We start from the raw sequence: 72089 nt of genomic DNA on the forward strand, positions 1-72089 counted from the left end.
AACCTATCACTTAACTCAGGTTGGAAAATTACCATATACAGACCCGATGTTCTCGTCCTGGCGAGGTTCGAGGTGTGAAATATATTAGATTAGATTAAACTGCAACCTATCACTGAACTCAGGTTGCAAGATTACCATATACAGACCCGATGTTCTGGTCCGGGCCAGGTTCGAGGTGTCAGATATATCAGATTGGATGAAACTGCAACCTATTACTAAACTGAGGTTGCAAGATTACCATATACATACCAAATTTTCCGGCGACGGTGATTCAACTTTTTTCGGCGATGGCAAATTTTCCGACAACCGTGATTCAATTTTTCCGGCGACGGCGAAAGCAAATTTTCCGGCCACGGCTAAAGCAAATTTTCCGGCGAAGGTGAAAGAAAATTTTCCGGCTACGCCGAAAATGATCAAAGCGAAAGAATATTTCCAGATGACGGCGAAATTGACCAAATTACCCTCGCCGGCAGCAAATTTCAGGCGAGTGTGAAAATCACCAAATTAATTTTTATAGGCGTTTTTTACTCTTCATTGCAGGGGTACCATTACAAATTGCCCATTCAAGTGTTCAACCACAAAACCGTCTTAATTTAGACCTTAATATTGGCGGTTATTATTGTCAGGTGATATTATCGATTAAAGCTTTCTCTTGGGAATAGGCTGACCCTGCAAGAATTTATAGTTTATTTCTGTTACTAACTGTTGTATCTTTCAGGTTAGACTAGTTTATAAGGGGAAAACCAAAAGGTCAGAGAGCAAATAATTTCAGAGAGAAAATTTGTAGAGAGAGATAATTGTTCTCTGAATTTTTTTCTAAACCAAATCAATCAAAATGGCTGGTGATGATGATCGACGCAGACAAAAAGGTAAAGCCCCCATGAATGAAGAGCAACAGTTGAAAGAGTGGGAATAGAGGCAAAGACATTAAGGTTATCCGCCACTATGCAGATGATTGAGCACATGACCAAGGATGATCTCCAGAAAGTACAAAAGAAAGTAAGTGACTTGTTGAGTGATATGGAACTCGATCCTCTCTGTCAAGAAATGCATGGTGCGAAAAATAAAGTACAAGAGAAACCGGTAGGGATTTCTCCAAAGAAACCGGTAGAGATTCTTCCAAAGAAGCGTCTCCGTGATCCCTTCAAAGATGAAGAATAGAAGGAAAAGTACTATGCAGTGCGGGAGAAACAGATTAGGTTGGCGGAAATGGCGGAGATCAAGGCGGCAGAAGAAAAACAATATGGGCAACGCGATAGTGATGCAAGTTCTACCGAATATGAAGAGCCAGTTGTTGTTGTTCATAGTGTCAGTAATATCTCCAATACATACTGTTTCTCATCTGACCTAGATGAGTCCCTTGCGGTTTTCCGCGGAGATGAGATTCTTGGGATTAATGATGAAATTTTGGCCCGAAAGACCGATTCCGAAGCGGAGTCAGATGAAAATGAAGATGATGACCCAGAATATGTACAACAGGATCAGTCTGATGAGGAGGAAGAGTCTGATTCCGAGTGATCGGGTATAACGAGTAAGCCTTATCGAAGAGAAAATGGTAAGTCACTGAATCATGATTTCTTTTTTGGTCATGGAAATGGAGTCTCAAAATGCAGGAGATGATACAGGGTAAAGTTGTGTTTATTTTTCTTTTTTCATTTTGTTTTTGGTACTTGGATTTTTTGTGTGTAACTGGATATTATGAACATGATAGTGTTGCTGTCAAATGTTGCTCAACACTGAATAAACATAAAGGTTATAACTTTATGAAATGCAATATGATGAAGTCAGTTTATTTATATTGTACGATGATTGTGTGTCGATAATGTTGGAGATGCAGGTTGTAATCTAGAAAGTATAACTACAATGCAAATAACTAGAACATGTACAAGATTAAACTGTAATGAAAACAAATTTATACTGAAAACAATTCACTTTAGTGTTTCTTAATAGTTGCCCTGCATCTTTGAAGTTGCAGCATGTTTGAAATTCATATACACACCTAGTCTTAATCTACAATATGACGAAGGGTCAAATTACAAACATATATATATGTTTGATCTTTATATATTTATATCTTTTGTCAATACATGACTAACAACAATTGTGTTGTGTTGGTTGCGTCATATTCGACTTGCACATAATTGATACAAACCCTACTTACCATATACAACCGACACACCTAATTCTACGATATGACAATGAATACAAATCACAAAGATTCCTGAGGTGCTGATTACCAAAACAGAATACAAGCTTTATTCACCAATGCTGACATCCTACAACCAAATACTATGTCTGAGTCTAAGATCATCTGTCAACTGACATATAAAACCACTTGGTGGAGGCATAAAGCATGCAATTGAGATGTTCATAATCACCAAAAGATTGTCAAAACAAGATACAATTCGCAGCAACATAAAAATAAACCTAAAATCTTAAACATATAGATGTTCATACTTCATAATCACCATCAGAAATAACACCATTCAAAATCAAGAGCGTGTAACCTCCAATTTGTAAAATCATTAAACCCCCAACTGAGTGAATGAGAAATACCTTAGATGAAGATGACCAAGATTTGCATTTCCAAAATTATGAATCACTATCAATACTTCTATGAGATATCGATTAAACTAAAATCTAGGCTTGAATCGATGTTTCATAGAAGAATCGATTGATTCATTATTTTTGATGAAGTTTTCTGCAGCTGAATCTCCAAGAAACCCCCAAATGAATGAATGAGAAATACCTTGGATTATGAATCATTGTCAATACTTCTGTGAAAGATCGATTAAACTTAAATCTAGGGTTGCATCGAAGTTTCACAGAAGAATTGATTGATTCATTCATTTTTGTTGCTGAAGTTTTCTACATCTCAAATCAATGGAATTAGATGAATCGATAATGAGTTATGTCTCGGGCGCTGTTCCGGACATAGTGCTGGTAGATTTTTGTGGCTCATTTGAGTTGTTGGTCAGGGACCAGGGTATTGAGATATCAGATATGGCATGATGCCTGAGCCAAACCATGATGTTGTTCAAGATATGGCCCATATATACACAAGTGTGCTGATTTTATTTTGCTTGACCTATTTTGTTTGACCTAATTTGTTTGACATTAGTTGATTAATTAGTTGTTGGTCAGGACTCAGTGACCAGGGTATAGAAATATGGCATGATGTCTGAGCCAAACCATGCTGCAGTTCAAGATATGGCCCATCAATACATAACTTCATCTCACAATTGAACTGTCAAAAACGGTAGTGAGGCACAGTGGTTCACTTTAGTTTTAGTAAGTTTGAGGTCGGAGGTTCGAAACTCTCTAGACCTTTTTATTTTTCTTCAAAATTTAGGCATTATGTGGCACAGTGCTGATTTTATTTTGCTTGACCTATTTTGTTTTTGGTCAGGACTCAGGGACCAGGGTATTGAGATATGGCATGATTCCTGAACCAAACCATACTACAGTTCAAGATATGGCCCATCTGTTAACTAATTAACAAATCAAATAATTATGCCAAATATACACAAGTGTGCTGATTTTATTTGGCTTATTGACCTATTATGTTTGACCATTTTTTGTACACGTAACAAATCTCAACAATGTTAAGCCATTTCAGGTGTGAACACTGCCATTATAGATGCAGTACACCAGCGCCACATCATGTCTCTCAACAGGTGTTGGCTCTTCAGTATCTACCAAAAAAATCAAATATGATAATTAGTGTTTGGTTGAACTGTCTATCAACCCCTTAATGGCAGTTTTATTAGATATTGAGAATCGGAAGAGTCTGCAATTAGGCTAATGGGGGTGTACCAAATTAGTGGGGGGCGTACCAGCCCCGAGGAAAAACCAGTTTTCTTTTATATGATTTTGGAACCCACCCCCCACTAATTTTATACACTCCCATTAGCAATGTTGGTGTGCGGGAGTTATTATGATGGGTTTAGGACTTGTTGCGCATGCCTTTGAATAGGCTTGAATAGCTAAGGGACAAGACGTTCCACCGAATGCCTTAAATGACTATTAATGTCATCTTCTCTACAAAAGGAAATTAAACAGAAAATTTCCACAGTATACAAAAACCATCCTAAATTAGGCAAGGAAATTAAGAAAAGAAAACATAGATTAGAGATAATGGGTGATCTAGAAGGAAACAATGCTAACGGAGATAATTAGCCTTATGCACCTTTTAAGTTCGCCAAGAAAGTTGCCAAGACTTTGTGTACTAGAGAGTTGGAGAATTTGAGGGATTTTATGCAGCAAGAGATTGACAAGAGAAATCATCTGATTAAGTACCAAAGAGTTCGTCAGGAAAATGCTCCATTTTATGAACTATGGAAAAGGAAGAGAATTGCAAGAGATGTGAGGAAAGATAGAGAAAGAGAGGAGAGAGATGAGGGGATAAGATTTGTTTGGAGAAAGACCCGTAGTGCAACCGAAAGTGATTCTGAAGAGAAAAATGATGATTTTGAGAGAAGTGATGATCATGAGAGAAATTCTGAGACAGAGAAACAAAGGAGGAAGATAGAAAAGAAGATTGCAGATGCATGGTGTGAAAGGTTCTTAGCAGAAAAATCAATCCCTGGGCTTTTTGCAAGAACCATGAATGAGAGATTGAATGTTGATTCTGATGGAGAAACAACTGATGGTCTTGATGATAATGGTGAACCAGTTGAGGTTGGAGATTTGGAGGAAGAGAATGAAGATGATGAAGGAAGTGAAGATACAGGTGATGGAGGTTATGGAAGTGCAACTGAAACAGACAGTCAGTATAGCAATGATTACAACGATGATGAGATGGGCATCGACGACGACGATGATAGCAGTCAGCATAGCAATGAGAACAGCGGTGATGATTGACAAACATGCTTGAGATAGTAGACTAGAAATCAAGACTTATAGTTTTGATTACTAATATTGACAAACATGCTTGAGATAGCAACGCATGAGAGTTCGACTGAGAAATGCTCTAACAATCTCCCCCTTTGTCAATTTTAGTGACAAAAATATCAACACATATTGAATACAAAAAAGATAAATAAACTTTTGTAGATCCTATTCCACATGTCTAATCTTCAACATTACTCGAAATCTTCGTCACTTCCAAGTACACCAATGATCCCAAAGGTTGTAAGTTCAGCATCATCGTTGTTGAAAATACGTAGCTATAACAATGACAAAACTGAATTCTCGATCATTGTTATACAGTGTCATAGTATCATTACACAACATCAAAGTTCAATTGTATCACAACTTTTACAACAATACTATGGTGATATGTATCACTCCTCCTTATTCAATAATCCACCTCACATGCAAACCACTCCCCGTTACATAATGATCCGAAAACCATACGTATTTGTAGTGTGAACTACATATTAATTCTCCCTCTTTTTGTCAATAAAATTGGCAAAGGTATGAAAACGGGATCCTAATGAAGTTTCCAAAACAGATATTTCATGACCAAAAGAAAGTATATATCAACTTGTTTAGATGCAATCATAAAGACGAAGCTAAATGCATTCATCAAGGAGTTTAAAGATACAAGATAACCCCTATAATATTCCACAGCCGCACTCCCCACAAGATTTGGCAATTAAGCACATTCCCGAAAGAACAACAAGAGCGACCTTAATTCAATAAAAAAAGAAGGATTTCTTTGGACATAACAATTAACATACGAATATGAATTTGAATCCAAAAATACTCAATTAGATTAACCACAAGAGAACCCATAATTAATCTAACCGGAAATATACAACCAAATTTACCACAAAAAGTGATGAATTTAATTGATCATGCTCGACATAAGGGAATCTATGGAGCACTAACCAAGTTAATCATAAGAGAATGATCGACTCAGTAAATAGTGCTCAACATAACATAACTTACGGAGCCTCACAGTAATACATAAAATATGGATCAGGGAAGATCAATACTGCGGAATACACAAGGATTTATTCTATTTTCCATCACTATTCGCATAACGACATACAATAGACATAATCCTTGCAAACAAAAGATTTTAACCTATCTTCCATCAATAATTGACATAATAGGCTTAACTTTTGTATTTTTCAAAAGTCCATTCATTCTTTTATCAATACATGCATATCGACTTACGAAAGACTTTACTTTTGACAAGGTATGGAACAATCCTAGTTCACGGACGCAAACATACATATCCCATAATGAATTGCAATATATAAAACCATAAAGATTAATACTGCAAAAATCATCTTCCAAAAAATTTTAGAATTTAACCAAATAAACCTAAAAACATGAAGATGAAAACGTTGGACATAGCTATGTGTAATCACAATAATGGCTATTCCAAACTCTAGTTATTCTTATAAAAAAACAAGAAAATAGAAGATTTACTAGGCAAACTAAATCAACAAGCTGAAAAGAAACAAAAACCATACTCCAGTGCCACGGCCGAACACGAACTAAGATCATATGACGGTTCAGGATCCTCACGAGTCTTGGGGTCTTTCAGGTTATGATTGACAACATCCGTTGCATCTTCAGAGAAGAGATTCTCTTTGTGAAGATCATTGATGTGAGATATTATGAGACCAGAGTCAGAATTAACCTTTTTCAACTCAGTTTTCAACACATCAAGACTTTTCAGAGTATCAACGAGCTGTAGTTTTGCTTCCTCAAAATACTTAAGAAAGTCATGAACCACTTCAGCAGAAACTATATCCTCCTTCTAAATATCCTTATGAGTATAAGCATAGTAACATGAGGCATTAAGATGATCATCTTATACTAGGGTTCTTTTCTTTCTTCCCTTGGACTCGAAACCAAAACCTTTCTTAAGAAATCCCCTTGCAAAATCACCATAATGAGATGAAGAAGAAGATATTCTTGATAACCCGAAAACAACCTAGAGTATGCGTACGTGACTTTCGTAACTCAATAGGTCGGGTACTTAAAGGATTTCTTAGGGAAGGAATTTTAGGGATTTCCAAACAGTTGTCTCGTAGCAGAACATGGTTATCCGTGCGAGTACAACTTGACCCATAAAAAATTTAAAACCAAATACTCTTGCTACAAAAAAAAAATCATAAATGGCTCGATAAATTTTATAACTTCAGAGAAGCAATTTAGAGCACAAGTGTAGCAGGAAACAGGATTTCCAAGAACACTTCCTTAAAATAACAAGGAGCAACTTTAGACACAACCAATACTTAAGAACAACTTGTCTGCAAACAATAGTTTAGCTATGGACGATAAGAAAATAGCTCAACTAAACAGAAACAATTTTGCCAAAAGTATACCTGATTATTAACACATCTTACTCAACAGGATTTTTATGAGTAAGTTCTTTAACCCTTGTGATTAATTAGCACAAGTATGAGCTTTAAGCTCATTAAAAGATTTGTGTTTATGATCAAGTCTCTTTTTCCTTGTGAATCTAGAGAGGGATCCCTTTTGATGTGAGAAATTATCATAGAACTTACTGACATCAAAATAAGAGACATAGTTGGAGTCCTTACCCGAAGAAATTTGACTTGAGGAGGATGACAACCTATTGACAATTTCTTTATACCCTTCAATTATCTCTTTCAGGTTATTTCTCATATCATCAATTTTTCTTCTTTCTCCTGGATTTCGTTCACATTAAGGGTAACGTTGTTTCCAGAGGAAATGACTTGATTTTTCCTTAGAAGGTGTTTATTAAGACGCCTGTTCTGCTTTTGAGCATTCGAGGAACTCATTGAACTGACCTTCCTGGTAGCATATACAGGGTAAGTACGAAAACCGATTGGTTTAGACATACGAATGTCAGTTACACCTTTGAGAATTAAGTCTAAGGTGTGTTGAAGTTGAACCAAGGAGTTTTTATTCAACATAGAGTTTCCTTTTTGTTTAACAAAATTCTTTGTCTCACAGAAGAGACATACTTTTTGATCAAAAGAGTGATTAGATAGTACCGTCTTATTACCATCGTTTGAAGATTTCTTCCTTCCATTTGATGTAGAACATCCTTGATTAGAGGAGACTAACATATCTTTTCTGATTGGAAGGGATTCCGATTTTACTTCTAGATATGGAACATTTTCAGTCGTAGCAGAAGTACTTGGTATATTAGACTGCTTAGAGCATCCTTGAATAGAGAGTTTACTCAAGAGATGTTCTATTTCCAAAGCATCCTTTTTGAGGCTTGCCTCGAGAACCATACGTGAAGAATGATCTTCAGTATTTTATTTGAATTTGCAGTCTCTTGCTACACCAACAAGATCATTGACATGGTGTTTCAACCGATTAAATCTATCAGCTTGGATTCTAAAAAGATTTAGAATCAATTCACTCTATTCAGCTGTTTCCCGTTCATTATTAGAGATGGTCTCTTTTGAAGGGTAATCGGGATTACGCATGTCAGTGTTTGTCTGTCTCGTCAGAACACAAGGTTCATCTACATTCGAGATTGAAGAACCTTTCTCTTTAATAAAATTAGACGAGATAGAACTTTTATTTCTGGTAACGCGTTTATCAGAGATAGTACTCTTGTCAATAGAGTCAGATCTCTACAAACACAGACTTGTAAGGTCTTTGAACGTGTTTGCCGGCTCTGATACCAATTGAAAAAGCGGGGGTACAACAACCACACCCAATATTTTGCTTATCAATCTGTATAAACTAACTCCAATATACTTTCTAGAGAATCAACTAGACAGTCAGACTCAATCTAGATAACAATATATCAAAGAGTTATAATATATCTCTTTTTCGATTTAATTCTTACTCAACCAAATAGAAATCTGCGAGTCTAATTGAATACAAGAGAAAACACTTGAACGGTACCGAAGAACAATTTTCAAGTATCAATCAATCTCAATCAACAACCAAATGTCGGATTTCCAATTGATTGATTCTAACGCACAACCTGTGATATTTCAATTATATAACAAAATATAATGCGGAATAGAAATAACACAGACACAAGAATTTTGTTAACGAGGAAACCGCAAATGCGGAAAAACCCCGGGACCTAGTCCATATTGAACACACACTGTATTAAGCCGCTACAGATACTAGCCTACTACAAACTAACTTCGGTTTAGACTGTAGTTGAACCCAATCAATCTCATACTGATCCAAGGTACATTTGCGCTCCTTACGTCTCTGATCCCAGTAGGATACTACACACTTGATTCCCTTAGTTGATCTCACCCACAACTAAGAGTTGCTACGACCCAAAGTCGAACACTTTAATAAAAAAATCTGTATCACATAGAAAAGCATACGGTAATAGATAAATCTGTCTCCCACGGAAATACCTACGAGTTTTGTTCCATATTTTGATAAATCAAGATAAACAGGAACTAATTGATAACCTGGACTTATATTCCCGAAGAACAACCTAGTATTATCAATCACCTCACAATAATCTTCATCGACGCACCGAAAGAAAATATTGTGGAATCACAAACGTTGAGACGAAGATGTTTGTGACTACTTTTATATCTTGCCTATCGGAGATATCAATCTCAATCTAATCTTTGCGATTGTACTCGTACGATAGAAACAGCAATATCAGATCACACAACTACGAGAAAGTAGTATCGGTCTGGCTTCACAATCCCAATGAAGTCTTTAAGTCGTTAACATGGTTTTAGAGAAGAAACCAAAGGTTAAAGGAGAATCGACTCTAGATTGCACAACTAGTATCACACGTAAGGTGTGGGGATTAGGTTTCCCAGTTGCTAGAGTTCTCCCTTATATAGTCTTTCAAATCAGGGTTTGCAATCAATGTTAGCTTGGTAACAAAGCATTCAATATTCACCGTTAGATGAAAACCTGATTAGATTCAAGCTAATATCTTTCAACCGTTAGATCGAAAACCTAGCTTGTTACACACAAATAAAATGCACGTTTTTAGTTTTGTGTAACCGTACCCAAACATATACATTTGTTGGTTCAACAATAATTAACCAAATGGTTAGCTATATGAGCACTTTCATATCAACCATATTCTTCTTCACCATAACTAGTTCAAATGACTCAAATGAACTAGTTAGAGAGTTGTTCAATTGCAAGGAAATCTTATGTAACTACACAAGACATAGTTGAAGCGAAAACGATTTGATTCACTCGAATCGGTTCATGAACTTTATAGCCACGGTTTGCAATTAGCATTCCTCAGTTTATATAAACATGAGTTCACAGACAATCGTATTTAGATATAACCAACTCAAGTTCGCGGACTGGGTTCGCGGACTTAAGTTCCCGGAAGGAGTTCTCAAACTCCAGCAGATTTTCTCGGGTCGAGAACTTCCGCCAGTTCGCGGATTGAGTTCGCGGACTCAGTTCACGGCTCTTGTTCTGGTTCTCCTGTTCAACAAAGTTCGCAAACTTCGGTTTAAGGAATAAGGACTTATACATATATGTGTTTCCACAGCAATTCTTATATCCAACAATGGTTATATAATCTAAACTCTCATTTCAATCATTGAAACATTCTTAGAGGACGTTATATAGGTTATTCACAAACCATTTTTCGTCAAAACAATTTTTAAAGTAATTGAAACATAACATGACTTTTGTCACTAGGTAAAGATGAACTTTTCCAAAGTGAAAGCTTACCAACATATATTTCGAGAAATAGATAGGAGAGATAAACTCGACTCGAAATAGCAAATGTGTATAATCAAAGTCTATATAGAAAAACGACTTTTATCTCAAGATAGGAGATAGAGTAGATAGACTTTTGAGTGATAGATAAGTTCAAGTCTCCACATACCTTTTTGTCGATGAAGTTCCACCAGTTCCTTGAGTAGTTCTTCGTCTTGTATGATGATTCTCCATGGAGTTCTTGATCTCAACTACACTTTCTATCCTAGTCCGAGACTTTGCTGTAGTAAACCATAAATCAAGACTTATTGTTTTGATCACTGATATTGACAAACATTCTTGAGATAGCAACGCATGAGAGTTCGGCCGAGCAATGCTCTAAGAATCTCCCCCTTTGTCAATTTTAGTGACAAAACTATCAATACATATGGAATACAGAAAAGATAAATAAACTTTTGTAGATCCTATTCCACATGTCTAATCTTCAACATTACTAGAAATCTTCGTCACTTCCAAGTTCTCCAATGATCCCAAAGGTTGTAAGTTCAGCATCATCGTTGTTGAAAATCCGTAGCTATAACAATGAGAAAACTAAATTCTCGATCATTCTTATACAGTGTCATAGTATCATTACACGACATCAAAGTTAAATTGTATCACAACTTTGACAACAATACTATGGTGATATGTATCACTCCTCCTTAGTCAATACTCCATCTCACATGGAAGCCACTCCCCCTTACATAATGATCCGAAAACCATATGTATTTGTAGTGTGAACTACATATTAATTCTCCCCCTTTTTGTCAATAAAATTGGCAAAGGTACGAAAACGGGATCCTAATGAAGTTTCCAAAAGAGATATTTCATGACCAAAAGAAAGCATATATCAACTTGTTTAGATGCAATCATAAAGCCGAATCTAAATGCATTCATCAAGGAGTTTAAAGATACAAGATAACCCCTATAATATTCCACAGATGCACTCCCCACAAGATTTGGTAATTAAGCACAAGTTCAATTAAGAACTCTCCCCCATATAATGTCATTCCCGAAAGAAAAACAAGAGCGATCTTAATTTCAAGAAAAAAAAGAAGCATTTCTTTGTACATAAAAAATCACATGTGAATATGAATTTGAATCCAAAAATACTCAATTAGATTAACCACAAGAGAACCCATAATTAATCTAATCGGAAATATACAACCAAATTTACCACAAAAAGTGATGAATTTGATTGATCATGCTCGACATAAGAGAATCTATGGAGCAATAACTAAGTTAATCATAAGATAATAACCAACCCAGTCAACAGTGCTCAACATAAGATAACTTATGGAGCCTCACAGTAATACATAAAATACGGATCAGGGAAGATCAATACTGCGAAATACACAAGGATTTATTCTATTTTCCATCACTATTCGCATAACGACATACAATAGACATCATCCTTGAAAACAAAAGATATCTTCCATCAATAATTGACATAATAGGCTTAACTTTTGTATTTGTCAAAAGTCTATTCATTCTTTTATCAATACATGCATATCAACTTACGAAAGACTTTACTTTTGACAAGGTATGGGACAATCATAGTTCACGGACGCAAACATACAGATCCCATAATGAATTGCAATATATAAAACGATAAAGATTATTAATGCAACAATCATCTTCCAAATAATTTTAGAATTTAACCAAATAAACCTAAAAACATGAAGATGAAAACGTAAGACATAGCTATGTGTTTATGGTGTTTGTAAGGTAAAATTACTTCTACCCCAAACACAAATTTGGTGATGTTTTTGCTGAAGATCGATCCGATGTTTATCCTCCAATTGAATTGAGTAACGGGGGGTGGGGGGGTGGGTGGGTTGGGGGGGCGTGTACCTGCGAAAAACCCTTCGATGCTAAAGTTAGACAAAGTTTTTTTTACAGGAGATTTTGTGTGCAAGATTGCTTACCTTCTTTGGGTTGTAAAACGTCCATTTTAGATGCAGGCATGAATTGCAATTACTAGCCCTGCATGCCTCCTGCAGTAATTGGCCCTTGCATGCCTCCTGCTATAACTGGCCCTTGCATGCCTCCTGTAGTAACTGGCTCCTGCATGCCTCCTGCAGTAACTGGCATTGACTGGCCCTGCATGATTCTAGAATCTTCCTCTTGGGTTATGGAATTGGCTAAACCAAAAGGTTCGAAGGGTTGGCCCAAGTTAAGTGTACATGCCTAGCCCAAGAGAAATAATTCACTTAAGTCTACTGTGGGGCGTATAAATCCGTTAGGAAAACTGTATGGGGCTTGAACATCTGGAGCTACTTAGCTAAGTTGCTTCGCAACACACTGAATCAGGAGTATGGGAATAAGTTACACCACGATTCACCGAATTAGGACCATAGGATTAAGTAGCGTCGCGCTACACTGAATCGAAAATAGGGAATTAGTTGTTACGCGCTACACTGAATCAGACTAATTGGTCCAGACGGTGTTGCCGACGCCGGCTGCCGTCGGCGACCTGCTGCTGTATCGGTGCCGCTGAAGATGAAGATTCTTCCGATGACGTCATGCTGACGATGTCGGGTGACGTAATGCTGATGCAATTGACGGCGTCAATAAACGACGTTAGAGTTAACAGAATCTTCTGGCGGCAACGGAATATTCTAACATAATCGGCATCTGCTGACGTCATCGCCTAGTCAACCGTTGACCGTGCTTTGCTGATGACGTGTCAGTCCCTGGTTGGTCAATCGATGCTGACGTGGCATATCATGGCTCGTCCACCTTGATGACATGGCGCCTTGCTGACATGGCACATCCCAATTCGTCCATCTTACTGACGTGGCACATCCTGATGCATCCATCTTGTTGTCGTGGCACATTGCTGACATGGCACACCCTGGTTTTTCCATCTTGCTGAAGTGGCGCCCGTTGCTGGTGTGGCGAGCTGATGTGAAAATGGTGATTTGGGACCTCCACTTTGCTTGACAAGGACCCATGTGAATGGGATTCTATGTATGGTGCATTTGTGAGGCCTAGTTAGCCACATTTGGGTTATAAAAGAAGCATATTTGGCCCAATGAATTATACTTAGCTTATTATGAAGAACTTTTTAGGCCTAAGTTAGCCCAATTTTGGTGTAGAATAATAAGGGTACAAACATCGCCCCCTCTTAATCCATAACTTGTTATGGGTTAAGAAGTTCGGGTTCCCCTCTGAATTTGCATTTTTATGGAGTGTTGCATAACTCGCCCCCAAGCGCGTTGTTTGGAGTGTTATGCAACTCGCCCCCAGGGATGTAATGATTGCGCTGGAGTGTTATATATCTCACCCCCAAATGGTTGAGGTCACATATAACTCGCCCCCAGGGATGCAATGATTGCGCTGGAGTGTTATATATCTCGCCCCCAAATGGTTGAGGTCACATATAACTCGCCCCCAGTATGTTTTGTGTCATGCTGCTCATGCTCGCGCAAGGATGCACTTCCTTGATGCATTTCGCTCGCGCATGGAATGAGAAATTGAGTTCTTCTGCTATCTTAAATTCGCGCAGGAAGCCAATCCTGCCATTCAAGATGCACGCAGAGTTGAGATGTGTACATTTCTGTTAGAGCACTGCTCGGTCGAACTCGCATGCGTTGCTATATCAAGCATGTTTGTCAATGTTAGTGATCAAAACTATAAGTCTTTATTAGATAATTCTCGGACTAGGATAGTAAGTGTAGTTGAGCTCAAGGACTTCATGGCGATTCATCATACAAGTGGAAGAACTACTCAAGGAACCGGTGGAACTTCTCGACAAAAAGGTATGTGAAGACTTGAACTTATCTGTCACTCAAAAGTCTATCTATTCTATCTCCTACTTCTTGAGACAAAAGTCGTATGCTATATATATATACTTGAATTATACACATTTGGTATTTCGAGCCGAGTATACCTCGCCTATCTATATCTCGAAATATGTGTTGGTAAGCGTTTCGCTTTGACCATGTTTTTTTTTACCTAGTGACGCAAGTCATGATATGTTTCAGTCATCTTGAAAATTGCTTTGACGATAAATAGTGTAACAACTATATAACGTCCTCTAAGAATGTTTCAATGATTGGAATGAGAGTTTATATTAAATAAACAATAATGGACATAAGTATGTTGTGGAAACACATATGTGCGTAAGTCATATACTGGAAAAATGGCTAGTAGCCAAGTCCGCGAACTCAGTCCGCGAACTGCCGAAGTTCTCAAACCCGAGAATTTCTGCTGGAGTTAACAAACTGCTTGCGTGAGCCAAATCCGCGAACCAGTCCGCGAACCGGCGAAGTTCTCAAAACCGAGAATTTCTTCTGGAGTTTGTAAACTCTATCCATTACCGTAAGTCCGTGAACCTAGTCTGCGAACTTGAGAAAGGTTATGTATCTGAAGATGATTTATAAAATTAAACTTATAAATACTAAGGAATGCTTTTGCAAACCGTGGATATAAAGTTCATGAACCGAGTCATGTGAATCAAATCATCTTTGTTTCAATTGTGTCTTGTGTAATACATGAGATTTCCTTTCAATTGAACAACTCTCTAACTAGTTCATATAAGTCATTTGAACTAGTTATGGTGAAGAAGAAAATGGTTGGTATGAAATGCTCAAATGGCTAACCTTTTGGTTGACTATTGTTGAACCAACTATGCACACGTTTGGGTACGGTTAACAAACCTAGAAGCGTGCACTTCATTCGTGTATAACAAGCTAAGATTTAGATCTAACGGTTGAGATATATTAGCTTGAATCTAAATCAGGTTTTCATCTAACGGTGGATAGTGTTTGCATTGTGAGCAAGGTGAAACCCTGATTTGAAAGACTATATAAGGGACATCTAGCAACTCTACAAACTAATACCCACATATTACGTGTGATACTAGTTTGCTTGCTAGAGTCGGTTCTCCTTTGACCTTTGGTTTTCTTCTTCTAAAACCAGGTTAACGACTTAAAGACTTTATTGGGATTGTGAAGCCAGACCGATACTACTTTTATCGTAGTTGTGTGTTCTGATCTTGCATCTTCTATCGTACGAGTACAATCAGATTGATTGGCTTGAGATTAACCTCTCCGATAGGCAAGATATAAAAAGTAATCACAAACATCTTCGTCTCATCGTTTGTGATTCCACGACATCTTGTTTCGCTACCATACGATTAAGATTGTTGTGAGGTGATTGATTAATCTAGGTTGTTCTTCGGGAATGTAAGACCGGATTATCAATTGGTTTCTGTTCACCTTGATTTTATATCAATAGACGAAACAAAAACTTTAGGGTTTTTCTATGGAGACAGATTGATCCTTTGATAGACTTGTCTATGTGAGACAGATTTGTTTATTGTCAAAGCCTGCGATTTTGAGTCATAGCAACTCTTAGTTGTGGGTGAGATCAGCTAAGGGGATCAAGTGCGCAGTATAGTGCTGGGATAACTGTACCTTGGATCAGTGAGAGACTGATTGGGGTTCAACTGCAGTCCAGTCCGAAGTTAGCTTGGAGTAGGCTAGTGTCTGTACCTGCTTAATATAGTGTGTATTCAATCTGGACTAGGTCCCTGGGTTTTTCTGCATTTGCGGTTTCCTCGTTAACAAAACTTCTGGTGTCTGTGTTATTTCTTTTAAGAATTATATTTGTTATATAATTAAAATAATACGGGTTGTGCATTTAGATCAATCAAATGGAGAGTCCGACCTAACGGTTGTTGATTGATATTGATTGATCCTTGGATATTGGTCTTTGGTACCGTCCAAGTTTATCTCTCTTTAATCGAGACTTGCAGTTTGCTTGAGTAAGATTAAATCGAGAGATTGAGATACAAACTCTTTGATATATCTTTTTATTGATTGAGTCTAACTGTCTAGTTGATTCTCATAAAAAGTATATTGGAGTTTGTCCATACAAATTGCTAATCGAATTGTTGGGTGTTGTTGTTAGACCCCCGCTTTTTCAATTGGCATCAGAGCAGGCAAACACGTTCAAGACCTCAAAAGTATGTGTTTGTGTCAATCTGAGTCCGAGGACAGAATCTCTTGCGCATACCAAAATGCCTCCTAAAGCTGTTAACCTTGTCAAGTGTCTTGGAAATACCTCAAAGGATTACTCCTTAGATGATTCTTCCGAATCCCAAGGTAGGAAGATTGTCTCATCATGTGTTAATCACTCTTTCTCCAATGTAACATTGGACACAATGGCAAAAGCTGAAATGGAGCTCACCAGAATTACAAAAAATTCTAATGAATTTGTTGATCTTCAGAATCATGATCAACTCATCGATGAATTTGAAAAATCTATTGATCGAGAACGTGTACTCTGTAACATTATTGAGTCATTTTATAAGGATATTGAGAAACTTCTTCAAGAGAATAATCTACAGCTTGAAAAGATCTGTGATATTGAAAAGGTTATCAAAGAAGGATCAATTAGATAAGAACGTTTGATCAAGACGCATTCATCAAATCTTGATAGACTTCGTGTTGAAAAAGAGAAGCTAGAAGCATCACTTTCACTATCCCATGAACAATATATGACCTTGGAAAAGGAAAACTCTGTCTTCGGGAAAAATTCTTCTGTTCCAACTGTTCCTCTTGACATACAGTACATGAAGAAATATCCTCCAAAAGAAAATTGTGTCGAGAAAAGTTTATATAACTTACAATCTTCTCACAGGGCTGTAAAGTTAAAACAGATGTCGTCTGTTGCGTCTTCTCCACGAACCTGTACTTTCTGTGGAAAAGGGAATCACTATGCTATCCGTTGCTTTTCCAGGAAGAAACAAATTTCGTAATTTCGTAATTTGCTTCTTTTCACTGTCAATAGAGTAAATAGTCAGTCGACTACTGCAGTGAACCTCATGCTCACAAGAAACCAAACATCTTATAAAAATGATCTCCTTCCTAGGAATCATTGCAGGACTTCTGTGCATTCTAGTGGTTTAAATCCTTATGATGCTAATGAAAGCATGACCTGTGCTTATAAGAACGTCTCTGGTAAATCTAAGTCAATAGTTTGGAAACCCATCTCGGAAAATCGTCTTGAACCGATCTCGAGAGGTCCTAGACTCAGTAATCAGAAATCTCCTTCTCTTGAGCTTTCAGGAAGAGCTATGAGAAACTTCCCTAAAAACGGAAACCACCATGGGAAGACATGAAATGCTGAGATCAAATATCCAGGTGAAAATCACAACTATTCTCTCAATACCTATGGTGAGACTATGTCTCCCTCTGCTACCTAGTAGCAGAAGAGTTTAGTTCTTGTACCTAACTTGAGAGATACAAGGATGATGTTTGAGAGATGCTCAAGTATTTATCTGATTGTCATCAGTTGTGTGATGTGATCTTTTAGTATTTCTTTTATCACTGTGACCTTTCTGTTTGGGTTGATTTTGAAAGCAACACAGTATGCAGTTTTCCTGGTTGGGTCCAGTTTTTGGCGTAGGGCTTAGTCCACGAACGTCCTTATTTCCTCAAGGAAATCTAGGTTTTCTATCTAGGGTGTACACTTGAACATATGTATACCTCATATGTGCGTTCATTAATCTTCAGAAAGGAACTTGATGAAAACTGTTCCCAAAGAAGAAGTTAACCCTACTGTGGAGGATGATCTCAAAGGAAGTGATTCTGCTCAAGAGTTTATTATGAAGAAGATGCTTGAAAGGAAAGAGTATAACTATTGGGTTGGAGAATCTATCAAGGATTTAATTCTCGTTCAGAATGAAGTGAAGAACGAACTTGCTAACCTTCAACTGCAGATAAACCAGCTTATTGATGGACAAGCAAAAATCTTGTGTACTTTCAGAACATCTTGATCATAAATCAGAAGAAAGTTATTCTTTATTGTGCTAAAGCTCGTCATTATGCTCGCATCGTTGATCGAAAAACTGACATTCTTACTCATGAACATGGTGTCTCTACGGTCAACAAGATCAAGGATATCAGTGATTCCTATTTCGATGGACCATTTCAGAGGTATGAAATCATCAAGGAAAACTGAGTTGTTTTTTTTTTGCCTAATATGTCTTCTTTTTGGTTTAGTTGGAAGAATAACTAGCGCTTGGAATAGCAATGATTGTGACTACACATATCTATTATTTTTCATCTTCTTGTATTTTTTTAAAATATTTGGAGGATGATGGTTTGAAGTATTTAATCTTATGATTTGTTATGTTGCAATTTGTTATGGGATATTGGTGTTTACGTCCGTGAACTATGTTGTCCCATATCTTGTCAAAAGTAAAGTCGTACATGATCGGTATTCATGTATTGATTGAAGGATGAATAGACTTTTGACAAATACAAAAGCTAAGCCTATATTGTCAATTCATTGATGGAAGATAGGTTAAAATCTTTTGTGTTCAAGGATGATGTCTATTAAATATCGTTATCCAAATAGTGATGGAAGGTAGAATGAATCCTTGTGTATTCCACAGTATTGATCTTCATTGATCCATATTTTATGTATTATTGTGAGGCTCCGTAATGTGTCTTATGTTGAGCACGATACAACTAAGTTGATTAATTTTTTATTGGCTTTGTTGGTTGTTCCGTAAGGTATTTTATGTTGAGCATTTGTGAATTAAATTAATCATCTTGTTTGGTTATTTAGTTATTGCTCCGTAAGTTTTTTTATGTCGAGCAAAAAAATTGACCATTAAATTGATTACTTTTGTGATTAGTTTAATTGTGTATTCCAATTAGATTAATTATGGGTTCTCTTGTAATTAGTCTAGTCGAGCATTCATATATTCCATAAGTTTCCTTGTGTTGAGTATATGAACGGCTAACCTAATCATTTTCTAATGGTTATGTTAGTCATATGTTTAATTTGATTGCGTATTCCGATTAAATTAATCATGGGTTTACTTGTGGTTAATTTGATTGAGTTTTGGATAGAAAAGTCATTCTTATGGTTTTGGTGTCCAATAAATATCCTTTGTTTCTTTCGAAATTAAGGTCGCTCTTGTTGTTCCCTTGGGAATGACATCAAATGGGGGAGAGTTCTTTTGAACTTTTGCTTAGTGGTCATATCTTGAGGGATGTGAGGCTGTGTAATTTTAGAGGGGTTATCTTGTATCTTTAAACTCCTTGATGAATGTTATTAGCTTCAGCTATATGATTGCATCTAAATAAGATGATTGTATTGTTTTCTTTTAGTCATGAAATGTCTCTTACGGAAATTTCATTATGATCTCGTTCTTGTACCTTTGCAAATTTTATTGACAAAAAGGGGGAGAATTAATATGTAGTTCACACTACAAATACATATGGTTTTCGGATCATTATGTAAGGGGGAGTGGTTTCCATGTGAGATGGAGTATTGATTAAGGACGAGTGATACATATCACCATAGTATTATTGTTGAAGTTGTGATACAATTGGACTTTGACACTGTGTAATAATACTATGACACTGTATAACAATGATCGAGACCAATGCTTTCTCATTGTTATATCTACGGATCTTCAACAACGGTGATGCTAAACTTACAAGCTTTGGGATCATTGGAGTACTTAGAAGGACGAAGATTTCAAGGAATGTTTAAGATTAGACATGTGGAATAGGAGCTACCAAAGGTTAATTATCTTTTTTGTATTTCATTTGTGTTGGTAGTTTTGTCACAAAAATTGACAAAGGGGCAGATTGTTAGAGCACTGCTCGGTCGAACTCGCACGCGTTGCTATATCAAGCATGTTTGTCAATGTTAGTGATCAAAACTTGTAGATGGTGGATTTTTGACAAAGGCTAAAATCGTAAAACAGTAATTGTAAATACTTCTGATCCAGCAACCAGATGAGTATTGAGACTCATGTCTCTCGTCGAAAGTATGAAAGCTCGTGCCACGAGAATCTCTGACTGAGAATACTGTCTCTCAGAGCATATGTGGATGTGAAGTCTCTCAGTTGACGCAACGACATATCTCATAAATACTGAACAATTTCAGTAATTACTTCTGTATAGAATCGAACGATTGGACGGCTCCTAGACAGTTTGCCTGCTAGTATAGAGCAATAACGTCTTCAGGATGTAACAATGTTTTCCCTGACTATATAGAATACATGTGTATATAATCCTAACGATTGGACGGCTCTTAGACAGCTTGCCTGCTAGTATAGAGCGATAACGTCTTCAGGATGCAACAACGTGTTTTCCCTGACTATACTATACATAATAAATATGACGCTTCAACTAGCTCATATCACTCAATTCTTAAATAATTATGCTCCTAGACAACATCCCTGCTAGTATAGACTCAACCCAACCCTAGAGGAATTAATGGAATAGGTGAAAGACCATCTGATCATGTGAATGCTATTAAAACCCTTAGGAGTGGTAGAGTGATAGACAACAAGGTTTCCATGCCTGATAGTGAACATGTTGTAGTTCACCCTTGTGAACCAGAAAATGAGGAGACTGATAGAGTCTCCAAAGAGACCAATGTGGGTCCTGATGAGCCCGGCTTTGTTCCCAGAGCCCCGTTCCCCCAGCTGCTAGTTTCGACTAAGAGGGAGTCCAACTTTAATGATATATTGGAGGTTTTTAAGAAGGTAACTATCAACCTTCCACTACTAGATGCAATTAGGCATATTCCCTCTTATTCCAAGTTCCTTAAGGACTTGTGTACGCGAAAGCGTAAGCTCAGTGTCCAGAAGAAAGCCTTCATAGCTAGTCATGTGAGTTCTATTGTTCAGAATACCACTACTCCTAAGTATAAAGACCCATGGTCCCCTACCATTGCTTGTACAATAGGTAAATACCATGTTGAGAAAGCGTTGCTTGACTTAGGAGCCAGTGCGAACTTACTTCCGTACCATGTGTACCTTAAGCTAGGACTTGGTGAGATTAAACCTACCCAGGTAACACTTCAGTTAGATGATAGGTCCGTTAAAGTTCCTCGTGGTGTGATCGAGGATGTTCTCATAGAGGTTGACAAGTTTATTTATCCAGTGGATTTTATTATCCTATATACCCAACCTGTCCCTGACCCAGAGAACCAAATACCAGTGATTTTAGGTCGCCCGTTTTTAGCCACGTCTAATGCGATCATAAACTATAGAAATGGTATTATGAATCTATCTTTTGGTAATATGAATATTGAGTTGAATATTTTTAATGTCAATAAGATACATTCTGAGCTAGATGACACGTGCATTGAAGAGGTCAACATGATAGGAATCTTAGTTCCGAAGTCTGTACCAAACACCGAATCGGAAGATCCATTAGAGAGTTGTCTAGCCCGTTTTAGCATGGATTTCAACGATGATAGCAACATTGAACAAGTAAATGCTCTGTTGATTCCATTCCTATGTTAGATACCGATAGATGGAAATCTAGTTTTGAACCATTACTATCTACCGAATCTACCTTAAGCCCTTATTTCGAAGAGCCTAAAGATCCTCCTAAGTTGGACCCCAATTATGCATTTGTAGGCCCATCTGAGATTTTGCCTATAACTTCCGATTTGGATAGTGATCATGAGATTAGGCCAGTAACTGTGCTTCAACACAATAAGGAAACTCTAGGGATGGCCATAGAGGATATGAAACATATAAGTCCTATAGCTAGTATACCTCAAAAGAATTTAGAGGATGAACCACCTGATTATAACTAGATAAAGCAATTGACCTTTTTCAGGAACCGGATGGTCTAGAAATTAGGAATATTGTGACTATTTTATCTAGAGACACCCAAAACTCTAAGTTTGGGGGTAGTGAACTAGAAGAAGCTCTAGAGTATTTTAAATACTCTCCGGATCCGGAAATTCAAGCCATAGTTAAAGGTCTTACGGAGAATAGTGATTACCCTAAATTTGAGGGTAGAGATTGTCAATTATCCCCAGTAGAAGTCCCTAACTTGGGACTCAAGCCTAGTGCATCTGAGGTATCGCTTGAGTCTATTCAGACTCCACAACCTGATCCGCCTGATACTGTTCAGGAGGAAATCCATATATTAGAAACCCGTTTTTCGGATGAATCTATTTTCCAAGACACTCTTATGAAGCCCAACTGGAGGCTCTGGATAGATCCGGTTGTCTTGCAAGAAACCTTAGATGAGGATGTGCTCCTTCTGTTCATTTTTCTGAACCAGTGCAGTTGTCTCATATTGGTGTTAGCTCTATTTGGTATTATGGACCCACAACTTTTTCGGCTATTGGTATATGACTTTGGAAGGTGAAGATCCTTTTTGAGGTATTTGATGTCTGGATGAAGACTTTAAACTTAGCACTTCTTGGGAGGTAACCCAATCTCACGCAACACGTTAATATCTTTCCTCAACCCTTTTTGCTTCAAGTGGTAACAATTTCTCCTCGTTCATGCTATTAATTTTATCATTGGAAACATTGAGGACAATGTTAGATTTAAGTTTGGGGGTATGGGAAAATCTTTTAGTTGCAATAAATAAATACGCTCCAGAGCCTAGAGATTTATGCGTATTCAGGATGGCACTAACTAATCTAAGTGGATGGAAGCATCTTGGTTGTAGGAGTTGAGGAACCAATCTGATTAGATGGAAACATATATAGAGTCTATTCATAAAAGCACAGAGCTCAGGTGTTAGAAATAACATGATAGTTGCACCATATCTCGTTGAGTCCTTTTCATTTCTTTTTTTTATTTTATTTTTTCATTTTAAACTATGTTTCTCTAAGTGATTAGGTGGGGCACACGATTCAAGTTGTTACCACTGCTAGGGTGAATTAAAGTGACTGGGTTACTAAAAAAAAAGAGACCGGACCAGTTAGACCAATCGGAATAAGTATTAACACTTGGATAGCAATATGCGTGTGTTCTCCCTGTTTCCGTCGCCTAAGCAAGCGTGGAATGCAGGACCCGTGGGAACTATCGTGTAATATGCTGACAAGAAGCATGCGCTTATATCAAAAAGATCTATTCATGCCGTTAAGTTAAAAAAAATGGTTATTGTTCTGTGTAGTCAACTGTTGGCTCCCTTGTATTTGCCAGTTTGTTGATCTAGATTTAAGTTATTGACCAATGGTTCCCTTGTATATGCCAGTTGTGTTAATATTAGTCAGACCGGTATCTCAGTCCATTAGGATAGGTTCATTCTGGCAGTGGCCTTCAGACAGATATGTGAAACATCGATCATTTGGTTAACATCAAAACCATCTACATTTTTCTATTTATATCTCCTTTTTCTATCCATATGATTAGTTTGACTCCGAATATGATGTCCATAGTGCAACTATCTGAGTAGAGCTCTGTCACTTTATATGAATTTTAGTATGCTTGAGTGTAAACTCGTGTACAACAATTGGAATTTCGCATCAGGGTACTTCCTCTTGTAGTCAGTGATTGTAAGCCAACCAAGGAGATTCTTTAGTCCCTTCCAAGGTTCGACATAGATAGCTAGGGTCTGGAGTAGTGGTTTTGTGGGTACACCTCTGGTAAACCCTCCCGAGATTAACACGGTTTTATTTTTTATTTTTGCTCGAGGACTAGCAAATAATAAGTTTGGGGGTATTTGATAGACGCATTTATGTGTCTAATTTGTCCTCAATGTTTCGTATTGTTAGTACTTGTTTTCGTCCTTATTATGGTGTTTTGTGTGTTTGTAGGTATTTTTTGGAAAATAATTATTGTTGGAAAATTCGGCTCGAAAAGTTGCACGGAGCACCCCGGAGGACATTTGTTATTCGGACTCTCATCATTGGTTAAGGGGCACTCAATTACTAAGGGGCAACCCAGTTCACCCCAAAAAAGGCAGATGTTATTCGCACCCCAGGATCGGATAGGGGGACACTATCTTCAAAAATTTGAATTTTCATTTTGGCGGGAAATTTTCTTCTTCAACTGGCAGATGTTTCGATCGATTTTTGGACGTGATTTTGTGCGATTCAATCGCTGAAACTTTGTGGAAAGATGTGATATAACCATATTAAGCTATTTCAGGTGTTATCTCGGGCCAGAATTGGCTGAATCAAATTGTGGAGCAAAACAGGGAGCACGTCATTGTATGGAGACTGTCACGGGATTTGCATGAGTTGGAATGAGTTTGCGTATGTTAGGATGACTCTAACAACCATCTGGAGTGTGAAGGAGATAAATATAGTAATTTGGCAGCTTCAGAACTCGTGGAGAAATCAAATATCTAAATTATTTCCTAAACAGACAGTGAAGAATAATGGAAGATTATATGAAGTTATGGCGAGATATTTTGGCCCTGTGGAGTATATATAGGGTGTTGGGAACTCAGAGAGGGTCTGTCGAGACTTAGGGAGGTTTAGGGAAGCTCAGAAACAAAGAAAAAAATTTACAGAGAAACTGCCGAGTTGCAGTCGAGGAAGAAGGTGAATAGTGATCTCGATAGTTGAAAACAGTCGCAGAAACCGTGGCCTAAACTTTCAAATCCAAACTCATTGTAACAGTTTTGTAACAATTATTCCAACAATTAATAAAGTTTGCAACAGTTCACTTTCGTTCTCCCGTTACAGCGAGCTTTGTAACAATTATAACTGTTACAAACTCACTGTTTCATACCTTTTCACTCTTTTGATCATCTTTTGAGCCATAGACCAATCTTTTGAGACCATGATTGATATGAGGAGCTAAACCCATCCTCTGGGGCGACGGAGGAAGCTATTCTGACAATGAAAAAGTGGTAATTTCTATTTTAAATAATTTATGCAATTTAAATTATGATTTTTTTGCCTAGAACAAAAGAGTTTTTCCAATGATTTTTATTAAGCAATTGTTATTTTAATTGATGGTATATGCTTAACTTTGAGTTCTTGATATTCCATGCTTTCAACTTACAATTTCTCTTTTATAAAATCTATTTTTGAAATAATTAGAATCACTTAAATGGGAAATTGCATAATAATAATAATAATAATAATATCACTTTGGAATTGATAGAATAGTGGAACCCTTAGCCCCAGTTTCTCCAAAATCTTGACATCACTTTTTGAATCAAATTTGCAATATTTATTTAAATCTAAAAATTGTTTCCTTCACAAGTCTGAAAAGAACCTATTATTTACCACTATTACAACAACTTTTGGAAAACCATCAATGAGCCGCTATCGAGTAAGCCCCGACCAAAATGGTGCAAGTGTACTTAGCAATAAACTAACGAGCACCTGAGTGCACGAACGAGCGTTCCAAAACATGAAGGAACGATGAACTTATGCAAAATAGGAAGAAAACAATAAATAATAAAATATTAATCAAGGCGCTAGGGGACTGGGCCCACCGGCCGACCGGTCGTGTCGTGGCCAGTCCCACGCCCAATTTATATTTTATCATATTTTTTATTATTTTCCTTGATCTCATGAAAATCTCTTTCATTCGAGAAAATCTCCTTCGTCTCAAGGAAATTCCCTAGTTTCATGGTATTTCCTTATGTCAAAGAAATAATAAAAATTAGGAAAGGTGTCGTGGGATCAAGCTCACTAGCCGGCCGACCATGCCTTAGCCACGGCCGGTCCCACACCTCATGGATCCTTAATATTTTTATTATTTCCATCATCCGATGAAAATTTCCTGATTTCATGATATTTCCTTAAACCCATGAAAAATAATATAAAATTAGGGAAACTCGTGGGACCGGGCCCTAGCCGGCCGGTCATGCCCTAGCCGGTCCCACACGCCCCTTACTTTGTTATTATTATTTTTTATGTTTCCATCATCTCATGAAAACTCCTTGATTTCAACAAATTCCTTGGTTTCAACAAACTCCTTGATTTTATGATATTTTCCTAAAATCATGAAAAATATTGTAAAATTAGGAAAAATACCCTGGGACCGGGCTCTTTGGCCGACCGGCCATGCCTTGGCCATAGAAGGTCCCACACTTCATGATTCTTTCATTTTTTATTATTATTTTCCTTCATCTCATGAAGTTTTCACGGTTTCAGCAAAATCTCTGATTTCTTCATATTTTCTCAAAATGTTGCTCAAACGCACACCAGGAAATATCAAAATTCTCAGTACTGAGACACAGACACTTTGGTGACGTAAGCACGTTACCTTGACCGACCAAGGTTGTCTCTTTGGCTTGCAAGGAGCCGATCCCATGTATTTTTCATGATTTGAACCTAATTTGCACAATTGCACGTATTAGGTCCAAAACTCTTCCAAACAACTTGGAACTTCATAAAAAATGATCAACAGACGATCCCATGACCAACCAAGGCCGGTTTCATGATTCCTTGGCCGGCCTCTCATCTCTTCATAGTTAGGTTTTAACACCTAATGCTAAAATAAGCATTACTCCCTCCGTTCCGTTTTACTTGATGTTTTAGAGTTTTTCACGCACATTAAGAAACAACAAAGAAAGTAAATTTTTTCCAAATCTACACATATTAATAGTTTCCTAAAAATTTAAAGCACACAATTTTTAGTTTCTAGATTTAGTGTAAATCACGAATCCCCTTGTAATTTATCTGGGATAAACAAAATATTCCTCCTTGGACTAGATTTAAAAATTGGAGTAATTATCTATTTGCTAATTACGATGAGAATTAATTGTATGTTGTGATTCCAAAGGAAGGGCAAATCAGTGAGAATTTGGGAAAAATACTTAAACTCTCATCTATTTTGGAACACAAAAAAAACCCTAAGACATCAAGTAAAATGGAACGGAGGGAGTATTTTTCAGCAACAAATGATTAAACCAGCATTTAATCATCCTTTCACCAACTGGTCTTCAAGAGACTTTAATATTTTGCTCACCTCAGCATCTGGGAACTAAATAGTCGATTCATCATCCCATGTAGCCGGTCCTTCCATTTCATAAATGATTTTCAATAAATCATCAATTAATCATCAATTCAGCAATTGATCAAAATTAGGGTTTTGAGTTCAAGGTTCATAATTCCAGATTCAAACACTAAATTTTATGTTGATCCCATGATCAACACTATAATTAATTATACTTGGTTTGGTCTCCAGTATTTTAATTTAATATTTATTTGGTCATGCTACCAATGCTTCATCAAATGAGCAACATTTGCTCAGACGAGCAATATTTGCTCAGACTAAGGAATATTGGTTCAACTATCAATATTCAACAATTCATCAAAGGAACAACATTTGCTCAGATGAACAATATTTGTTCGCACTGCTGAATATTGGTTCAACTATCAATATTCAATAATTCATCAAATGAGCAACATTTGCTCAAACGAGCAATATTTGCTCAGTCCATGAATATTGGTTCAACTATCAATATTCAATATTTTCTCAGTCCATGAATATTGGTTCAACTATCAATATTCAATATTTACTCAGTCCATGAATATTGGTTCAACTATCAATATTCAATATTTGTTCAGTCCATGAATATTGATTATCAACATTCAATAATTTATCAAACGAGCAACATTTTCTCATGCGAGCAATATTTGCTCACCTTAACAACCAACATAATTATACCTATGTCTCAACAGACATGTTCAATTCATGAGTCTCAGAACGTTTGCAAAGTCACGTTCAACTCAGCAACACAAGGACTCATCGTCCCATAAAGTCAGCAACTGACTTTACAATCACGAGATGTCAATCATGTCACATAGGGGGATATTAACTAGGGTTTTGGTCTGGCGGTCTACGGCACGTGCGTTCATACGCACGACGAGAATGTGAGCAAGTCTTGCAATCAGTTGGAGGAGTTAGCAAAGTAGTGGGTGGAAAGTTAACCAAGTTCCCGCACGATGAGCAATTGGTTTCGACACAATTTTCACTTCCCCACTCTTTGACTCCATCAACTGTCACACTTCATGGGATTATGGTGTTTTCAATTCAGCAATATAAAAGGTTTCTGAATCATGATTGAAAAGAACAACATTCTTCTAGACAATAATTTCTCGACAAGTTCATACAGACAATCTTTCGTCTACACGAACTCGTCGTCTGAGCAATCACTCTCAACTGAGTAAATTCAATCATTCAGAACTTTCTTACGCAGAATACACAATACATCTATAATCTCGATCACCATTGATCTCACACATTTCTCAGCTCCCCTCCTACAGATCGATCCATCCTCTCTTGTGACCGAATTGACTCTGGAACGACCATTGTCTTGGTTTAGGCCGGAGTCCTACAGATTGATCTCTCGAACTTAAAGCATTCCCTTCTTACAGTGCATATGTGTGAGGTTAAACATTTCTCTCGTTTCAAGGAGTATCCTCCGTACGGTCGTCTCCTCAATTCCGTAAAAACCAGCAAATCATTTTTCCCTATCTACAGATTGGCGACCACAGTGGGAGATTAATCTCTCGGTTTCAATCTCAAGCTTTTACAGGATGGTTGATCTTAGATCACGCATGATCTCAGAGCCTAACACAAACGATGCTAGCACTAGCAACAATAACAATGAGGATATCCCGGAAACCATTCCGGCCTCTAACACTGACGATGGTAATGTTATTCCTCCTCACGCTAACATGGAAGGTCATCCTCTCTTCGGTCGGTCCCCTGAAGAAGTCAGAGAAAATTCGCCTACCATGGTGATCTCATGAATATGCAAGAAACTCTTGCCAATAATCAGGTTGACATGGCTACCACTCAGAAGGAATTCTACAATTATCTCAAGACTCTTACAGACAAGATGTCAGAGAAAAATCAAGAGAGAGGAAAAGGCAAAGAAACATCTTCGGATGCTGATCTTGAAGTCACTCCAATCCATGTTGTAGATGATGAAGAAATCCGCAGGGCTGCAGATGACTCGCTATCAAAGGAACCTACAAGTCTCATCACTCATGAAGACCCGGAGCGCTTTTTGGAGGATCGAGGAAAAGACAAGACATCATCTTTCTAACTTCACCAACCTCCATATATCCTGCTGCCACACAGAGAACTCCTCTCCCGAAAGGCTACACTTCTTCAACGTTCACGCTTTACAACGGAACAGGAAATGCTCGAGAACATGTCTCTCGATTCTTAGAATCATTAGGCATGAACACAATCATGTCGTCCGTCTGAAGGAATTCTCAAAGTCTCAAATAGATCATACATCTGGTACAACAAAATCGCACCAGGAAGTATCACCAGTTAGGGAGAAATGATTAATGCTTTTTACAGAAAACATTTCTTTGTTTCAGAGCAAATCACCCTCTCTTATCTTGTAAGGATGTTTCAAAGGAGCAAAGAACATCCTAATGATTATGTGAAAAGGTTCAGAGTTCAAGCCCAGGACTGTCATGATCCAAATATCACAGAGCATCAACTTGTAGACTTGTGCATCAATGGAATGATCCCGGTCTATAGAGATTTACTGGAAAATCTCCGGTTCCAGACCTTTTCAGAACTTCATGAAACAGCTAAGAGATCAGCAACTACCGCACCTGCTTTACTGGAGAGAACTAAAGCTACAAAAGCTTAAGAACCACGAGGAAACTCGAGGTAGCATATGTTTGATCAACAAACAGTACATCCTCCAACCTTCCACAAACGTTGTTGCGGAAGGGCGAAAATGAAAAGCCGAGCCACGACGCAAGCATACTTCCTCAGCTTCTTCAAAAGCACAAAGGAAGGATAATCAAACTCGGAATGCACAAGTTCCAACCTATCATGGAAGCTGATCAAGCAGAAGCCGACTTCCCTTTTCCAATTGAAGAGGTGATCAAATTGTTAGAAGTCTGGATCCAGGATGGTGCAATCAAGTTGCCATATGTCAGGAAAGAACCAACTGAAGAAAAATGGAGAATCCTAGGTACTGTCACCTTCATAGATTCATCAATCATCCAACAAGTAACTGCAATATTTTGAAGCACATCTTCAAAGAGAAGGTTGATCCACAATAGCTTTAATTGGGGGCTGAAGGAGTAGAATCCTCTCCAAATCAGAACCTTTACACTCTCCGAACAACCAATCAAAGAAGAAGATCAATCAAGGTACAAAGGAAAGACATGTTCAACACTGAATTATATTGTGTCAGACACCTGTCCATCCCCGAAATACTCCTTGAACCTTAATCCACAGACAAGGAGATGTACGACTGGGGACTGCTTAGCACAGTCTATCTCAAAAGAAATGAATTCAGAAGGATATTGATCGATGCTGACGCCACCATCAACATCATTCCACTGAAAATCCTCAGAGCCGCAGGCATCACTCGGCAAGAAGTTACTCGTGATCCCATCTCTATCAGAGACCTTGAAGGAACACTCGGAAACACTTATGACTACATCACTCTCAAAGTGAACATAAGTTCAACCGAAACCAAGTTTCACATAATCAGGAAGATCCATGATATGACATGTTCTTAAGTCGAGCTTGGATCCATGCTGAGAAGATGGCTACTGACAAATCACCTTTGGTTGCACATCTCTCCCACGAAGAAAGTTCTGATCCTGAAGATTTGACAGACATTCCATCATCAGAGTACTTAGAGGAATTTCAAACTTTGACGAGGTTGAAGCAAGAACCTGCAAAATATGCATAGACATTCATCAAGAAGTTCCTCACTCAGGCAAGTCTCATTCCATATCTATGTCATTTATTTCCTCACATGCTATCCTACATGGGGACTCAATTCTGCTAGCAACTACGCAAGACGTTATGAATGGTAGCTTCACCGCATTAGTATTTTACCAAGTGGTTGAATCTAATGTTTCTCCGAATCAAGCACTGAAACATTCATTACTGAGATGATGTCCAAACATGGCAAAGAACACTTTCAGCGTTTCTCCTGCAAGTCCATGTGTTCCACAAAATCAGAAAGCTCTGATGTCTGCACAAGTGTCGAATCCCACTACCACAACGAAAGGTATGCTGAATCAACAGAAGATACTCCAGGGCCGAGATGATCAAATCCATAAGACATTCGATACTTAAGGAATGTACGCTTCAACGCTCAAGCATCTAAGAAGCCTTTAAATTGTACTCCCAATCAAAGAGTACACCTTCGATAATGGCGCATCTGGCTTCAACACAAATATATCGACGATGACACACTGATTCAGCACCAGCGCAATCTAAGTGTAACTAAATTACAATCGCTAATTCTTAATTATCCAATGATAAGACTTCTGAAGCAGATGCTACATCATTCATCCATGGATGGCACAAACTCCTTCAACATACACTGGGGACTTGATCTTATTGGAATTTTCAATCTGATGTGATTCCATGAAACTTCATCAACGGAACCTCTCTACATCACAAGCCTTGAACGACCAAGGAACTTTTTCTCCTCACATCCAGAATGGAGACTGCCGCTGTTATCTTCCACAATAACATCGATTCCCTGACGAAGCCACTTCACAGTAAAGTCATATTCAGGAGAATTTGGGTTGAATTCCTAGAATATCTTCATCTTAGGAATGCTCAACTCACCAACTAGTTTGTGAATGTAAAAGGCTCACTGGATGAAGGAGCAAAGGCTATATTGATAATCATGGTTCTAGCCTTTTTCGGTTTCTGGAGCAACTCCAACCATAGTATCGGCATCAACAAGGATATATGGAGGAACTCCGTTTATGGTCTCAGCATCAACACAAATTTATGGAGAAATTTCAATCGTGATCTAGCATCAACAACGGTCTCAAGAGCAACATACTCATGACAGGGATTCATCAATTAACCATTCTCTGAAGTATTGCTCGACGAAGCGGACTTCTCCAAGCACTAATGATTCATATCAAGATGTGTAGACCTGATAACATGCTCACATGAAAGTCTTCCCAAAGCTTGCACGACTGGTGGGAACAATCCAAAGTCTTCTTCAAGATGTTCTCATCACCTCTACAAATGAGATACAACACACTTCAGTCCATGGGTTTACAAAAACGTACCAATGGATGAGGAATGGGACAATGCTTTCTCAACGAAAGATGTTTGTATATGTCTCTTTTCCCAAAAGGGCACATCAATCGGATATACGAGCTGAAAGATATGGCCCTTACCGTCAGGTCTACGAAATTTGAAATTTATACGGGATCAAAAATTATAAATGTGCACGCTTCATTGGCTGACCTATACAACTCCAAATTGAGTGATTCTTTTTGCATGAGATAACTCAGTCTCTTAGCTTCAAAAGTTGGGGTGGAGCATCAAATTCCGATGTCGTATGAGGTTCCTGCAGCTTCTAGAGCATATAATATGCAAGCAGCGATTCTTAGAAGAGATTCATAACTTCCACAGTCGATCGGTGTCCACAAGGTCTTTCCACTAATTCCTTCATCAAGGTACCTTCAACTTCGACCACCTAGGTCTTTACATCAATTTTTCTACCTGGGTCCTCTATCCAAGTCTTGCCAGAAGAAGAGAAAATGAAAAGGAGAGATTTAACTATATACTAGGGACTGACAGTCCACTGATCATGATGATCAGTTTCACAGTCCGAGACCCGTGACACCAGACTCTCATGTGCTAACCATTCATCATAAAAGTAATTCTACCACCAGGACATGCAACCATGGTCATTACATCACCCCCTCTTGAGAGCAACCTCATTTATGGTCCCGTGACCAGGATTTCAGAAGTGATGTTTCTACGACTGACAGAAACAAGATGGCACTGCAAGCACCATGCTCATGTATCAATCAAGGGGTCCTGATCTCAAATGAATCAATGACATTAAAATCATTCACCAACCGTTCCATACACAAGCGAATAGTCTAAATACACAATATGAGTGTTTTACAACAAGCTCGCCTGAGATGATTTTACACTGTCACGCACAAAGAAGCGAGCTGTGAGAAACTGGTGAAGAATCTAGGGATTGGTCATATACCATTATCTTTGTATGGATGTGATCTACAACATATCCAAAATTCATTGCAATTGGAGAAACTAGCAAAACGATATGGCCAAAACATTGGACTACATACCAGCTGAAAATTTTCTGGAAGTCTCCTGGAAGTTTACTGTTTCGTCAATTTCGGCCCTTAAACGTGCCCAAATCCGAAAATATTCTTAAATAAAGCTTGAAAATTTTATGAGGATGAAGAAACATGGGTAGATCACGAAAATCCGACATCGGACGAAGATTCTACAACATTTTCAATGAAGACCTGACTTCTGAATTTTCTGATGACGAATTATGACAAAATTCTTCATTCATCTACATATGAATCAGAAGCTACGCCTTCCGGGCGAGATCATACTTCATCTCAGTCGCTAGTCTCATTTGCTGAAGCCGGAGGCGTTTTGCTGATAAGCTACAAGCCTTTCATCTTCAGCTTTCCTTTTCAGTAATAACTCATCTCGTCCCTGCTTCTCTTCTGCATCCGCTAAGGCTAAGAAAGCGTTGATTCCATCACGGACGACTCCCAGATGATCGAGAGACATACAGTGCATCAGCTTTCCAGCGTCTCTGAAAGATTGATTCACCTCGGCATGAGCATCTACAGAAGTCTTCATCTTTGACTTGATATTTCCGGAGCGTTCCCCGGAAGGGCCAGAAGAGTGGTTGTAACCAGAAGTCACCACTATCTGAGGCGAAAGACATGGAGTCATGGATATACCAATAACAAACGCGTAACAAAATGGTAACAATCCAATTCTTACCTATTTACAATTTTACTAGCTGTAGTGATTATAACGTCAGAATTTCGAAAACTTGCTCGTTCCGTCAAACCTGCAAAAACGAGAAAAATTCATTATTCAAAATCATGACTTGATTTTCATAAAACCGTGAACAACCCACGTGAATTTTAACATCCACTGGTTTTTTCAAAAAACTAGCCAGACGTCCATTCTACAATTGTGAAAACTCACATACAGACATTATTTTACCATGTATAATTGTCTACTTTCAACAGTTTTTCAAAATCAAAACATTGATTTTACAAAAATATATATACATATTTTAACGTGAAACTCACGTAAATTTGAACAATATATATATATATATATTGCTCAATTGCACGATCGTATATCTTTGAAACGAGAGCATATTTCAAATATTTCTAAAATCTCGAAGATAAAATTTTCATGAAAGCTCATAAACAAAAATTTTATTACTAACAGACGTATGTCTATTAAAAAAAAACTTTTCTCTCGTACGAGCATCCACCTTTGGAACGAGAGTTTATTCCATTTTGTGAAATCTCACATATTTAAAAGATAAAATTTTGGTTTTCATGACAGCTCATAGACAAAAGTTTTATCATTAGATGCAGATCTATTAAAAAAAAATCTCTCTCCTATGCTGGGGATTATTGTTTGTTTCTTAGACTAACGAACGAACGAACGAACGTGCGTTCCTAAAATAAGGATTTCCTATTTGGGCCCGGACCCATGAATCCTAAATCGAACAAGGTTTCGTCATCAAATCAGCGGTTCAACACCAATTTATGCATATTAGACGATGCTCTGTCATGCCACTGGGATCTTCGTTCAAGCCGTTGTTCGCTCGCGCAATCGAAAATCCGGTAACATATTATCTTACGACTAAGTTCAATTACTTATTTCGTTCATAACTGGAAAATCACCATTCAGTGCTGACTGAGGAACATGATTGTCCCTCACTAAACAGGGGACTTAATGTAGATGGTGGATTTTCGACAAAGTCTAAAATCGTAAAATCATAATGGTAAATACTCCTGATCCAGCAATCTGATGAGTATTGAGACTCATGTCTCTCGTCGAAAGCATGAAAGATCGTGCCACGACAATCTCTGACTGAGAATACTATCTCTTAGAGTATATGTGGATGTGCAGTCTCTTAGCTGAGGCAACGACATATCTCATAAATACTGATCAATTTCAGTAATTACTTCAACATAGGGGCATGAGCCGCTATCGAGTAAGCTCCGACCAAAAATGGTCCAAGTGTACTCAGCAATAATGCACTAACGAGCACCTGAATGCACGAACGAGCATTCCAAAACACGAAAGAACGATGAACCTATGCAAAATAGGAAGAAAACAGTAAACAATAAAATATTAATCAAGGCGCTAGGGGACTGGGCCCACCGGCCGGCCGGTCGTGTCGTGGCCAGTCCCACGCCCAATTTTATATTTTATCATATTTTTTTATTTACCTTGATCTCATGAAAATCTCTTTCATTCGAGCAAATCTCCTTCGTCTCAAGGAAATTCCCTAGTTTCATGGTATTTCCTTATGTCAAAGAAATAATAAAAATTAGGAAAGGTGTCGTGGGACCAAGCTCACTAGCCGGCCGACCATGCCCTAGCCGTGGCCGGTCCCACACCTCATGGTTCCTTATTATTTTTATTATTTCCCTCATCCCATGAAAATTTCCTGATTTTATGATATTTCCCTAAACCCATGAAAAATAATATAAAATTAGGGAAACTCGTGGGACCGGGCCCTAGCCGGCCGGTCATGCCCTAGCCGGTCCCACACGCCCCTTGACTTCAACAAACTCCTTGATTTTATGATATTTCCCTAAAATCATGAAAAATATTGTAAAATTAGGAAAAATACCCTAGGACCGAGCTCTTTGGCCGAGCATCCATGCCTTGGCCATATCTGGTCCCACACTTCACGATTCCTTCATTTTTTATTATTATTTTCCTTCATCTCATGAAGTTTTCACGGTTTCAGCAAAATCTCTGATTTCTTCATATTTTCTCAAAATGTTGCTCAAACGCACACCAGAAAATATCAAAATTCTCAGGACTGAGATGCAGACAATTTGGTGACGTGAGCACGTTACCTTGACCGACTAAGGTTGGCTCTTTGGCTTGCAAGAAGTCGGTCCCATGTATTTTTCATGATTTGACCTAATTTGCACAATTGCACGTATTAGGTCCAAAACTCTTCCAAACAACTTGGAACTTCATAAAAAATGATCAACAGACGAACCCATGACCAACCAAGGACGGTTTCATGATTCCTTGGTCTGTCTCTCATCTCTTCATAGTTAGATTTTAACACCTAATGCTGAAATAAGCATTATTTTTCAGCAACAAATGATTAAACCAGCATTTAATCATCCTTTCACCAACTGGTCTTCAAGAGACATTAATATTTTGCTCACCTCAGCATCTGGGAACTAAATAGTCGATTCATCATCCCATGTAGCCGGTCCCTCCAGTTCATAAATGATTTTCAATATATCATCAATTAATCATCAATTCAGCAATTGATCAAAATTAGGGTTTTGAGTTCAAGGTTCATAATTCCAGATTCAAACACTAAATTTTATGTTGATCCCATGATCAACACTCTAATTAATTAAACTTGGTTTGGTCGCCAGTATTTTAATTTAATATTTATTTGGTCATGCTACCAATACTTCATCAAATGAGCAACATTTGCTCAAACTAAGGAATATTTGTTCAACTATCAATATTCAACAATTCATAAAATTGTTGGTCTGAAGATGATTTCTGAACTTAAACTTATAAAGATTTGGGAATGCTTTTGCAAGCCGTGGCTATAAAGTTCATGAACCGATTCATGTGAATCAAATCATCTTTGCTTCAATTGTTTCTTGTGTAGTACATGAGATTTCCTTGCAATTGAACAACTCTGTAACTAGTTCATATTAGTCATTTGAACTAGTTATGGTGAAGAAGAAAATGGTTGGTATGAAATGCTCAAATGGCTAACCTTTTGGTTGACTATTGTTGAACCAAAAATGCACACGTTTGGGTACAGTTAACAAACCTAGAAGCGTGCACTTCATTTGTGTATAACAAGCTAAGATTTCGATCTAACGGTTGAGATATATTAGCTTGAATCTAAATCAGGTCATCTAACGGTGGATAGTGTTTGCTTTGTGAGCAAGGCGAAACCCTGATTTGAAAGACTATATAAAGGGACATCTAGCAACTCTACAAACTAATCCCCACATCTTACGTGTGATACTAGTTTGCGTGCTAGAGTCGGTTCTCCTTTAACCTTTGGTTTTCTTCTTCTAAAACCAGGTTAACGACTTAAAGAATTCATTAGGATTGTGAAGACAGCCCGATACTACTTTTATCGTAGTTTTGTGTTCTGATCTTGCATGTTCTATCGTACGAGTACAATAATATTGATTGGCTTGAGATTAACCTCTCCGATAGGAAAGATACAAAAAGTAATCACAAACATCTTCGTCTCATCGTTTGTGATTCCACGACATCTTGTTTCGCTACCATACGATTAAGATTGTTGTGAGGTGATTGATTAATCTAGGCTGTTCTTCGGGAATATAAGACCGGATTATCAATTGGTTTCTTTTCACCTTGATTTTATATCAAAAGACGAAACAAAAACTTTAGGGTTTTTCTATGGGAGACAGGTTGATCCTTTGATAGACTTGTCTGTGTGAGACAGATTTGTTTATTGTCAAAGCCTGCGATTTTGGGTCGTAGCAACTCTTAGTTTTGGGTGAGATCAGCTAAGGGAATCAAGTGCGCAGTATCCTGCTGGGATCAGAGGCTAGGGGTGCAACTGTACCTTGGATCAGTGGGAGACTGATTGGGGTTTAACTACAGTCCAGTCCCAAATTAGCTTGGAGTAGGCTAGTGTCTGTAGCGGCTTAATACAATGTGTATTCAATCTGGACTAGGTCCCGGGGTTTTCTGCATTTGTGGCTTCCTCGTTAACAAAATTTCTGGTGTCTGTGTTATTACTTTTCCACATTATATTTGTTATATTAATTGAAATAATACAGGTTGTGCGTTTAGATCAATCAATTAGAGAGTCCTACCTAACGGTTGTTGATTGATATTGATTGATCCTTGGATATTGGTCTTTGGTATCGTCCAAGTTTATCTCTCTTTAATCGAGACTCGTAGTTTTCTTGAGTAAGATTAAATCGAGAGATTGAGATACAAACTCTTTGATATATCTTTTTATTGATTGAGTCTAACTGTCTAGTTGATTCTCATAAAAAGTATATTGGAGTTTGTCCATACAGATTGCTAATCGAATTGTTGGGTGTGGTTGTTAGTCCCCCTCTTTTTCAATTGGTATCATAGAAGGAAAACACGTTCAAAACCTCAAAAGTATGTGTTTGTGGCAATCTGAGTCTGAGGACAGAATCTCTTGCGCATACTAAAATTCCTCCTAAAGATGTTAACCTTGTCAAGTGTCTCGGAAATACCTCAAAGGATTACTCCTTAGATGATTCTTCCGAATCCCGAGGTAGGAAGATTGTCTCATCATGTGTTAATCACTCTTCCTCCAATGAGACATTGGACACAATGGAAAAAGATGAAATGGAGCTCACCAGAATTGAAAAAAATTCTACTGAATTTGTTGATCTTCAGAATCATGATCAACTCATCGATGAATATGAAAAGTCTATTGATCGAGAACGTGTACTCTATAACATTATTGAGTCCTTTTATAAGGATATTGAGAAACTTCTTCAAGAGAATAATCTACAACATGAAAAGATCTGTGATTTTGAAAAGGTTATCAAAGAAGGCTCAATTAGAGAAGAACGTTTGATCAAGACGCATTCATCGAATCTTGACAGACTTCGTGTTGAAAAAGAGAAGCTAGAAGCATCACTTTCACTAGCCCATGAACAGTGTATGACCTTGGAAAAGGAAAACTCTGTCTTAAGGAAAAATTCTTCTGTTCCAACTGTTCCTCTTGACATACAATCTTCTCACAGGGCTGTAAAGTTAAAACAGATGTTGTCTGTTGCGTCTTCTCCACGAACCTGTACTTTCTATGGAAAAGGGAATCAATATGTTATCTGTTGCTATGCCAGGAAGAAACAAATTTCTAAACTTCGTAATTTGCTTCTTTTCACTGTCAATGGAGTAAATAGTCAGTCGACTACTGCAGTGAACCTCATGCTCACAAGAAACCAGACATCTTATAAAAATGATCTCCTTCCTAGGAACCATTACAGGACTTCTGTGCATTCTAGTGGTTTAAATCCTTATGATACTGATGAAAGCATGACCTGTGCTTATAAGAACGTCTCTGGTAAATATAATTCTAGAGTTTGGAAACCCATCTCGGAAAATCCTCTTGAACCGATCTCTAGAGGTCCTAGACTCAGTAATCAGAAAGCTCCTTCTCTTGAAATTTCAAGAAGAGCTGTGTGAAACTTCCCTAAAAATGGAAACCACCATAGGAAGACAAGAAATGCTGAGATCAAATATCCAGGTGGAAATCACAACTATTCTCTCAATACCTATGGTGAGACTATGTCTCCCTCTGCTTCCTAGTAGCAGAAGAGTTTCAATCTTGTACCTAACTTGAGAGATACAAGGATGATGTTTGAGAGATGCTCAAGTATTTAGCTGATTGTCATATGTTGTGTGATGTGATCTTTTATTATTTCTTTTATCACTGTGACCTCTCTGTTTGGGTTAATTTTGAAAGCAACACAGTATGCAGTTTTCCTGGTTGGGTCCAGTTTTTGGCGTATGGCTTAGTCCACGAACGTCCTTATCTCCTCAAGGAACTCTAGGGTGTACACTTGAACATATATATGCCTCATATATGCGTTCATTAATCTTCAGAAAGGAACTTGATGGAAACTGTTCCCAAAGAAGAAGTTAACCCTACTGTAGAGGATGATCTCAAAAGAAGTTATTCTGCTCAAGAGTTTATTATGAAGAAGATGCTTGAAAGGAAAGAGTATAACTCTTGGGTTGGAGAATCTATCAAGGATTTAATTCTCGTTCAGAATGAAATGAAGAACGAACTTGCTAACTTTAAACTGCATATAAACCAGCTTATTGATGGATAGGCAAAAATCCTTGGTACTCAGAACATCTTGATCAGGAATCAGAAAGAAAGTTATTCTTGATTGTGCTAAAGCTCGTCATTATGCTCGCATCGTTGATCGAAAAACTAACGTTCTTACTAATGAACATGGTGTCTCTACGGTCAACAAGATCAAGGATATCAGTGACTCCTATTTCGATGGACCATTTCAGAGGTATGAAATCATCAAGGAAAATTGAGTTTTTTTTTTTTGCCTAGTATGTCTTCTTTTTGGTTTAGTTGGAAGAATAACTAGCGCTTGGAATAACAATGATTGTGACTACACATAGCTATTATTTTTCATCTTCTTGTATTATTTTTAATATTTGGAGGATGGAGGTTTGCAGTATTTAATCTTATGATTTATTATATTGCAATTTGTTATGGGATATTGGTGTTTATGTCCGTGAACTATGTTGTCCAATATCTTGTCAAAAGTAAAGTCGTTCATGATCGGTATTCATGTATTGATTGAAGGATGAATAGACTTTTGAAAAATACAAAAGCTAAGCCTATATTGTCAATTCTTTGATGGAAGATAGGTTAAAATCTTTTGTGTTCAAGGATGATGTCTATTAAATATAGTTATGCAAATAGTGATGGAAGATAGAATGAATCCTTGTGTATTCCACAGTATTGATCTTCATTGATCCATATTTTATGTATTACTGTGAGTCTCCGCAATGTGTCTTATGTTGATCACGATACAACTAAGTTGATTAATTTTTGATTGGCTTTGTTGGTTGTTCCGTAAGGTATTTTATGTTGATCATTTGTGAACTAAATTAATCATCTTGTTTGGTTATTTAGTTATTGCTCCGTAAGTTTTCTTATGTCGAGCAAAACAATTGACAATTAAATTTATTACTTTTCTAATTAGTTTAATTGTGTATTCCAATTATATTAATTATGGGTTCTCTTGTAATTAGTCTAGTTGAGCATTCATATATTCCATAAGTTTCCTTGTGTTGAGTATATGAACGGCTAACCTAATCATTTTCTAATGGTTATGTTAGTCATATGTTCCGTAAGTTTACTTATGTTGAGAATAATCAATTAAGTTGATCACCTTGTGTGTTTAATTTGATTGCGTATTCCGATTAAATTAATCATGGACTTACTTGTGATTAATTCAATTTAGTTTGGATATAAAAATCATTCTTATGGTTTTGGTGTCCAATAAAAAAATCCTTTGTTTCTTTCGAAATTAAGGTCGTTCTTGTTGTTCCCTTGGGAATGACATCAAATGGGGGAGAGTTCTTTTGAACTTGTGCTTAATGGTCATATCTTGAAGTGTGCGGTTGTGGAATTTTAGAGGGGTTATCTTGTGTCTTTAAACTCCTTGATGAATGCTATTAGCTTCGGCTATATGATTGCATCTAAATAAGATGATGTTCATCTAAATAAGATGATGTGTATTGTTTTCTTTTAGTCATGAAATGTATCTTATGGAAATTTCATTATGATCCCGTTCTTGTACCTTTGAAAATTTTATTGACAAAAAGGGGGAGAATTAATATGTAGTTCACACTACAAATACATATGGTTTTCGGATCATTATGTAAGGGGGAGTGGTTTTCATGTGAGATGGAGTATTGACTAAGGGGGAGTGATACATATCACCATAGTATTATTGTTAAAGTTGTGATACAATTGGACTTTGACATTGTGTAATAATACTATGACACTGTATAATAATGATCGAGACCAATGCTAAACTTACAACCTTTGGGATCATTGGAGTACTTGGAAGGACGAAGATTTCAAGGAATGTTGAAGATTAGACATGTGGAATAGGATCTAATAAAGGTTCATTATCCTTTTTGTATTTCATATGTATTGGTAGTTTTGTCACTAAAATTGACACAGGGGGAGCTTGTTAGAGCACTGCTCGGTCGAACTCGCATGCGCTTTTATATCAAGCATGTTTGTTAATGTTAGTGATCAAAACTATAAGTCTTGATTTCTAGTCTATTATAGCTAAGTCTCGAACAAGGATAGTAAGTGTAGTTGAGAACAAGGACTCCATGGCGATTCATCATACAAGTGGAAAAACTACTCAAGGAACCGGTGGAACTTCTCGACAAAAAGGTATGTGAAGACTTGAACTTATGTGTGACTCAAAAGTCTATCTATTCTATGTCCTACTTCTTGAGACAAAAGTCGTATGCTATATATATAGACTTAGATTATACACATTTGGTATTTTGAGCCGAGTATACCTCTCCTATCTATATCTCCAAATATGTGTTGGTAAGCGTTTCACTTTGACCATGTTTTTCTTTACCTAGTAACGCGAGTCATGATATGTTTCAGTCATCTTGAAAATTGCTTTGACGAGAAATAGTGTAACAATTATATAACGTCCTCTAAGAATGTTTCAATGATTGGAATGAGAGTTTAGATTACATAACCAATAATGGACATAAGTATGTTTTGGAAACACATATGTACATAAGTCCTATACTGGAAGAATGGCTAGTAGCCAAGTCCGCAAACTGCCGAAGTTCTCAAACCCGAGAATTTCTGCTGGAGTTAACAAACTGCTTGCGTGAGCCAAGTACGAGAACCCAGTCCACGAACCGACGAAGTTCTCAAACCCGAGAATTTCTGCTGGAGTTTGTAAACTCTATACAGTATCTTAAGTCCGCGAACCTAGTCTGCGAACTTGAGAAAGGTTATATATCTGAAGATGATTTCTGAACTTAAACTTATAAAGACTAAGGAATTATTTTGCAAACCGTTCCTATAAAGTTCATGAACTGATTCATGTGAATCAAATCATCTTTGCTTCAATTGTGTCTTGTGTAGTACATGAGATTTCCTTGTAATTGAACAACTCTCTAACTAGTTCATATGAGTCCTTTGAACTAGTTATGGTGAAGAAGAAAATGGTTGGTATGAAATGCTCAAATGGATAACCTTTGGGTTGACTATTGTTGAACGACCAATGCACACGTTTTGGTACGGTTAACAAACCTAGAAGCGTGCACTTCATTTGTGTATAACAAGCTAAGATTTAGATCTAACGGCTGAGATATATTAGCTTGAATCTAAATCAGGTTTTCATCTAACGGAGGATAGTGTTTGCTTTGTGAGCAAGGAAAAACCCTGATTTGAAAGACTATATAAGGGACATCTAGCAACTCTACAAACTAATCCCCACATCTTACGTGTGATACTAGTTTGCGTGCTAGAATCGGTTCTTCTTTAACCTTTTGTTTTCTTCTTCTAAAACCAAGTTAACGACTTAAAGACTTCATTGGGATTGTGAAGCCAGACCGATACTACTTTTATCGTAGTTGTGTATTCTGATCTTGCATCTTCTATCGTCCGAGTACAATCAGATTGATTGGCTTGAGATTAACCTCTCCGATAAGAAAAATATAAAAAGTAATCACAAACATCTTCGTCTTATCGTTTGTGATTCCACGACATCTTGTTTCGCTGCCATACGATTAAGATTGTTGTGAGGTGATTGATTAATCTAGGATGTTCTTCGGGAATATAAGACCGGATTATCAATTTGTTTCTATTCACCTTGATTTTATATCAAAATAAGAATTAAAAACTTTAGGGTTTTTCTGTGGGAGACTGATTGGGGTTCAACTACAGTCCAGTCCGAAATTAGCATGGATTAGGCTAGTGTCTGTAGCGGCTTAATACAGTGTGTATTCAATATGGACTAGGTCCCGGGTATTTTCTGCATTTGTGGTTTCCTCGTTAACAAAACTTCTGGTGTCTGTGTTATTTCTTTTCCGCACTATATTTTTTATATAATTGAAATAATACAGGTTGTGCGTTTAGATCAATCAATTGGAGAGTCCGACCTAATGGTTGTTGATTGATATTGATTGATCCTTGGATATTGGTCTTTGGTATCGTCCAAGTTTATCTCTCTTTAATAGAGACTCGCAGTTTGCTTGAGTAAGATTAAATCGAGAGTTTGAGATACAAACTCTTTGATATATCTTTTTATTGATTGAGTCTAACTGTCTAGTTGATTCTCATAAAAAGTATATTGGAGTTTGTCCATACAGCTAATAGAATTTTTGGGTGTGGTTGTTAGACCCCCGCCTTTTCAATTTCCATATGCCTGGACAGGTGAAAATGTTCGCCATATTTGTTGTTTTCCCATACGATAGGGATAAAATTGGGATAGGGTAAAAATGCTCGAACTGCGCTCTCACCCTATCTGCGAGGTGTCAAAGACGTTGCTGACAGTAGACTTGAACTGTACTATTTTTCCATTTAGGACTGACAGCGGATTTGATCATCCGCAGCAGCTTATAATTAAACACGAACAATTTTGATAAAGTGTGGAATATCAAAATAATGTTGAATTAAATTTCTGAATGGAAATAACAAGATAAATACCTACTGCTTCGACAACAGCTGCCTCGTCAAAAAATTTGTGTGGAAACCCCAGTGGGATAAAACCATCATAAAGGAAAAAGAGTGCAGCACAACATGATTTGAAACTACTCCTAATGATAAAACTTCTTCAAGTGGAACGAATTACATGGCTTCCATGGTTTGAATCTTGAGTACCATCGAGGTTCCTTAGGTAGCATGAGCCACGAGACGCTGGCCTGTCCACTATGTATGGACCTTCCCAGTTTGTTCCGAGCTTCCCACAGTTAGGTTCCTATTTGAGGGTGAAAACGATTTCTGCTGATTTTGGTAATTTCGGGTGTCTGGGTGAGAAACGAGTTTAAACCTAAACAATGTACTGCAAGGGAGTAATCTAGATTCGAGAGATCAATCTGTACAAATCCGGCCTAAACCAAGAAATGGCCGTTGCAGACTTGCTTCAGTCACAAAGTGAAGGAGAAGGGTTAGTTTTGGGGAGGGAAGCGAATAGAGTGTTGAGACCAGAATAGTTGATTCTGGAAGAGTAGTTGTTTCACGACTTGTATCGGAAAGTGGGAAGCTAACATATGGAAAGCTAGCAAATATTTTCTGAGTGTTGTATCATCCTGACCTGAACCTGTTGTTCGGTGGAAATAGGTAATGCCTATTTATACCAGTCGAAGTGAAACGCACTCTGGTATCATTAAGAAATGGGAAACGGGTGAGTAAATGGGAGGACGTGGTAACCGGTAACGCCTGGAATTGATGTTCCATAAAAGAAAGCATTTCACTATTACTCCCTGTATTTACTAACCGCCTCATCCTTATGACACTATCTTATAACGGGCGTAGTGTACGCCGCACGCTGTAAACCGCCAAACCAATACCCAATGAGCATCCCCCAGTTTGTGACATGTATTGATGTCTCTAGCGTTTTCGTGGAAAACATGTAGCATTTTCTTGTTGTTTGGAAAGTTGAGCTTGGGAGACTTGTCGACTCGGTGGTGACTTTCGACGGTCGAGATTTTGCATCTTAAGAGGAAAGGTAGCCGTTGATTATTGTAACCCTTCGTTTGGTAGCCAGTGGCATGAAAGCATGATCATTATGGCTTTAATATGGCCTAGTTTAGGCACGTCCAAAAGTTAGGGTTTTGGCTTTGTTTAGGCGCGACCAAACCAAGGCCAAAGGTTGCCATGCGTTAGCTGGTAACCTTAGAAGGGTAAGATCTGCATCTTAGATGAAAAGTGACCGTTGAATGTTGCAGGCCTTCGTTTTAGTAGCCGCATAGGGAATGTCGGGATGGTATGGCGCGGCAAGGTGGCTAGCATTCCATTGGCACATGTGGCATGACCGGCATGCCTTGGTGCGGTTTGGCGTGGCCAAAATTAGGGATTTGGCGTTGGGCCAAATTTTACCATACGTTGGTTAGCGACCTTGGACGGCTAAGATTTGCATCTAAGATGGAAGGGTGGTTGTTGATTGTTGCACGCCTTCGTTTTAGCAGCCGTGAAGTGGAAGGATGGACTGGCATGGCGCGACAAGGTGGCTGGCATGCCATTGGCACATGTGGCATGGACGGCATGCCTTGGTGCGGTTTGGCGTGGCCAAAATTAGGGTTTTGGCGTTGGGCCAAAGGTTGTGATGCTTTGGTTGGCAACCTTGGACGGCTAAGATTTGCATCTAAGATGGAAGAGTGGTCGTTGATCATCGCACGCCTTCGTTTTGGTAGCCGCATAGGGAAGGCCGGCATGGTATGCGCGGAAAGGTGGTTTGCTTGCCATTGGCACATGTGGCATAGCATGCTTTGGCTCGGAGGTGCGGCTGGCATGGCATGCCATTGGCGCAGTGGTGCGGCTGCCATGGTTGGTATGCCTTGGCGCGGAGATGTGGCTGGCATGGTATGCCATTGGCACAGTGGTGCGGATGGCATGGTTGGCATGCCTTAGCGCGGAGACGTGGCTGGCATGGTATGCCATTGGCACAGTGGTGCGGCTGGCATGGTTGGCATGCCTTGGCGCGGAGACGTGGCTGGCATGGTCTTCCATTGGCACAGTGGTGCGGCTTGCATGGTTGGCATGCCTTGGCGTGGTAGCATGAGAATTAGGATTTGGCATAGATGATATCAATCAGTGTTAAGGGTTCTGCCGTGGAACATGACCCATGTAAAAAAAAGGTACCTCGGTAATTCTTACGTAGGCATGCTGATTGATTCAATAAATGCGCTAATGGTCATAGTGACGTCATGTCAGATGTACAGTTTTACGATTTTGATTCTAAGATAAAAACTACCATCAACATTAGGTCCCCTGCTTAGCTCGGAACATGAGCATTGTTGCGAGGTAAGCATAAGATGGTGACAGGCGAAGACAAAATTCGAAACGACAGGTCATGAAAAGATGGTTAGGAAGGTCCGACTAACCTTTTTCGAGAGGTAAGGAGAGTTCATGATCCTCGTGTTTGGAGGCCTTGCATGGATTCTATTTATGGTGTAGACCGTGAAGTGGTGAGATGAAGATCGTCGGCTTAGTCTGGCCATGCATCACCTTGGATGGGTTAGGGAACATCATGATGTTGGCTTGGCGAGTTGTTGGTGTTGGCGCGGCAAGTCATGGCGCGGCACGGTGGTGCAAGGCATGGCGAGGTCCTGGCAAGGAAAGCATGGCGGACGGCTCGGCGTGGTGGGGCCAAGGCATGGCGCGGTTCTGGCGAGGAAAGGCATGCGCGAATGGCTTGGCATGGTGGTCATTTGTCTTTGCGGGACCGATTGCCTCTTTTCCTTACTTGGCTCAAATATGAAGTCCTTTCCTCATTCAAATGCCAAAGTATCACGCCCTCCTATCTCATTTGGCTTTCATTAGGGTTTTGATGAGGGGTTTCGTTTGAGGCTGATTTCCCGGTCGTGATGTAATCACGTTCCGTTTACTCAGTTTCTGTTTCTCTTTCTTCCTTTAGGGTTTCCACAGTATTTATGCCGGTGAAGTTGCATCGTCTTCCCCGTTTTATAACAAAGATTTTCTCTTGTCGAGTCCGTCTCTCTTCATCATGTCGATTAGAAGTGAAACATCCTCGAGCCAGCTAGATTCTTCAGTCAAACGCGTGAGGCCTTACTCTTGCAAAAATTCCCTCGTCCGGGTCATTCGAGTCAAGAAGATTATACCGGTATGTTTTTATTGATCAACAGGTGTTTCATTGTTTGCCGATGAATGAAAAAAGTTCTCTTCTGTGTAGAGATATCCTGTCGGAGCATGCGTCACCATCATTGATGAGGATGATTTGGTTACCCCTTATCCTTCGATCCCGCTCCTACCAACTGTTGCAGATATGGAGAACGCCGACTTAGGAATTTCTTGTCATGAGTATCCCAATGCAGGTTTGTCGTTCGGAACCCGCATGAGGTGTCTTTCCTCTAACTACCGGAACGTCGGTGGGTTTCTGGTGCGGAAAGAATTCGTGACTCTTTACACAAAGATATGAAGGATATATGGCCATATCGCTACTAGGAGTGTGGTGCAGTATTATTCGTCTGCTTTAGTTTCTATAGTGAATTGTCTCTTGCTGATGGTCGCCGAAATGGAAAGTATGTCTATCCGTGCTATCGCGGACTCAACTATTCAAAAGTGGGAAAACATGGTGTCTACCTGTGAATCTCTGAAGTTCAACATTAGTTGGTTGCGGCACCATCTTGATATTTTGAAAGTCGACAGAGCCGGCATTCTTGCTGGCGTGGTCCCTGCTACGAAAGCTATTCTGGAAGAGGAGAAAGCTCTGACCATGGAGTCACAGAAGGTGGCAGAGTCAATCCAGAACTTGAAGAGTAGGACTGAAAGGTATCATATCCGGTTAAAGATGATGCTTTCGAGGGATTACAATCTGTTGGATGGGCTTTTCTGAATTATGCAGTTGCGAGATGTTTGGCTTCTTTCTGGGTTTTAAGCATGTTTTGCCCCCTTCTTTTTTTTGTATCGTTTTTTTTTTTTGAAAGAATAAGAGAATTTTGTTGATTTGCTTCAATCAAACAAAGGAAAATAAACTTAATATTTGAGATGTGGAAGAAAAGTGGAGAGATGCCTGGCTATCCGTGTTTGTGATATGGCGGGGCGCGAGGTGGCGGTCAGGCCTAGTATGCCTTAAGCTACTTTCCGTTGATGACTGCCTCCAGTTTTCCTCCGTCTTCTTTAATGACCTTGTAGTACCCACTGTTGTACGCTTTCGTGACTATATAAGGCCCTTCCCAATTTGCGGAGAATTTTGGTGCAGACGCGTCTTGCTGAATGTGTTCGGCAGTCTTTAGTACCAAATCTCTCACTTGAAAAACTCGAGGCTTCACGGTTTTTTTATATGCTCTGGAAACCCTATTTATGTATGCTCGTGCGTGTTCTTCCGCCTTGGATCTTCTGGAATCTACAGTGTCCAATTCTGCGACTCTGGCGCTCAATGATTCAGCTTTATTCCATCGAACTCCGCTTGCTTCGACAATCCTAGCCGACGGGATTTTAACTTCTGCTGGGAGGATGGCGTCTGCGCCGTAAACGAGGGAGTAGGGAGAGGCGCCGGTGGAACTTCTTGGTGATGTACGGTATGCCCAGAGTGTCATTGGCAATTGCTCATGCCATATACGAGGATTATCATGCACTGTCCGACTGGGGATTCGGACCAGAGTTTTGTTGGTGCTTTCAGCCTGCCCGTTCCCTTGGGGGTAGTACACGGTGGATAAGGCTTGCTTAATTCCGTATTCTTCGAGTATCTCCCGTACTTGCTTGTTTTCGAAAGGAGTGTCGTTGTCGGTGATGATGTGTTTAGGCACGCCAAATCGGCAGATAATGTACTCCTTAATGAATGCCGCGATTGTAGTTCCATTCGTCCCTCGTAAAGGTATGGCTTCGACCCATTTGGTGAAATATTCGGTTGCTGTTATTATGTACTCGTGATGCTTTGAAGACGGTGTATTGATCTTTCCAATGATGTCGAGTCCCCAGCTGTGAAAGGGCCACAGACTGCTTATCGAATACATGGGAGTCGACGGTACATGGATAAGGTTTCCGTGAATTTGGCATTTTTTGCATCTCTGGACGAAAACAGCTGCATCATCCTCCATGGTTGGCCAGTAGTATTTCTCGTGTATCTGAAGGAATAATTTCTGTTTTCCTTGATGTTCTCCTTCTGCATTTCTTTCAGCATGATCGGGATTTCTGCTTCGTTCAAACATCGTAACAAACTTCCTCCAAAGCTTTTACGATATAATATTCCTTCGTGGAATACGAATCTCTCGGACCTTTGTTTTATCTTGGATGCATCCTTCTTATTGGTGGGGAGTATGCCATCGTGAAGGTAACTGATGTATGGTTCCTTCCAGTCCCCAGCGTGACCAATATTGAAAACTTCTAATTGATGCAGCGGCGCTTGATAGTTGGAACAGGTTTTTTGAAGTAACCGGGATGGAGCCTCCATTTCTGGCCAGAAATAGCCAAGGAGTTGCAAACAGCGATATAGTGTTACCGCTAATGTTTGCCCGCAGATTTCATCATGGACGCGGTTGAGTTGTTGTTGTGCTTCTCCCTCTCCAAGACATCTTTACAAGGAACCGTCTGGATTTCGATGATATAGCACCCCTAGGAGCATGAAGAAATTTTGTAAGGTTTTGAGACTGACCTTTTCCTGGAAAAGCGAGTTGTTAAGCTCTTGGATAATTGGTGTTCTCCAGTTGCCAGCTTCATCTTCTTGGGGTTGTGAAAGCCATGTTGTAGCCACGGTTCGTTTCTTCACTGTCCGGGTTTCCTCAAAACCTTCAAATTGCAGTTTTGATGCTAGCGTGGCTAGGAAATCAGCGTGTTGGTTTCCGCTGCGCCCAATATGCGTTATGGTCACGTCGGCAAAGTAGTTTAGCAGTTTTTGTGCCTCGGATCTGTATGGGGCCAAAGTTACTTTCTTCAGTGCGTATACTCCGTTGACAAGTAATTTAGAATCCCCTCTTATTTCCAGAGGTGTGGCTCCAGCTCGTTTAGCCAAGGACAGACCGATGAGAAAGGCTTCATATTCTGATGAACTGTTGGTGCAGGGGAAGTCTAGCTTGAAGGAGTGCGAGAATACTTCACCGGCTGGGATACTAGAACCACGCCTGCTCCTCCAGTACCGTTGTTAGGAGTAGCGGAGCCGTAGAAGAATAGTAGCCATGTTTCTTCTTGGATGAAAGAGATTTCCGGAAAGTCTCTAGGGAGGTCCTCGTGTAGTGTCATGGTATTCTCTCCCGGAAACGCCGCCAGCAAATCCGCAACTGCTTGCCCTTTGATGGCTCTCGGGGAAGCGCATGTTATGTCTAACTCTGACATTTGGAGGATCCATTTGGCCGGTCTTCCTATCAGGGTCAGTTTTGAGAGGAGGAACTTCACAGGATCATACTTAGATATCATCACCACTTTATTGGAAAGTAGGTACTGCCTGAATTTCTGGATGAAGTGGATCAAATCTAAGCATGCCTTTTCTGCTTTGGGATATCTGAGTTCAGCATCTCTTAAAGTTCGACTGAAGTAGTAGATGGGATGTTCAATCCATTCGTCATCTTCTTGGGCGAGGAAACCTCTGACAGCAGTGTCACTAAAAGCAGTGTAGAGGTGTAGCGGTCTTCCTTGTATGGGAGATTTCATGACGGCCGGGGAAGATAATGTTTGTTGAATATTCCGGAACACTTCCTATTGTAGTGTGGTCCAGACGAAGCTTGCTCCTTTCTTTAGTAAGGGGGTAAATGAAGCAACAAGTTGAGCCAATCCTGGTATGAAGCGGCGAATGTAGTTTATTTTACCCATGAAACTCTGAAGTTCTTTCACGGTTCGCGGTGGTTGTATCGTGAGGATGGCTTGTGTTTTGACTAGGTCAACTTTAATTCCCTCGGCAGTCACCTGGAAACCTAGGAACTTGCCCGAAGAGACACCAAAAGCACACTTCAATAGATTCATCTTCAGTTTGTACTCGCGACATCTTTCATACACCTGTCGCAGAATTCCTGCATGGGCTGCCCGAGTTTTTGACTTGACCACTATGTCATCTACATAATCTTCGACTTTCTTGTGCATCATGTCGTGAAAAATAGTGGTCATGGCGCGTTGGTATATGGCGCCAGTGTTTTTCAAACCGAAGGGAATCACAGTGTAGTAAAAATTTCCAAGAGGAGTTGAAAAAGCCGTCTTACTCGCGTTGTGTTCGTACATCTTTATTTGGTTGTAGCCGATGTATCCATACATGAAAGAGAACATACCATGTCCACTGGTGGCGTCTACTAGCATGTCAATGTTGGGGCGCGGAAAGTCATGTTTAGGGAAACATTTCTTCAAATCTCTAAAATCGACACAACACCTGATCTGGCCATTCTTCTTTTTTACCGGAATTACGTTGGCCAACAAAGTAGTGTGGTGAATCGGTTTGATGAAACCAGCCGCTAGTAGCTTTTGAATCTCTACCTTAATCTATTCTTCCACATCGTGCCGAAATTGTCTCGGGGTTCGCTTGAATGGTTTGGATCCGGGTATGACGTGTAAATGATGAGTGACCAGCTTCTCGTCCAAGCCAAGCATTTCCTCATATGTCCATACGAATACGTCTTTATATTCCTTGAGAAGGTCTACCAGCTTTACGCGTTCGTCCGCGCACATATTCGAGTTGATCGAGATGGGTCACGGAGATTCTTCACTCCCGACATTAACAACCTCAATCTCGTCCATGGTAGAGTTGGTCCCGTCTTGTAGTTGTCGTGGTGCATCAGGTACTTCCTCCTGCGTCTCATTACTATGTTTGTGTTTCATTGGGCGAAGAGACTGTGTAGTAGTCTCTCCTGTTAATTTCTAACAGCGGCGCTGATATACGGTTTTCCCTTTTTCATCATGACCCATGATAAAAGCCCGTCCTCGCTTGTTACCGGTGCAAGCCGAACTCTGGTTTGGCGGGTGGAGGCTGGCGTGTCTTTCTTTCAAATGGGGGATGTGAGACCGGGTTTCTCCGTGAAGCGGTGCAAGACCATCGCTTTCTTCAATGGACGTCCACTTTAGCAGTGGAGTGTGGTGAGCCTTGTTGGCTGTGGCCTGCGGGGCCTTTCTTGGTTCAAAAATATTCATGCCACAGATCGGCGCATAGGGAGATAATGATGCAGCGATGCGAACGACTTCTCCGTTTAACATGGTTTTCAAGCACTGGTGATACGTCGAAGGAATGATTCTGTTATCGTGGAGCCATGATCTTCCCAGTATCGTGTGGTAATATGGATCCTTTTCGATTACCTCGAACCTTACTTTTGACTGGACGGGTCCTACTGATAGATTCAGGTTGACGTACCCATACGTGCTGGTTTGGTTGCCTTCATAATCGGTCATTGTATTGGACTGTCGCACGACTTCGTTCGGCCGTACCCTGGCCATTCTGAGCATTCTGAGGGTAACAACGTTGTAGGATGCTCCCGTGTCGATGAGAGCCCTTTTGAATTCCACGTCCTTGATACGGGCCATGACGTGTAGAGCCTCGTTATGCCCTTCCTCCGCTATCATGTCGTCGTACGTAAATGTGATATTGTTGATGGACATCTCTGGCGTTCTTGATGTTTCCAAGCGTGAAGGAATCAAGGACGCGTTTAGTGCTATTCGATTAATGGCGGTGAACGTCTCCATTCATTGATCTTTTGAAAGATGTAAGAATTCACATAAATTTTCCACCAGTGAGGCCGCTTCCTGGCCTACTGGTTTCTGATTAGTAGTGAAGCTGCTGACTTGGGAGTGATCGTTTGGGATGTTAGTCCCCAGTCCTGGAGCTTCCGGGGTAAGTGAATCGTTCAACTCTGTCGTTAAGTTGATGAGGAAGTCCAGTATGATGTTAATCGCATCTTTCATCAGACCCATGTTCTTGGTGTGGATCTCCTGAATCCGCGCCAAGTCAGTCAGCCTTGGTATTCCTTCGTTGATTGCGTTGTTGGGCGTTGCGTTGCGTTGGAGGAGGGAACATTTCCGTTCGCCTGAGTGAAACTTGAGGATACGGATTCAGCCCTAAAACCGACCATCTTCCTGAGTTAGAGAAACGTATTCTATAGTTGGTATTGGAACCTAGAGATTGATCTCCCACTGTGGTCGCCAATTGTTTGAGGGTGAAAACGATTTCGGCTGATTTTGGTAATTTCGGGTGTGTGGGTGAGAAACGAGTTTAAACCCTAAACAATGTAATACAAGGGAGTACTTTAGATTCTAGGGATCAATCTGTACAAATCCGGCCTAAACCAAGAAATGGTCGTTCCAGACTTGCTTCGGTCACAAAGTGAAGGAGAAGGGTTGGTTTTGGGGAGGGAAGGGAAGAGAGTGTTGAGACCAGAATAGTTGATTCTGGAAGAGTAGTTGTTTCACGACTTGTATCAGAAAGTGGGAAGCTAACATATGGAAAGCTAGTAAATATTTTCTGAGTGTTGTATCCTCCTGACCTGAAACTGTTGTTCGGTGGAAATAAGTAATGCCTATTTATACCAGTCGAAGTGAAACGTACTCTGGTCTCATTAAGAAATGGGAAACAGGTGAGTAAATGGGAGGAGGTGGTAACCGGTAACACATGGAATCGATGTTCCATAAAAGAAAGCGTTTCACCATTACTCCCTGTATTTACTAACCGCCTCATCCTTATGACACTATCTTATAATGAGCGTAGTGTACGCCGCACGTTATAAACCGCCAAACCAATACCCTATGAGCATCCCCCAGTTTGTGACATGTGTTGATGTCTCGAGCGTTTTTGTGGAAAACATGTAGCATGTTATTGTTGTCTGGAAAGTTGAGCTTGTGAGACTTACCGACTCGGTGGCGACCTTCGACGGTCGAGATTTTGCATCTTAAGAGGAAAGGTAGTCGTTGATTATTGTAACCCTTCGTTTGGCAGCCAATGGCATGAAAGCATGATCAGTATGGCTTTAATATGGCCTAGTTTAGGCGCGGGAAAAAGTTAGGGTTTTGGCTTTGTTTAGGCGCGACCAAACTAGGGCCAAAGGTTGCCATGCGTTAGCTGGTAACCTTGGACGACTAAGATCTGCATCTTAGATGAAAAGTGGTCGTTGAATGTTGCAGGCCTTCGTTTTGGTAGCCGCATAGGGAAGGCCGGCATGGTATGGTGCATCAAGGTGGATGGCATGCCATTGGCACATGTGGCATGGCCGGCATGCCTTGGCGCGGTTTGGCGTGGCCAAAATTAGGGTTTTGACGTTGGGCCAAAGGTTTCCATGCGTTGGTTGGCGACCTTGGACGGCTAAGATTTGCATCTAAGATGGAAGGTTGGTCGTTGATTGTTGCACGCCTTCGTTTTAGCAGCCGTGAAGGGGAAGGATGGCATGGTTGGCTTGCCTTGGCACGGAGACGTGGTTGGTATGGTATGTCATTGGCACAGTGGTGCGGCTGGCATGGTTGGAATGCCTTGGCGCGGAGACGTGGCTGGCATGGTATGTCATTGGCACAGTGGTGCGGCTGGCATGGTTGGAATTCCTTGGCGCGGAGACGTGGCTGGCATGGTCTGCCATTGGCACAGTGGTGCGGCTGGCATGGTTGGCATGCCTTGGCGCGGTAGCATGAGAATTAGGGTTTCTCATAGATGATGTCAGTCAGTGTTAAGGGTTCTGTCGTGGAACATGACCCATGTAAAAAAAAAGGTACCCCGGTAATTCTTACGTAGGCATGCTGATTGATTCAATAAATGCGCTAATGGTCATAGTGGCGTCATGTCAGATGTACATTTTTAAGATTTTGACCCTAAGCTAAAAACCACCATCAACAATTCCATTGTGGTTGCTCGGGTTTTCTTCAAGACATATTCCCCTGGTTTGAATGACCGTTCTCTGACCTTATGATCATAGCTCAGATTGATTGCCTGCTGGTATCGAACTAACTGCTGCAAGGTTGTTTCTCTTTTTTCTTCCAGCAACTCTTTATCCAAAGCCAGTATGCTGTCATTTTTCCCAGATTTGACAGCGCGAGTTTTGGTAGTCTTGAGATGTACCTCGGTGGGTATGACTGCCTCTGTCCCATAAGCCAGTGTAAATGGTGAAAATCCAGTGGATCTTTTTGGGGTCGCGACTCCAGGGAATTCTTCTTTCCACTTCCCCTTCGCTTTCTCCAGCCTTTTCTTGAGATTGTCCATGATAACGCGATTGGTCGCTTCCGCCTGCCCGTTGCTATGAGCATAGTAAGGAGATGAGAAATTGTGGCGAATATTCAAGTTCTTGCAAAAATCTTTGATCACCTCAGAATCGAACTGCTTCCCGTTGTATGATATAATCGCGTCTGGGATTCCAAATCTGCAGACGATATTCTCCCATATGAACCTTTTCACATCATGTCTGGTAACGTGTACCAGTGCCACTGCTTCGACCCATTTGGTGAAATACTCAGTAGCAGCTAATACGAATTTAACGCCTCCAGGAGCTTTGAGAAGTGGTCCGACGATGCCAGGCCCCACATAGAGAATGGCCAGGGACTGAAAACTGGATGCAATTCTTTGGCAGGCCTTTTAGAAATCGGAGCATGCTCTTGGCATGGCACACATTTCTGCGCGTATTCTTTAAAATCTTTCTGCATATACGGCCAGAAATACCCCTGGGTAAGTATCCTGTGCGCGTGACTGCGTCCTCCAGAATAGCTGCCACATATTCCTTCATGAGCCTCCGCCAATATTTGTTGCCCTTCTTCTGCTGATATGCATCGCAAAAATGGTTCCAAAGCCACAGGTTTGCGGTACAGCTGTCCCTCGATCATGGAATATCTCCAAGCATTCTTTTTCACTTTAGAAGCGAGATGCTCATCTTCTGGGAGTTCCCCGGTTGTCAAATACTGGATGTAAGGATGACGCCAGTCTGCAACGTTTTTAACATGATTTCCTGAATCATCTATCACTGGACTGTCAACATCCATATTGTTGTCGATGTTCTCGGTATCTCCATGTGCTGATGTAGCTGCCCTCTCGCCCCACTAGCGTGTTCGAGAGTCAGAACAAAGTGGTTTTCGGAGATGCTAGGTAACTCTTGGAAATCCACTACAACAAAACGGGTGGTATCAGTTTCGACTGCTGAAGAAAGATTTGTTAAGGCATCTGCGTGCCTGTTTTCCATCCGTGGTCGCTGCCCAATAGAGAATTGGTCGAACTCGTTTTCCAGCTCCCTCATACGATCCATATAAAGGGCCATCCTCTCTTCCTTGGCTCTGTAGGTCCCCAGAAACTGGTTAACTACTAGAATGGAATCAGTTACTAGCTTCACGTTCTTCGCATCTAACTGTTTGACAGCCTTTAAACCGATAATTGCATCTTCTTTTTTTGATGCTTGAAAACCCAGCCTGGTCGCTTTCTCGATCCTCGAACCTCCAGGAGTAAAGATGACACGTGCAACTCCAGCACCACCAACATTGGATGACCCATCATTAAATACAGTCCATAATGGTTCAGGAGTATAAATCTCCATTACGGAATCGCCCCAAGTCTGATCAGTGACTGACTCTATGGGTTTGAACAACTCCTCTTCTTCGCCAGCAACCGTTTCCATATCGTCCACAGGAAAATCTGCTAGCAGTGCAGCCAGGACGTGTCCCTTTTCTGCAGTTCTAGTTTCATACTTGTTTTCACTCCCCCAGGAAATTTGACCATATTGCTGGACGACTGGAATCATCAGCACGTTCCAGGATTCTCTTCAGCGGGTATTCTGAGTAGACTATGATCTGCCTCCCTTGGAAATAAGGTTTTAGGCGACGAGATGCATGTAACAGTGCAAGTGCTATCTTCTCAATTTTCTTGTACCGTGTTTCTGCCCCCGTCAAAGATTTACTGACGAAGTAAACAGGCTTTTCATGTGGATCTGTAACAAACAGCACTGCACTTACAGCGTTCTCCATTGCAGCCAGATAGATTCCGATAGGTTGTCCAGTTTTTGGGCTCACCAAAACTGGGGGAGTTGAAAAATACTGTTTGATCTCATAAAAAACTTTCTCGCACTCATCCGTCCAACCAAAATTTATTGCTTTCTTCAAAACATCAAAGAATGGTTTGAATCGATCTTACGAGCGTGAATGAAACGATTTAAGGCTGCTAATTGTCCCGCTAGCTTCTGCACCTCCTTCTTCGTTCTTGGGGATGACATCTCTCTGATGGCTCTAATTTTATATGGATTCGCCTCGATTCCTCTGTGTGTCATCAAGTATCCAAGGAACTTTCCTAAGGATAACCTGAATGAACATTTTGTTGGATTGAGTTTCATTCGGTATTGCCTCAAGGTATCAAATGTCTTCTGCAGATCAAGAAAATGCGACTCCTTTTGCTCGGATTTCACTACCATATCGTTGATGTATACTTCCATCGTCTTCCCAGTCAGATCTTTGAACATATGGTCTACCAAATGTTGGTAGGTCCCCCTCGCGTTCTTTAGCCCGAACGACATTACAATATATCAGTAAACTCCTCTGCCAGTCACAAACGCAGTATGCTCTTGATATTCCTCGAACAAAGGTATTTGGTTATACCCCGAGAAACCGTCCATGAATGACAGTCTCTTGTACCCTGAGGTTGCATCCATTAAATCTTTTATCTTTGGTAGTGGGTATGGATCACTCGTACATGATTTATTCAAATCAGTAAAATCAATACAGACACGAATTTTACCATTCTTCTTTGGAACAGGTACGACATTAGACAGCCAGCGAGGATACTGCACTGGTCGAATAAAGCCTGCTTCCAACAGCTTTTCGATTTCTGCAGTAACTCCATCTTTTTTTTGGCTTTCGCCATATTCCTGATTTTTTGACGAACTGAATGAAACTTCTCATTGATATTCAGCCTGTGGAAGGCTAAATTCGGATCTATCCCAGGCATCTCATCAAAACTCCATGCGAAAACGTCGGTGTTTTCCCTTAGAAATGTAATCAAACCATCACATTCATGTGCAGGCAGATCTTCCCCTACGAACGTTGTTTTGTGCTCCTCATCTCCAATCTGGACCTCGATCAGTTTCTCAATTGTTGAGGGTTCAGCTGCGTCCTCTCCCATATATGATTCTGGAGGGAGAGGGTTTTGTAATTTCTATTTTTGCTCGACTCGCATGATTTGGTTCCCGCTAACTTCTGACTTCTTATACTCATCCATAGCACTCTCGTGACACTTGTGGGTGGCCATCTGGTCACTCCTAACTTTCACGACTCCTTCGGGGGCAATGAACTTCAAACACTGGTGATATGATGATGTGACTGCACCTATCTCATGCAGCCAGTCTCGACCTACAATCGCATTGTAGGGAGATCTACAGTCAAGCAATAGGAAATTTCCTAGAACAGACTTGTCAGCCACTGTTATAGGTATCTTCACTTTTCCAAACGCCTTTGTAACTTCGCCGATGAAACCGATAATTGGATTTTCATCCTCCTCGATCAAGTAGTATGGCAGATTCATAGAGGAATAAGCTCCTGAAAACAGCACGTTCACTGAGCTTCCTGTATCCACTAGAATCCGGTGTACACGAAACATGCCAATCCAAGAAGTTATAACGATAGCATCATTGTGTGGAGCATATACACCTATCATGTCTGCTTCATAGAACTCGATCTTTGTGCACCCAAGCTCCCGAATTTCTGCTCAATTTCCACTAACAAAATCGATATGATTTGTCAAGTACCATTCTTTTAACTGCCTGAGATTTCTCCTGCTCTCATCTTCCGATGCCCGCCTGGTCATTGAATGGATCCTGGCATGACTGACGTTAATTACATGAATGTTAATCACATGTGCTATGCCAAACTGTCCATGGACTTTTCCAAAATCCTTTTTCACGTACTCTTGTAGCTTTCCAGCGTCTATCATCCGATGGACCTCGATCTGTAAAGCGCGATAATTCTCTGTCTTGTGGCCATGGTCTTTATGGAACTTGCAGTATTTGATCTTATTACGTTTATCACGTGTCTCTGCTGGCAAAGGACGAGGGGGGATCAAATCCTTGCTGATTTTCTCATACAACTCTGTAAGCTGTATGTTCAATGGTGTCAGCTTCATATCATGATATTTCTAGAATCCAGTTTCCATTCGTTCACCTTGGTTCTTCTCTCGCTCTTCACCTCGATCATTGTGTTGGCCGCTCGAACGGTTCTTCGATTTGTCTTTCCTCCCATCATTTGGATGATTGGATGATCTGTTAACATGTCTCGTCTCTCGATCTTTGGAATCATCCTCCACTCGTGCATATTCTTCCACTCGATCATATAGTCCCTCCAGAGTCTTTGGTGGTCTCTTGACCAAGGAACTGTACACACCTCTTTGATCGTACTGGTATGCCTACTTGTAAGATTCGATGACGATTTGATCGTTGGAACCATCTACATATGCTAACTCTTGATTGAAGCGTCGCGTGAATTGCCTGATGCTTTCCTCCTTCCAAATCCCTAGAAGGAACAAATCGTGGCATCCCTTCTGATCGCATCTGTTGTACTTGTAGTGGGAGCAGAATTCTTCAACCAATTCATGGTAAGTACCTATATATTATGCAGGAAGTTTATTAAACCACTTTATTTCTCCTCTATCCAGTGACTGTGGAAACATTTTGCACATCAACTCATCACTGTGTTGCCATAGAGTCATGGCATTTTCATAGTGTAAAACATGCTGATCTGGATCATCTGTTTTCTCATCGAATTCTGGTAGCTTTGGAACTAGAAAATTCATTGGCGGCCGGAATTCTCTGATATTCAGCTTGAAAGGGGCTCCTGTAGACCGATGCATCCGATATATCTTTTCTTCTCTTGAATGCTTTTTCGACATTACTTTCTCGATCATCTTGCAAAGGCGAGCTTATGTTATTGCGCTCACGTCGCCATCTGAGGAACTGTCTTCCTGCTCATAATCTCGGTCTTCTGGAATATGAGCTTTAGATCTCATTATTTTCCTTTTGGGTTCAGTAGGCTCTCTTCTAGCTCTGCCTTGCTCCGAACGAGCATAGTAGTCGTGCGAAAATTCTCTTTCATCGTGCCGATCTCGAACCTCATCTTTATCATTCCTGAGACGTTTTGAATGGTTGGTAGTTATGGACGCACTCTGCTGAGTTGCGGCTGGTCGGGTCCCTGCTCGCCGAGGTTTTACACGAATTCGTTTAGGTAAGTCTCCAGTGACCAACAGATTTTTCTGTGGTCGATCAAGATCGATCACCTCTCTGTTTTGGTCTGCAGCTTGTGGGCTAATTCGATTTCCAAGTCGCTGCCATACATAACGACCCCTCTGCTTGTTCAGATTACCAGTCTTAGGTCGAGACTGGTTCTTACGTTCCAATCTCAGGAGAGCATTCTCCTTGTCCAACTCGTTCAGCTGATTGCGCAACAGTTCTTCCTCTGTACTAGGAGTCGCGGTGCGCCCATCTCGCAGGTGTTGTCGATCGTCATTCCTTCTAGATGGGCTGCCGAGCACATGCCCTCTGTTTCCTCAAACTTGTGGGATTTCCTCATCAACATCTATTTCTTCGTTACCAATTGATGGTTGTTTTTCCCTTCTCCGATTCAGATTTGGAGTTCTATCACGGAAACGATATCGATCTCGTCCATGATCCATGGATCTGTTATGAGCATGATTTTGACCTTGCATGTTTCCAGTGGGTACTGATGGAGCTGACTGAACCTCAATTTCATGTCTTTCAGCTTCGTCTCTCTTGTGTTGTTGGGAATCGCTGTCAGAATCTTCTCTTCGTGCAGTCTGTCCGATTACTGCCATAATTCGATCTGGTAAAACACGATTGTCTATTCTCGAAAACCTCCGTCGGCTCCAATGTTTGTAAGGTAAAATTACTTCTACCCCAAACACAAATTTGGTGATGTTTTTGCTGAAGATCGATCCACTGTTTTTCCTCCGATTGAATTGAGTAATCGGGGGGGTGGGGGGGTGTACCTGCAAAAAACCCTCCGATGCTAAAGTTAGACAGAGTTTTTTTATAGGAGATTTTGTGTGGAAGATTGCTTACCTTCTTTGGGTTGAAAAATGTCCTTTTGTATGTTTACAAATCTGCGTTTTAGATGCAGGCATGAATTGCAATTACTAGCGCTGCATGCCTCCTGCAGTAACTGGCCCTTGCATGCCTACTGCTGTAACTGGACCTTGCATGCCTCCTGTAGTAACTGGGCCCTGCATGCCTCCTGCAGTAACTGGCATTGACTGGCCCTGCATGCTTCCAGAATCTTCCTCTTGGGTTATGAAATTGGCTAAACCAAAAGGTGCGAAGGGTTGGCCCAAGTTAAGTGTACATGCATAGCCCAAGAGAAATAATTCACTTAAGTCTACTGTGAGGCGTAGAAATCCGTTAGGCAAACTGTGTGGGGCTTGAACATCCAGGGATACTTAGCTAAGTTGCTTCGCAACATGCTGAATCAGGAGTATGGGAATAAGTTACACCATGATTCACTGAATCAGAACTATAGGATTAAGTAGCGTCGCGCTACACTGAATCAGAAGTAGGGAATTAAGTTGTTACGCACTACAATGAATCAGACTAATTGGTCCAGACGATGCTGCTGCCGCCACCAACCACCATCGTCGAACACTTCCACCACCGAACGCTGCCGTCTCTGCCCTGCCATTTCAACCGTTGCCGGAGATGATCACCGCCGACGGACCTGCTGCTGTATCGGTGCCGCTGAAGATGTAGATTCTTCCGATGACGTCATGCTGACGCTGTCGGGTGACATGATCTGATGCAATTGACGGCGTCAACAAACGACGTTAGAGTTAACGGAATATTCTGACAGCAACGGAATATTCTAACAGAATCGGCATCTTCTGACGTCATCGCCTAGTCAGTTGCTGACCATGCTTTACTGATGACGTGTCAGTCTCTGGTTGGTCAATCGATGCTGACGTGGCACATCATGGCTCGTCCACCTTGCTGACATGTCACATCCTGATTCGTCCATCTTACTGACGTGGCGCCTTGCTAACATGGAACATCCTGGTTCGCCCATCTTGCTAATGTGGCGAGCTGATGTGGAAATGGTGATTTGGGCTCTCCACTTTGCTTGACAAGGACCCATGTGAATGAGCTTCTACGTATGGTGCATTTGTGAGGCCTAGTTAGCCATATTTGGGTTATAAGAGAAGCATATTTGTCCCAATGAACTATACTTAGCTTATTATGAGGAACTTTTTAGGCCTAAGTTAGCCCAATTTAGGTGTAGAATAATAAGGGTACAAACAAATGGCTATTCCGAACTCTAGTTATTCTTCTAAACAAAACAAGAAAATATAAGATTTACTAGGAAAACTAAATCAACAAGCTGAAAAAAAAACAAAAACCAGACTCCAGTGCAATGCCGAACACGAATTAAGATCATATGGACGGTTCAGGATCCTCACGAGTCGTGGGGTCTTTCAGCTTGTGATTGACAGCATCCGTTGCATCTTCAGAGAAGAGATTCTCTTTGTGAAGATCATTGATGTGAGATCTTATGAGACCAAGGTCATAAGTAACCTTTTTCAACTCAGTTTTCAACACATCAAGACTTTTCAGAGTATCAACGAGCTGTAGTTTTGCTTCCTCAAAATACTTAAGAAAGTCATGAACCACTTCAGCAGAAACCATATCCTTCTTCTTAATATCCTCATGAGTATAGGCATAGTAACATGAGGCATTAGGATGATCATCTTCTACTAGGGTTCTTTTCTTCCTTCCCTTGGACTCGAAACAAAAACCTTTCTTAAGAAATCCCCTTGCAAAATCACCATAGTGAGATGAAGAAGAAGACATTCTTGATAACCCGGAAACAACCTAGAGTATGCATACGTGACTTTCGTAACTCAATAGGTCAGGTACTTAAAGGATTTCTTAGGGAAAGGAATTCTAGGGTTTTTCAAACAGTTAACTTGTACCAGAACATGGTTATCCGTGCGAGTAGAACTTGACCCATAAAAAATTTAAAACCAAATACTCTTGTTACAAAAAAAAAATCATAAATGGATCGACAAATTTTTTAACTTCAGAGAAGCATTTTAGAGCACAAGTGTAGCAGGAAACAGGATTGCAAAGAAGACTTCCTAAAATTAACAAGGAGTAACTTTAGACACAACCAATACTTAAGCACAACTTGTCTGCAAACAATAGTTTAGCTATGGACGATAAAAAAATAACTCAACTAAACAGAAACAATTTTACCAAAAGTATACCTGATTATTAACACATCTTACTCAACAGGATTTTTATGAGTAAGTTCTTTAACCCTTGTGATTAATTAGCACAAGTATGAGCTTTAAGCTCATTAAAAGATTTGTGTTTATGATCAAGTCTCTTTTTCCTTCTGAATCTAGAGAGGGATCCCTTTTGATGTGAGAAATTATCATAGAACTTACTGTCATCAAAATACGAGACATAGTTGGAGTCCTTACCCGAAGAATTTTGACTTGAGGAGGATGACAACCTGTTGACAATTTCTTTATACCCTTCAATTATCTCCTTCGGGTTATTTCTCATATCATCAATTTTTCTTCTTTCTTCTGGGATTTCATTCACATTAAGGGTAACGTTGTTTCCAGAGGAAATGACTTGATCTTTCCTTAGACGATGTTTATTAAGACGTCTGTTCTGCTTTTGAGCATTCGAGGAACTCATTGAACTGACCTTCCTGGTAGCATACACAGGGTAAGTACGAAAACCGATTGGTTTAGACATACGAATGTCAGTTAAACCTTTGAGAATTAAGTCTAAGTTGTGTTGAAGTTGAACCAAGGAGTTTTTATTCTACCTAGAGTTTCCCTTTTGTTTAACAGAACTTTTTGACTCACAGAAGAGACATACAGTATAACTTTTTTAAAGAAATACTCGATAATATAATATTCTCGTTAAAATAATAAAATTTTCCGGTCCCGAGTCGGTCCCTTAGTGCTAAAATAATAAATTCGATAAAATCATAAAATAATACATTTCAAAAGTTCCCCTTAATGATTATTAGGTTCCAAATAATATATAAAATAATAATGCTACTAGAAAAATAAAAAATTAATTTCATATATATTAAACTTTCCCAAAATATGAATAATATTGGTTTGTTTTTTCTTTAAAATTCAAATCAAGTTGTATTTCATCCCCAATAATTCGTAATGCAATCAAAGTACCTAAGGCCACGTTGTTATATTGCAACAAGAAGTTATTTTGAAGTGTCATTAACACTTGAAGTTCTTGTATTTGTATTGCGATTAGTCAATAATATAATACTTTTACAAAATTAGTCGATATTTTACTTAACCTACAAGTATTATTCAACCTCCAAACTAGGAATTACTTTTTAAAATAACAATTTATTATATTATTGATAAAATAATATTTCTTTAAAATAATAATTTTTCTTGATCCCAAGCCTATTATTTTATAGAAGTTAGACTGTACTTTTTGATCACAAGAGTGATTATATAGTACCATCTTATTACCATCGTTTGAATATTTCTTCCTTCCATTTGATGTAGAACATCCTTGATTAGAGGAAACTAACACATCTTTTCTGATTGGAAGGGATTCCGATTTTACTTCTGAATCTGGAACATTTTCAGTCGTAGTAGAAGTACTTGGTATATTAGACTGCTTAGAGCATCCTTGAATAGAGAGTTTACTCAAGCGATGTTCTATTTCCAAAGCATCCTTTTTGAGGCTTGCCTCGAGAACCATACGTGAAGAATGATCTTCAGTATTTTCTTTGAATTTGCAGTCTCTTATTACACCAAGAAGAACATTGACATGGTGTTTCAACCGATTAAATCTATCATCTTGGATTCTAACAAGATTTAGAATCAATTCACTCTCTTCAGCTGTTTCCTGTTCATTAGTAGAGATGGTCTCTTTTGAAGGGTAATCGGGATTACGCATGTTAGTGTTTGTCTGTCTCGTCAGAACACAAGGTTCGTCTATATTCGATATTGAAGAACCTTTCTCTTTAATAGAATTCGACGAGACAGAACTTTTATTTCTGGTAACGCATTTTTCAGAGATAATACTCTTGTCCATAGAGTCAGATCGCTACAAACACATATTTGTAAGGTCTTTGAACGTGTTTTACGGCTCTCATACCAATTGAAAAAGCATGGGTAAAAAACAACCACACCCAATATTTCGCTTAGCAATCTGTATGGACTAACTCCAATATACTTTCTAGAGAATCAACTAGATAGTCAGACTCAATCTAGATAACAGTATATCAAAGAGTTATAATATCTCTCTTTATCGATTCAATTCTTACTCAAGCAAATAGAAATCTGCGATTCTAATTGAATACAAAAGAAAACACTTGAACGGTACCAAATACCAATGTTCAAGTATCAATCAATCTCAATCAACAACCAAAGGTCGGATTTCCAATTGATTGATTCTAACGCACAACCTGTGATATTTCAATTATATAACAAAATATAATGCGGAATAGAAATAACACAGACACCATAATTTTGTTAACAAGGAAACCGCAAATGCAGAAAAACCCCGGGACCTAGTCCAGATTGAACACACACTGTATTAAGCCGCTACAAACACTATCCTACTACAAACTAACTTCGGTTTGGACTGTAGTTGAACCCCAATCAATCTCACACTGATCCAAGGTACAGTTGCGCTCTTTACGTCTCTGATCCCAGCAGGATACTACGCATTTGTTTCCCTTAGCTGATCTCACCCACAACTAAGAGTTGATACTACCCAAAAGTTGCTACGACCCAAAGTCGAAGACTTTAATAAACAAATCTGTATCACACAGAAAAGTCTACGGCAATAGATAAATCTGTCTCCCACAGAAATACCTACGCGTTTTGTTCCGTCTTTTGATAAATCAAGGTGAACAGGAACCAATTGATAACCCGGAATTTTATTCCCGAAGAACATCCTAGTATTATCAATCACCTCACAATAATCTTAATCGACGCGGCGAAAGAAGATATTGTGGAATCACAAACGATGAGACGAAGATGTTTGTGACTATTTTTATATCTTGCCTATCGGAGATATCAAGCCAATCTTTGCAATTATACTCGTACGATAGAAACAGCAAGATCAGATCACACAACTACGAGAAAGTAGTATCGGTCTGGCTTCACAATCCCAATGAAGTCTTTAAGTCGTTAACCTGATTTTAGAGAAGAAACCAAAGGTTAAAGGAGAATCGAATCTAGATTACACAACTAGTATCACACGTAAAGTGTGGGGATTGGGTTTCCCAGTTTCTAGAGTTCTCCCTTATATTGTCTTTCAAATCATGGTTTGAAATCAATGTTAGCTTTGTAACAAAATATTCAATATTCATCGTTAGATGAAAACCTGATTAGATTCAAGCTAATATCTTTCAACCGTTAGATCGAAAACCTAGCTTGTTACACACAAATGAAATGCACGTTTCTAGGTTTGTGTAACCGTACCCAAACATGTACATTTGTTGGTTCAATAATAGTTAACCAAAATGGTTAGTCATATGAGCACTTTCATATCAACCATATTCTTATTCACCATAACTAGTTCAAATGACTCAAATGAACTAGTTAGAGAGTTTTTCAGTTGCAAGTAAATCTTATGTAACTACACAAGACACAATTGAAGCAAAAACAATTTGATTCACTCGAATCGGTTCATGAACTTTATAGCCACGATTTGCAATTAGCATTCCTTAGTTTATATAAACATGATTTCACAAACAATCGTCTTTAGATATAACTAACTCAAGTTCGCGGACTGGGTTCGCGGACTTAAGTTCCCGGAAGGAGTTCTCAAACTCCAGCAGATTTTCTCGGGTGGAGAACTTCCGCCAATTCGCGGACTGAGTTCACGGCTCTTGTTCTGGTTTTCTTGATCAACAAAGTTCACAAACTTCGGTTCAAGGAATAAGGACTTATACATATATGTGTTTCCACAACAATGCTTATATCCAACAATGGTTATATAATCTAAACTCTCATTTCAATCATTGAAACATTCTTAGAGGACGTTATATAGTTGTTATTCACAAACTATTTTTCGTCAAAGCATTTTTCAAAGTGATTGAAACATAACATGACTTTCGTCACTAGGTAAATATGAACTTGGCCAAAGAGAAAGCTTACCAACACATATTTCGAGAAATAGATAGGCGAGATAAACTGGGATCAAAATATCAAATGTGTATAATTAAAGTCTATATAGAAAAACGACTTTTGTCTCAAGATAGGAGATAGAGTAGATAGACTTTTGAGTGATAGATAAGTTCAATTCTCCATATACCTTTTTGTCGATGAAGTTCCACCAGTTCCTTGAGTAGTTCTTCGTCTTGTATGATGATCCGCCATGGAGTTCTTGAGATCAACTATACTTTCTATCCTAGTCCGAGACTTTGCTATAGTAGACTAGAAATCAAGACTTATAGTTTTGATCACTAATATTGACAAACATGCTTGAGATAGAAACGCATGTGAGTTCGACCGAGCAATGCTCTAACAGTGTTTTCTGGGGGTAACAGTTTTAGTATGTGTGTAATTAAGGTGTGTGCTTGGAGGGGGGGGGGGTAACAGTCTAGTTTTTCCTGGTATGAATAGTTAATCTCTCAGATGTTGAGGGAATTATAGACTAGGTTTTTGGGTCAAGTTTTCATATTGATCTTGTGAAGGGGTTTGATTGTAATGGAACTACTTAGTAATTAGGGGTCTGAACAGTAATAGTGATGGTATTTGTAAATCTGGTTAATGAAATTGCAATTCGGTTTCTTTTTGTGATTGATTTGAATATAGTGTATTACATTTGGTATGCTGGAGATGTCTTTGTGATTTCTAATGAAAGGAACAATGGTATGTTATACTGTGGTATGTTGAAATGTATTACATGATCTATGAATTTACTAAAGCATTATCTGAATTGTATCAAGAACTAGAATCCTAGTGCAAGGTAAGGGAACATATTACGAATCCTAATTCTCTCTGCTTTTCATCTAAAGTGCAGAAACTGCTTCTCAAACCATACTACAATCTTGATTCACTAATGGTAACAATTTCCTACACCCAAACACTATAAATGAGTCTAAGTTTATCAATAAAAGGTATAACAAGATGTAGATCATCTGTCAAAGCCGTAATAACTTTACTCAAGATTGAGTCCTGTGAAACCTACATGATTCCACTGACCCACAAAACTAGTTGGTGCTGGTGGAGGCATATACATATCTAATTCTAATCTACAATGTATTCTGACCACTGACCCAAGAAACTACTTTGGCAATGAATTCATAAAGAACTAGAATCTGACTAGGCAAAGGGAACAAATTATGAACAATAGCTTCTCTTTGGTTTTCATCTAAATTGTTGAAACTGGTTGGGATTCTCATTAGAGCTACTGCTTCACTACACAATTGATTGATTCACCCATTTACAAACAAATGGAGATATCCTATAAACAAATTGTGACATCCTACAAACAAGTAAAATACTATGTCTGACTCAGTCTAATTATCAACTAAACCTACAAAGTACACTCATATACAAATCTTCTTAATCACACTTAACAAACACAAAAACCATAAACCTAAAATCTACAATCACATATAAATCTAAAAGATATACATGTTCATAAACACCATCAGAAATTGCATCATTCAAATTCAAAACCAATAGTTCCTAACCTACAATTTGTAAAATTATTAAACCCCCAAATGTTGAAAAACAATGATTCAGAGAAAAACCAATAAATGAAATACCTTAGGTGATGATAACCCAGATTTGCATTTCCAAGATTGTGAATCAGTGTCAAAACGTCTATGAGATATCGATTCAACTTAAATTTAGGGTTACATTGATGATTCACAGAAAAATTGACTGATTCGTATTGTTAATGAAGTTCTCTGCAGCTGCATCTCGATGTTTCCGAAGCTCAAATCGATGGAGTAAAATGGACGGAGAGGAAAAGGAAAACGGGTGGAGAAATGTCTCAGGCTCTCAGTTGTTCTCGACATATTTATTCTCTTTTAATTTTCACACAATTAAAAAAAACGAAAAACTAATTTCATTAATTTTAGTTTTGTTTTCTGATTTTCGGTAATTAAAATGAAGACCTATAATGGGAAAAAAAATATTGGAGAAAAAATCCAGAATCGTTGGGAGGATGGGTAGCCCTTGAGTGTAAGATGAAATTGGGAGCTGATAGTAGTAATACAGGCGCTAATAGTAGTAATGGAGGGTAACAATGTAACTTACCAATTTAAGTTGAGGATAGGAAGGTAATTACCCATAATCCTCCCGAAACTCTGTAACAGATACCAATTATTGCAACGATTATCCAACGTTACAAAGTTACCAACGTCGATACGATGTTACTTAAAAAAATCCATTACAAAATCGGGTGTTACAAATTCCCTGATTTCGTGTAGTGCGAAGTGGTCCGCTAGCTTACTTGCAATCAATGCACGTGCACAGAAGAAATAGTGAGAAGACCAAGTGTTGTAATCAAGCTAGTAAATGTTATCTTCTAGGGTTTGCTAATCCTTTCTATCTATAAATAACGTCACTATGTAAATGTAAAACTATAGCAGAGTATTCTAAAGATCAATAATACATATCACTCTATGGGTTTCATCCGTGGATGCAGGCGTTAGTGCCGAACCACGTTAATCTCTTCTTCCATTTGATTTTGGTTTGTAGTTCAATTTATTTATGATTTATTTGTTTATCATCGATTAATCTTATTATTGTTTTCTCTAATCAATGATATCCATCTTAGTTTTTGATCTACATATCAAAATCTAAGATGGTATCAGAGCAGAAATGCTCTCGATCTAATCACTTCCTCAATCTGTTTTATATCTTCTATTGAAAAGCTCGATCAATTGTTTTCTTTCTGTTTTGACATCAATAGACCAAAGTATTCCGGTGAACAAAATTTTGTGAGATATTGCATCAAGTGTTTCACGATGTGTTTTGCACATCCCTTCCACTTTCGCTCACAACAATAATTTTTTGTTGACCGAGATGTGACTATCAAACATCTTATCCAATCAAATCAATTTATTTATTTTTCTTATTTCTCTCAAATACTGGGATGTTATCTATATATCGTGGATTTTTCAAGACTTTCAACTAATCGGACTTATTGGTTTTAAAGATCAATATATTCATTCTTTTGCTTTCTTTCAATTCGACATGGCCTTTTCTGTCGATTAAACTAGTTTTTTTTTTTTTTTTGAAGCATGAAATTCATTAAGCTGTTACGCTACTGTTACACAAGATTCATCAAATACAAATTGAATGGTAAACCAAGAGTCATCAACATCATGATATTGGAGTAGGATATTTGTCTTCAAATCGAAGTTGCATCGAGGGAAAATGTTGGAGTCGAAGGTAAAAAGGCCTTCGGTCAGTGCTTTCCACAAGAAAAATTGTACGTTTGATAGACACAACAGTGTCCATAGAAACTTAGATGGTGGTAGAGATGATAATAGTAATAGAGGCGCTATGTATCATAATATTAAAAGACCCATCCTACTTGTGGAGTTTCTCTATCTAAGCAAAGCATGATTGAACTATGGCTAGAGCCAATAGCCACTAAGTGAGGCAGACATGGATGTTTTTGGATGTTTCTCTATCCATTTTGCAGTTTTCACAGTCTATTCAATCTTTCCTGGATGTTTCTTTCACCTTGTCTATGATTGTTCCAGCTAAAGTCATAGCCCTCAAAACCTATATCATAGAGACCTGATCTTTCTAGAACTTTATAGTAGTAATCACTATCTGTTTTATTAAAAGGAAGACCTCCTAGTTTTTATGTCTGGTTAAAGATCATATTGAAGTCTCTGATTACCATCCAAGGCAAATTTCTATTGTTGACTTGAATTCCTACGTCATCTAAGAAATCCCAAGCAGTCTTCCTATTGTTTGGATTAGGACTACCGTAGAAACATGTTAGAATCCATTTACTGGTATCGAAGTTTGTTTTGACTACGAAATTTATCATGTTTGAGTTCCATCACATTATGTCAAAGTAAAATCCATCTACCCAAGCCACTACCATCCCTCCTGATCTATCTATTGGATCTATGATATGATAATTAGGGTAAAATAACACTAACCTTTTAACTAGAGATCTTTGAGATAGCGTTTCATATGAAAATAAAATCCCTGTATACAAGTGAACAAAGATTAAAATATTATATTATTGTATTAGAAATTACAATTTCACTTCGGTAACTCAAAATTCTTGGAATCAGATTTTATTATTCCTAGAAAAAACCACTTCTGATTTTACCCTCAGAAAGACATTAATAACAAGCCTGCCTTAAGTTATTGGTTATATTAAAAGACCCCTTAGGCCAAGCACTATGGTTGATGATTTCGCTATGCTATAGATTAATTGTAGCGAAATGCAACTAGTATGGTATTCCATATCGCTTTACAGTGGCGATATCCCTTAGCTACTCTACAAAGTTGATCAGATCTGATGAGCTTTGTAGCGTAGAGAAATCACATGGAAACTGAGTTTCCATTTGCTTTTTCGCTTTACGGAAACTCAATTTCTGTTTTTCAGTTGAAATGAATACTGAGTACCC

The 72089-nt window shown here is 39.2% G+C and overlaps 1 protein-coding gene across 1 annotated transcript; it reads right to left on the reverse strand.

Moving 5' to 3' along the window:
- Nucleotides 1-12606: 12606 nt before the first annotated feature.
- Nucleotides 12607-57097, reverse strand: LOC113273034. The gene is made up of 4 exons (XM_026522805.1): nucleotides 56597-57097; nucleotides 55966-56528; nucleotides 55405-55858; nucleotides 12607-12816 (listed from the first exon to the last, which is right to left on the reverse strand). Exons 1-4 carry the CDS (start codon nucleotides 57095-57097, stop codon nucleotides 12607-12609), a joined length of 1728 nt encoding a protein of 575 aa, XP_026378590.1.
- Between the last annotated feature and the right edge of the window lie 14992 nt (nucleotides 57098-72089).

Source organism: Papaver somniferum, chromosome 4 (assembly GCF_003573695.1).
Source record: "Papaver somniferum cultivar HN1 chromosome 4, ASM357369v1, whole genome shotgun sequence".
NCBI classification, from domain to species: domain Eukaryota; kingdom Viridiplantae; phylum Streptophyta; class Magnoliopsida; order Ranunculales; family Papaveraceae; genus Papaver; species Papaver somniferum.

Coding starts and splice junctions, on each gene's coding strand:
- LOC113273034 (XM_026522805.1), bottom strand. CDS start 57,097: ATGGAAACGGTTGCTGGCGAAGAAGAGGAGTTGTTCAAACCCATAGAG. Junction 56,529..56,596: donor CTGATACCACCCGTTTTGTT/GTAGTGGATTTC, acceptor CGAACACGCTAG/TGGGGCGAGAGGGCAGCTAC. Junction 12,817..55,404: donor ATCTGAGCTATGATCATAAG/GTCAGAGAACGG, acceptor CTCTTGGGCTAG/GCATGTACACTTAACTTGGG.